Here is a 72,089-nt window from a genome sequence, read left to right as displayed (position 1 = left end):
TCCGGAAACTCGTTCTTCAGCGTCGCAAGGCATTCGGCGACAGGTGAGGCAGTACAGAGGTTAATGGCTTGAGTACCGAGTCGGGAGCATTGTCGTAAGCTATCCATAAGACCGAAGAAATCCAGGGTTTCCACTCCCAGAAGGTTTAGGGATCCGTCTTTTGCCAAGTAGAAGCTGTGTTGAATTTCTGCTGGTCCCAGCTTAAATTTCGCCGTTGCTTTCCCAAGGAATGTAGTGCTTGATCCATCGAATAGCACTCCTTGCTCGCTGCAGGGGGTTAACTTCGGCTTACCAATTCGTTCGTAAGTCGCCTCATTGATAATGTTGCCTTCCGCTCCGCTGTCCAAGTAGAAAACTACGGGAACGTCGTTAACCAAGAATTCCCCCGTTATAAGTTTCGAAGGTCGCATGGAATTCAGGCTGACTGTATTTATCTGGCTTCTGTCTGGTTTCCGGTGTCCGGATACTCGTTTCTGATTTTCGCATTGACTAGCGAGGTGACCTGTTCGAGAGCATTTATGGCATTCAGTCTTAGCGTGCGTGCATTCCCTGACCCAGTGCATCTCTCCGCATCGAAAACAGGCGTATGGCGGCGGTTTCGAAGATCTTTGAGATGACTTGGCTCTCCGCTTCTCGGGAGATCTGGAAGGATGCCGTACAGAAGTCTTCCGACGACGGAAGCTGTTGATCGGCGTGGCCTTTGCTTGGAAAACCGTCTGTTCAGTCTTCGTAGCGACGATGGTCAGGACTTCGTCAATTACATTCTTGAGTTCAATGTTGGCCTCGGTATTTAATCGTTGCAGGATTCTGGTTCGTATGGTTTCGTCTTCTGGTCGTGAGAGTCCACATAGGGAAACCAGAATTCCGAATTGATCTTCGGTCAAATCGGAGAAGTTGAAACGCTTTAGAAGTAGTTTAACGCGATTAAAATACGGGCCATAATCTTCATCCAAGAGACGCTGGATCCGCATTAGGTTGAATCTTTCTATGAAGAGTGTCTGTTTCTTCCCGAAAAGTTTCTTGAGGTTCTCTACTGTCGTTGCATACGAGTAGTCTGTTGGCTCTTTGGGCATACAGGACCGATAATACTCGCTGAAGGCTTCGTTAGACAGTTTCGAGACCAGATACTTGACTTTGGCAACGTCGGTCAGATTTGGGACACTAATATCCACGAGATAGTCAAATCTCTTCAGCCATTGTTCCAATTTGTCGCCATCGTGTTCATCAGGCTCGAAGATTGGAATGTCAAGGCAAGCTATCGTGGATGTGGGTGCTGGAGTCGAGGTTGACGGACCGGAGGTTCCTGTTGTCTGGAGTAGAAGGTCGATGATCCTTTGATTCTGCTTCTGGGCCGCTACTTGCTGCTGCATAAACGCGTTCAACACGTCTCCCAGAGCGGACGAGGAGGAGGCGTCGGAGGATCCGCTTTCCTGCTTCGGCATGTTCCCGGAATCGGTATCGCGACTTTACCCGAAGTCCGTAACGCGACTATACCCGAAGACCGTAAAGTGACATCCCACTTCTGACACCACTGTTGTAACGGCTCATGGAGAGAGAACGCGAGAGAGAACGCAAGAGATAACAATAAAACAACTTTAGTTTATTACGCCATCAGACCGAATGCGTCTTTTACATTGTTAAGATAAGGTATATATACATAATTTAAAAAACATGTGAGAAGGTTAAAACATAGGCAACATATTAGTAGATTATTTTTTTCCATTATTGGAGGAGTTCCAACAAACATGAATACAGAAAAGTCTATTTCCGTTTCAGTAGATGTTGTAAATGGTGATCTTACTAGCGAAGTTAGATATAACATTCTTTCTCAAGTTCAAACGTTGGCAACGTCTGAAACGTATGGTCTGCCTAAAGAATTAACGCTCGCTTGTGGCGCCTGATACATGATGACTAACAATGTTGATACGTCTGACGGACTTACAAATGGGGCAAGCGGTTGGTTGAGAAAAATAGAGTACTGCACAAATAGGCTCGGTGAACAAATTCCGTTCAAGGTTTGGATTGAGTTTGCTGATGCTAATGTTGGAAAGTTTTTGAGACAAAAGAGTCATGGGTTATACGAGCAGAATAACTTTAACAGGATTTGGGCTCCTGTCGAGAAAGTTACTAAGGCATTCAGTAGAAAATGGAGGCAAAATAATGTTTCGGTCTCTAGGAAACAGTTTCCTTTTGTCATTTCTGAGGCTATTACGAAACACAAGAGTCAAGGTGATACCAAAAGTGGTTGAGAGGAAAATTATGAAAATGGCCAAAAGTCGCGAGTCATCAGAGTTTCGCTGTAGTTGACCGTTTTATTGGGCCTGTTCACTCCCTTAAAATAGGTCTTGTGTTAATTCGCGCTTACATGGTTACCGTCGTCAGCTATTGTGTATGCTAGAACTTCCTCGATTTGTGTTTGTAGTCAGGACGGCATTCACTAAATTACCGCAAACTTGCAATCTGCCGAAAATTGCCGAAAGTAAAATACTCTACAATAGTACTTTTCCCACTATGCGTCGTCTGCTAGAAAACACCCTTTGACTTGGCTTTCGACTTAGGCGGTAAAATAGAGTAGTAATTCGGCAAATCAAAAGACTAGGCGATAAAATCCAAAAAACCACGATCAAAGCTAAATAACGACTTCATTTGTTACCCGGTTTCTCCTTTCCATCAAAACTTGCAGAGGTTAACGGTAAAAGTTAGTATAGGGCGCTGTCGGTTAGCTGTGGCATAGGGGCTAGCCACCACCCCTCTATGCAGTGTAATGGGACCCACCTGTAAACAAGCCACAGGCTTAGTGTGGATATCCCTTAATATACAAAAGCTTAGATTATTATTATTATTATTATTATTATTATTAGCCGTGAAAACTATAACTATTTGTACTACAAGGCGGTCTCCACAAGTCATTATTGACTTCGTGTACCAAACAAACAAATAAATAAATAAATTATACAAAAACGAGTTTTGTTTCGCAGTCCTTAAAAAACTGCATTTATACACAATCCGCGACACTTTTTCAAACCCACAAAGGGCCAGAAACTAGAAATTATTATATGTATTGCGATTTTAAATAAAGTTTAATCGGTTTGAGAAATTTGCTTTTAATTGCGCAGTTCAAACAAAGAGCGAAATCAAGGACGATTATGACTCGAGTTCGAATTGAAGTTTAAAACTAATACAGCGTGTAACAACACATATATAAGAACGCTTATTCTGAATGTATGATAAAGGTTAGAAATACGACACTTTCACAAACCACAATGACGGATCTCATTTTAGGAGTAGTAAAGCGAAATTTTAATTGAAATAAGTGTTCGTATTATCTGTTCGACCCTGAATAACTAAAATGCTAAAAGCTCATTTTGTATTTTTTCGCCTTAATTATTTGACAGGGATAAGTTTTTACGGTAACAGATTCTACATAATTTCAAACGTGAAAATCTAAGCTTTTATCTCGAAACGCCGCATTTATACCCGTTTTTGTTCTAAAATTTCTTATCATAACAAATGTTTGGCGTTACACGAATTGTATAACGCCGACTTCCAGAAACAAAATATTAATTGGCACGCAACGCGATTTGTCGAGAAAAATTTGTGATCGAGATAAGATAAACAATGTGCACAATGTGATAATCGTGGTGCGCGATACTGAGCGTGGCTTAGCAGGACGTTACACGATTAGTCGAATGACTCGAATCGGTCGGACGTGCTGCCACAGAAATGTGAATCAATTTTGATTTTTAAAATCGTTTGGAGATATTTCTTATAAATAATAGAAGAATAGGTTAAGAATTCACTTAATTTTCCTCTTCACCCTCCTTTTAATGGAGATAACATTTTGAGACTGATTTTTGAAATTTTTAAGTACTTAAATCGGTTTGTATTAAAAGATAATAGAATGTAATGCGTTTTAAAATGATTTCTCAACTTAATTGATATTTAAATTTCAAAATGAAATGAAATAGAAGTTTATTGTGTACATAAAAAGTTACAGGAACTCACGAGAATGTACACATTAGTATCGAGAAAAATATTTACAAAACAATATTTACAGAAAAAAGACATAAAAACTCTCTTTTCAATAAAGGCTAGTGTTTTAAATTTAAATATTTTAACATATATATGCTATCGAAGATGCTCAAGGCGAGTGGAAAAAATATCAAATTTGTGCGCCAGTAAGTTGCACGAATGTTGCATCCTGTTCATTGGTATTCAATTTTACCGACTACGTAAAATGTACAAGGATTATTTCTTGAAAGTCTCGGAACTAAAAAGTTTAGTTTAGCTAACAATACTGGTAGTGGTAGTATGCAATTAATTAATTTAAAAATGAACTTGAAATCAAACATGGTACAAAATGTTCTAATTGTTGGCAAGCCCAGAACTGATAATATAGTTTCATAAATGTAATCAAGATGGTTTAAAAAATTACAATGACAGTAAAAAACTAATTTCCTCTGGACGCTTTCAATTTTATCAAGTAAATATTTACTACAGCCACCCCAGGCATATACAAGACGTGATCGTACTAAACTTAAATAAAGCAAGCGAAAGTGCCTTAACGATTTAAGTTTCCTAGTAAGTTTTAGTGACACCGAAAGAGTACGGCGACATGGGTTGACGCAGTGAGAAATATGATCTTTGAAGTATAGACCACTATCAAATATTATGCCAAGGTCTTTCATCACTGTATGTCTCCGTACAGGGGCACCGTCGATCGTATACGTAGTGACGACCCTCCTACAAATCCTTCGCGTGTAAGTCACGTGTACTGATTTAATCGGGTTGACTGGGAGGTTGTTAGTCTGACACCAACCAGCAATCGAGTCAAGGTCCTCCTGCAGCAAATGACAATCAAGATTATAACGAAAATTTAAGTGGCATTATGTTTTGCTCTATAATTTGCGACACGAGTGGAGCTTAGAATTAAGTCGTTAACTAGCTTTAATTATTTTTGTTTGTAATACGCCGAAAACATTAAAACACTATCTTATCGCCTGTTTCCTACAGCAATATTTTTCTTGTGAGTTGTTTTACAGCAAAGTGATTGCCATATATAGACTCTAAAATAACTTAGGTCCCTTTTTTAAGTACCGAAAAAGTATACTACGTTATAGGATGAAGAACTATCGTGTGGAGATTTGTCATCCGACGGTAGTAGCTCAAAATCACGTACTACGAAAGGAAAAAAGGTTTCCAAAGAAAAACCCGTAGTCGAAAAGGGAGACGAAATCAGCTCTGAACCTAACCTAAAAGATAAATCAGTAACATTAAAAAAAATTGGAAAAATCACGCCGGAAAAATATTCCACTTCGTGAGTTTGGTAGCGACAAGTATAATACATACTTTATTTTAATGAATTTTTTTGCAATTTAGAAAAACTGTGGAAAAAAAATTTCCACTTTAAAAGATGATAAACTTTTGTTAGCCTCTGTTGAGAAATTAAATGGATCATGCTTCGGACTGGACCTCACGAAACGTAAAATTTGGCACAAAGTACGAGAGTTATTACGAGAAACTGAAACATTGAAGAATGTATCCGCAAGAAAATTAAAATATCGATTCTTTGAACACGTCCAACCGAATATAATGGTAAAAACGCTTATTTCAATTTTTAACTATTATTTAATTTATTCAAAACTTCTAAGTCAGGAGCTTTTTGGACGAACCAAGCAAGGGAAAAAAAAGAAACGTGGTAAAAGAAACCTTGGAAAATGCCAACGTCGAAAACGTGGATAAAGAAAGATTTGAAAGTGCCAGCGTCAAGCCGAATATCAAAGTTTCTCCAAAAGGAATTGAGATGGTAAATCGTTTTTTAATGAAATTTTTGCATAGATATGAAAACGAAATAAATTTTTTTAGCAGAATATTTCATCGGAAAATACCGCAAACCCAGGGCCATCGAGAGTTGATGATGTCCGTCAATAAGATTTTCATTTCAAATGTACAATCTAATAATAAATAAAATTTTCAAATCCACCATTGTATTTAAAAATTAACTTTAGTGTCGTATCGTAACTTAAAACCCCCAGGGTAATTTGCTAATGTTACGGTGGGACTAACTAAAAATTTTTTTTTAATGGCACAGCAAACTTTGGCCGAAATAAAATAATGCATAGTGGGTATCATATACTGTGGGCAATTCTTTAACCTTTTAACCGAGTTATTGGTTATCACAACTATCGTCTAAAGGGTTGTTGTGAACCTCGTGCATTTTATGAGAGCCCGATATCTAAATAGGTGCACCAAACTAACGGTTTTCGCCATAGGTAGGGCTGTGCGAATAGTGGTTTTTCAAACCGAATCGAATACGAATCGAATAGTAAGTCTCCTATTCGAAATCCGAATCGAGTATTCGTTCAAACGAATATTACTCGCTTTTCAAAAAATGTAGTTCGAGTACTCCAACAAGATTTTGTCATAACGATCGAATAATTATTTTCCAACCAATTCCAAAACCTAAAATTTTCATATATATAGGCAAATTGTTAGTGTCTTTATAGAGGAAATGATAATTCAGTTGTGTTTTATTTGATGTGAAAGAGCTAGCGTCGAACATTTTTCTTCGGGACAAGTTATGCGTTGAACATTTCCCTCTTTAATTTGAACCGCAAAATACTCTTTCACACATTCTTTACAAAAAAGGTGATCACACACTTGAAGTGATCACACTTGAAGGTGGGGTGGCGTAGCGGTTAGCGCTTTCGCCTCGCAGCAAGAGGATCCCGGGTTCGATCCCGGACTGTGGCACCAGGTGAAAATCTGGGAACAAATCCTTCTGCGTAGAGTTTGCAAGTTCTCTCCCCGCTTGTTGAAGGAGTTTTCCTCCGCGGTCTAACCCGGTTTCTCCTTTCCATCAAAACTTGCAGAGGTTAGCAATAATAGTTAGCATAGGGTGCTGTCGGTTAGCTGTGGCATAGGGGCTAGCATTGTAAAGGGACCCACCTGTAAATAAGCCACAGGCTTAGTGTGGAAATCCCTTCGTAGAAAAAGCTTAGATTATTATTATTATTATTATTATTATTATTATTATTATTGTTATTATACGAAATGTATTATCAACAAAGAGCTGTCTCATTTCGAAAAGGAAGCCTTCGTATGCGCCGCATGTCCCAAAATGCATTCGTTACTAAATACCAAGAAAGACGGCGCCGCTACTTTAACACCTCAAACAACTAATATCACTCCCAGAAGTCAACACTTGCCCTCACAGACTACACCGACTACAAATAATCCACAGCATCTGAAGCAAAACTTTAAAGATGGCCCTCTCACAGCTGAGGGAAGAGAAATTATCGCACAGTTAACCAGAGCTATACCTCAATTTCTCGAGAACGCACTCAATGGCCAAAAAATGGTTATGACTGGACTACTGGAAGAGCTACAAGGAATGAAGCTAGAGCAGAAAAAAGTATCGGATGAACTCACTCTGTTGAAGAATGTAATTATTGGCAACATAGACAAAACTGCAAGTGTCGATCTAGAGGTAAAGTTGGATAAATCAATTCTCACAATCGCATCACTTAGAAAAGAAATAGTAGTAACAACAGAACAGAATATCCAGTTACTTGAAGATATGAGTACTCTGAAGAATCATATACTCTCAAATGTCACGGAAAATGCCAGCGAATTACAACGCAATATGAGGGATGACTTGTGTCTCCTAGTGCAAAAACAACAACCGCAGCTAGTTGAAAACGTAATTGCAGTCGAAAATATGGCAACGCAAATGACAAAAACCCTAGACGATCTTAGAATAAATATAGAAAAAAGACCTGTTTCCCTAGAGGAGGGAATTGAAAACGTCTCAAGTGAAATTGCGGATCTCAAGACACAAAACCAGTCCATAAGAACTCTCCTGAAGGATATTAAAACATCGAATGACACCAGTCCAACCTCCAGAGATGATACACACAAGGGAATAGACAGAGTAACGGCTGAACTAAAAGAGCTAAAAACACAAAACTCCGTCATAACAGGTCAAATGAGCATAATAGACGAAAAAATAGATAAATTTTACAAACAAAATGAAAATACATCACCAATGATGTCCTACAGCGATGCAACGACCAGAAATGTGGATCAACTTTCAGTATTGACTACGAGGTCTCGCAACCAACCGGAATATAAAAGTAAACAAAGAAAGAAAAATAGCAGCAAAAAAGCGCCAACGTTTGGAAAACGAATAACTACAACGATTAAGGCAATACTACCAGAAGGCATAAAAGTTCTCAGAAAAAAAGCCGTTTTTATTACAAGACTAGATCCGCATTTAACAGCGTCAGAACTTTGCAGTTGGTTGCTAAAGGAATACTCACTAAAATCAATAGTGGCAACCCGCCTCAAAACTAGGTTTCCAAGCTACGCATCATTCCACGTCGCAGCTAGCAATGCCGAATTTGACATTATAAATGATCCCGAAATATGGCCAGAAAATTCTATTGTTGCACCTTTTCGGGGATGGCTTCGAAGTAATCGCAAATACGACGGACAAAAAGATCAAATAATAGACCTAACCTATACCGAAGAAGAATGCATTAGTAAACCGTAGGTAGATAGTGATCAGCAAGTCGAAGAGGGAGCAAAATAGTAACTCTGACCAACGCAATGAATAGCACGATCGTAAAGATAAAATATCAAAATGTAAGAGGACTCCGTACAAAGCTGGACATTTTACATACCTATTTAACTTCAAGCGACACGGAACTAATATGTCTCACGGAGACTTTCCTCAATGGCACTCACTTCGATGCAGATTTCCTACCTAACGACCTGGTGGCATTCAGAGCAGACAGGCAACAAAACTCCGACAATTCGACGAGAGGAGGTGGTGCTATTATTATTGCCAAAAAAACACTAAAACTAATAAGACGATCAGATCTGGAGTTAACTAACGAATGCGTTTGGGTTGAAATTACTGGACACCGCGGTGGTAACATTCTTCTCGGCAATCACTATTTTGCACCACATTTAAAAGTTAGTATCTACGAAAACTATCTAACGCCTTTACAAGAGAAGCTAGAATCATATCAAGGAAAAATAGTTATTGTCGGTGACTTCAATTTACCTCAAGTCGATTGGACAGTTTTGACATCTAATTACTGCAACAGCATGGTCAGACCAAAAGCCGACGTTCTATTGGAATTCATTCACGCACTAAACGTAACTCAGGTTAATTCCATTACGAACTGCTCGGGTAATATCCTTGATCTGGTACTAACAAACTTGGAAAATATTAGCTGCAATTTGGACGTGACAAACATCATGCCAATTGATAAGTTCCATCCTCCACTTACCCTGGAAATCAAAATTGAACCAGCAAAAATCGCCCCGACTAAAACTAGAAAATCAAACAAACTTAATTTTAAAAAAGGAGACTACGACAATATCTACAAAGGTCTCAACGAGCGTAACTGGACGGATGTCACGGAATCCAAAGACGTTAATTTGGCAGTACAAATCCTACAAGAACAAGTGCAAAGAATAATAAGAGAAAACGTCCCTCAATCTGGAAGGAGATGTTCAAAATATCCAATATGGTTCTCTAAAGAGCTGAGAAAAAGCCTCAACAAAAAGCATTATTACCATAAAAAATATAAACGCACAAACAACACTGATGATCTTCTGAGATTTAAGGACAATAGAAGACAAGCACAGAGGCAAATAAAAATCGATCGTGAAATTTGGAGTTCCACAATAGTATCCGACATAAAAGATAAACCTGGTAGGCTCTGGACATATGTAAATAATAGACTCAAACCTAAAGATAGGGAGTCTCTTATAATTGCGGACGAAAACGGCATATTAATTACCTCAAATCAAGAAATTGCCAAGAACTTTGCAAAGCTGTTTGGAACGATAGGACAAACAAGTATTGGTGGCGAAATAGACTTACCTTCTGACTATGGAAATTGTGAATCTTTTCACCATTTAACCATTACTCATAAGGATGTATATTTTGCCATTAAAAATTTGAAGCCCAAAAAATCTACCGGTTTAGACCAAATACCAGCTTTCATTATAAAAGGCTGCATAGAAGTATTTACTCCGCTACTCGTACATATCTTCAACCAGTCTATTGCCAGCGGTCAGTTTCCCGAGGATTGGAAAACCTCCGTAATCATTCCCATTTATAAAAAAGGCCCTAAGAAAGACGTCCAGAATTATAGGCCAATATCTTTAATTTCCGTATTCTCCAAAGTATTTGAAATGGTGATGCACAAGTACATTCGTGCCTGGTTCAAGCCAATGCTTGCAGCTGAACAGCATGGATTTTGTAACTCGCGATCTACAACAACTAATTTAGCATCTTTTATAAATTACGTCGCACCACGACTTGAAAATCAACAACAAGTCGACGCCATCTTTATGGATTTATCCAAGGCCTTTGATAGGATGAGTCATCCGATGTTATTTAAAAAACTTGAACATTACGGACTACGCGGCAATATTTTCAATTGGCTTAAAAGTTATCTAACAGGAAGAAATAACATTATCAAAATCAACGGGGAATTAACAGAAGTCACATACAAAACGGAGCGTGGTGTACCGCAAGGATCATCCTTGGGACCGTTGCTTTTTATAATTTTTATAAATGACTTATATAACCAACCAAGTTCGGAAACGCAAACAAGAGCATTTGCTGATGATAATAAGGCATTCCGCGAAATAAAAACCGTACAAGACTGTCACCATCTAGAAGAAAAAATAAAATTAATTACAAAATGGGGCAAAGAAAATGAAATGCCTCTTAATGCGTTAAAAACTTATGTGACTTCTTTTTCAAGAAAGACAAACATAATAACCCACCAATACAAAATCGACAATATCGCCGTCGAGAGAACAAATCTCATAAAAGACTTGGGCTGTCTACTAGACAGCAAGTTATATTTTAACGACCATATCTCAGTGACTGTTTCAACCTGCTTGAGAACTTTATATGGAATTCTGAGGATAGCCAGGAATTTAAAAAGTGCATCCGTTTTTATAAAGCTATTTATAGCAGTAGTCCGACCAAAGCTGGAATATTGCTCCCTTATATGGGGTGGATGCGCGAACACAGGAATTAAGCGGATGGAAAGGGTACAACGGAAGTTTATTGAGCTTTTAAACAAAAACTTTCTCAAAAACGAGAAATATAGTTATTGCGAGCTACTAAAAAAAAACCACTTACTTTCAATTGAAAATAGAGTAAAATATACAGAAATTATGTTCGTATACAGTATCTTACATAATAAAGCGGATTGCTTGGAATTTACTCCGTTGCTAAATTTCCGCGTTAACTCTAAAAATACAAGAAACCCATCCCTATTTCATCTTTGCGACAAACCAAGACTTAACAGTATACAGAGAGCCCAGGATACAAGTAACGCTATATGTGACCAAACAAATATTTTTACCGGAAGCAAAATTAAGTTTAAAAACGAACTTAAAGCTATTTTACTAAGTACCCAGCATTAACTTCTAGAGATGCTAAGTAAACCAATTGTTTTTTTTTTTTTTGTTTTTTTTGCCTTTGACAATAATATATTTTTATTTATTTATTTAAACCATTTTTACATATTTATTTAGACTATTTTTATTTATTTATTTATTTATTTATTTATTTATTTATACTAATTATATTTTATATAAAAACCATTGTTGACAAAATTTAATATAAACTCTGTGCATCTGTAAAAAGTGCGAAAGCATGTTGTTGCATAGAGTCAATAAAATTTGAATTGAATTGAATTGAATTGAATTATGGGTTCTATCGCCGTGAAGATTGGACCCAAACGTCACGGCGATAGAACTAAATACATGGCTTTCTAAGGAACACGCATTAAAATCCCTTGTAGTCACGCGTCTAAAAACTAGGCATCCTGCGTATTCTTCCTTCCATGTCGCTGCAAGTAACGCAGAATTCGAAATTATTAATGCACCAGAAATTTGGCCTGAAAATTCAATTATCTCTCCGTTTAAAGGGTGGCTTCGGCATAGTCGTAAATACCACGATGAAAAAGATAAAATCGTTGATTCCACATATAATGACAACCTCAGAAATGACGTAGAGAAAACTACTGATCATCCGCAATGTCCGGACCAGAGCAACTCGATGGGAACAGTCGCAAATAATACGCATTTAAATGATTCCGTAATGCATCTAGAATGAAGTGGCCGGCAAAATGTACTTATCTTAAATTTAAATTTAACTCGTAATGAAGACACACTGCAATTATAATTCCAAAACCCTTTCTCTAAAATATCAGAACGTTAGAGGATTAAGGACGAAGCTAGACGATTTAAGAATAAGTCTCAATACATGCGACTCTGACATAATCTGTCTCACTGAAACATTTCTAAACGGGTCTCACTTTGACGCTGACTTTCTACCTTTGAACATGATAGCGTACCGTGCAGATAGAGAACACCACTTAGGCAAAGATACTCGCGGTGGCGGAACAATGACTATTGTAAGCAAAAACATGACAGTCCATAGACGAATTGATCTCGAACTGAGGGAAGAATGCGTTTGGACTGAAATTATTATTAAAAAAGGAAGGAATCCGAAGAAAATACTTATTGGAAACCATTACTTTGCCCCGCAAATTACATGCATTGAATACGAAAACTACTTTAAAAAGCTTAGAGAAAAGCTTGAAAACTACCAAAGTGAATTAATTTTGATTGGGGATTTCAACTTACCGAAGGTGGACTGGGATGTTTTGACGACGGAAAATTGCCACAGTGGTGTAAAACCCAAAGCAATAGCACTTCTTGAATTCGTCTGCGCTCTCGGACTAACTCAAGAAAATAAACAGCTGAACAGCTGCGGCAATGTAATAATTGCGTACTGCTATACGTAGAAAGAAGTACCACTTTGGAAAATATAAGCGTTCTGCTTTCCTAGCTGATTTTATAAATTATAAAAAACAAAGGGCTTTAGTTAGACGATTTTCAAAGCGTGACAGAAATATTGAGAGTAAACGTGTTTGTGAGGAAGCATTGGCCCACCCTAAGAAATTTTGGAGTTTCGTCAATGGGAACATTAAGAATAAGACGCATCATATCTCCCTCAAGATTAATAACGAAATGATTACTGACACAGACATACTTGCCACTAATTTCGGTGATCATTTCTCACGTATTTCAATTGATAGCACGCCTTCCCATGATCGTTACACTTATGACTCGTCCAATACTGAACATCACCCGTTGTCCTCAATTACTTTCACGCAAAATGACATCTACAAAGCAATCTTAAAGCTGCCCAATAAGTTGTCTACAGGAACAGATAGGATACCGGCTTTTATTATTAAGGGTTGCGGCGACATTTTACTGCCAGTACTTGGTCATATTTATAACTTATCGATAAGTAAACAGGTCTTTCCCATTATTTGGAAACAAGCGGTGGTTTCTCCGATTTATAAATCGGGCTCTGAATGCGACGTTAAAAATTATCGTCCAATTTCCCTTTTATGCACCCTTGCTAAATTATTTGACATGCTCGTACATGCTAAACTGCAAGAGTGGTTTAGTGCATTTCCTTTTGAAAGTCAACATGGCTTTGTGCCGGGTAGGAGTGTGGACACGAATCATGCTGTGTTCATGAATTACGTGGCCCCATTGGTGGAAAATCGTGGCCAGGTCGACGTCATCTATCTCGACCTGGCCAAGGCTTTCGACCGTGTTTCGCATCCTTATCTGCTGGATAAGATGCGAATCTTGGGGGTAGGCAGTGAACTAATTGTGTGGTTTCGCTCATACTTAAGTGATCGTACAAACATGATTAAATGTAATGGTGCCTTAAGCTCTTTTACTTACCCTATAACATGCGGTGTACCACAGGGTTCATCCTTGGGCCCTTTATTGTTCAACATATATATATACGATCTACAATATTCAGTAAAATCCTCCATGCTAATCGCGTTCGCGGATGACCATAAAATCTGTAAATCTATTAACTCTCGCGAAGATTGCACTAAACTCCAAAGTGATTTGCACGCTATTGCTTCATGGTGTGACACCAATAACTTGCCAATTAACCCTACCAAATCGACTCAGGTAACCTTCACGAGGAGAGTGGGCAGAGAAATCTGCAATACATACACCATTGCAAATACAACTATCCCCCAGAAATTTCAGGTAAATGATCTAGGCGTTATTTTTGATCGTGCCTTGCTTTTTCGCGAGCAAGTGACGATTACAGTTAATCGCTGTCGCCGAACTCTAGGCGTGTCCTTAAAACTATGTCGGTCTCTAAGATCGTTAAAACATTTTAAACTGCTCTACCTCAGTCTAGTACGATCGCGACTTGTTTACGGTTCATTGGCATGGAGTGGCTGTAGTTCCTATTTACGTCAAAGAATAGAATCGGTTCAACGGAAATTTATATTATACGCCCATACGTTCTTCTTGCGAAATCTCACTTATGATTATCAATTGTTACTAATTAGTCTTGGCCTTCCATCTTTAGCCCACTTACTTGAAATAAATGATATTAAATTTCTTTCTAAATTAATTAATAATAAGATTAAATTAAGCGACTTAGTCGCAAAACTAAACTTTTTAATTCCAAACTCTCTCCGTCATACCGTGACATTTTATGTACCTATGAAAGTTCTTAATCCAATTAATCGCATTCAGAATACGTATAATAAATATTCCCAAACAATAGATATATTTTCCGTACCAATTAAAAATATACGCTAGTACGATGATAATCTCAATCCCATGTATATATGTAAAAAGTGTATTTTCTGTAATTATTGTATTTGCTTTTATATGTCTGTCTATATTCTCGTGAACTACTTGTATAGTTTTTTATATAGACATTAAAATCTATTTCATTTCATTATTATTATTATTATTAAGAGTTCAGCGGAAATTTATCGAAAATTGTCATACATTCTTTATGCCTCGAGCAAATTATAATTATGATTCCTTGTTAAATATACTAAATCTTCCAAAACTTCAGGATATCTTGTATTTTAATGATATAACCTTTGTTTATAAATTAATAAATAACCGTATAACACTCCCAAAACTACTAGAATCAATTAATATCTTAATTCCCAAACGACTACGAAATGTGCATACATTCTATATTCCCCGTAAAAGTATTAATCCAATTATCCGAATGCAAAGTATATGCAATAATTTCACTAATAAATTTGACATTTTTTTCGACAAATTAATTGATGTAAAAAAACTTTTTCTGTATGGCTGTAAAGAGTAATTTTTGAAAAGTGTTTTCATAATTATTAACTTAACTGTGGATGTAGATGGTTACTAAATGTATTAAATATATGAGATGACATTAATCAATACTAAACCAAAAAAAATTTAATTCAATGATTTAATTTATTATTCTTAAATTTGTTCGCGATTCTAATTCTCTTGTGTTATTCTCATGATACTCTGTAGTTTACATTTTTTTTATTTTTGACAAATTAATTGACGCTAAATTACCTCTGTATGGCTGCAAAGAATAACTTTTGTAGTAGTAATATATATATTAACTTCTTTTGATTGTTACTTAGGTCTTATGATTTTCTTTGTGAACTGTGCATGTTCTCGTGAGTTGTATACAACTTTTTTCATGTACAATAAACCCATATTTCATTTCATTTCATTATTATTATTATATTAAAGCCTAGTAACCCTGTTTATCCACCAAACAGACTTTACAAGTGAACCATTCTTTCTTGAACTTTTCTTGCTTCCGCGAACCAAAAGCGAACTATAAATTGATGGCGCAAGTGTTACAAACGAGTTTGAAAGACCTATTTTATATAGCTAACACCTGGCATATGGCTAACCAAAAGCGAATTGAGCGGCTTGTTACTTTCTGTTTCCATGCAGAGGATGTATACTTCTACTATAGTATTTGAGGGGCTTGGTACTTTTACAGCATAGGCAAAACACACGAATAAACCAAGCCTCTTAAATACTACAGTAAAGTACTGTTACTGTGTTTTTCATTGCATTGTCTTTAGGAAAGGATTTCAAGCGACGTTCGGTTTGACATAATTTATATAGCTATCACCTGTGATATTGCAATCCAAAATCGAATTGATGACGCAAGTGTCTATATAGGTATGACCTGGGATATTGCTAAGCAAACGCGAACTAAAAGTTTCATGGTGCTTACGTAGTTGTCAAGTGTTGCAAGAGACGTTTTCTGAGACTGTTATATAGCTATGATCTATGATATTGCAAAAAAGCGAACTAAAAATTGGGTTCTAGCAAGTTTGAAACCAATAAATTGGAAACGAAAGACTTATTTGAAAATGATGATTTAACAATTCAAACTTTTTTAACATTTCAAAATTCTTTAATATTTCAAATTTCTATATAGCATGAAAATTTTTAAACATTTTTTTAAATTGCATCATTTTAAACATTGCAACATTGTATAAAATATGAAATTTTTAAAAATGTTTTTAATTTTATACATTTTTTCGTTTGAAAAAAGTTTAGTTACTTTTAGTAAATATGTTTTGAAATTTTTTTAATATATCGTTTATTTTTGTCAAGTCAATCCTGTGTATTTTTTAAATCGTGTCTTTTTCTTTTTTTGATCTTGGGCTTGCTGTAAAAAAGAAGGAAATTATCAAATTACAAAACAAAATTTTACATTTTAGGTATGGATTGTATCTTACAATGTTTTTTATTCTTTTTCTTTCCTTTTGTACCCTTAATTGTTTCATTTTCGTTACTTGTGGACATCTCAGTATCAATATCATGAGGGGTGGACGCCTCAATAGGTTTTTCTCGAGGGACTATTTCCGTATCCAATTTTTCAATTTTTTCCCCCTGCTCTTGGTATTTTGGACCTTTACGCGTTTTATGCTTTCTTTTCGTACTAGAGAGCTGCAACTCCGTGGAAGAACTCCGAAACCCGCTGGGTTCCGCGTTTAAGCGATGGGAACTCCAGGAGTTGGAAATGATTTTCTGAGATAAAATCGGAGTTGGGTGGCAGTGGAAGTTTTCGTGTGCGGAGTTGGGAGGCACTGGGAATAATGATATTTATAATTGCGGAGTTGGGAGGCAACGGAAAATTATCTTAAAACATGGAAATCTACGGAGTTGTAAAACTTAAGTCTGCCAAGTGGCAGGGCTCCAATTTAAAAGCGGACCTTAGCGTTGTTTGTCTTTTGAAGCTTCGTACGAAATTCTTTTTTCACCCTTAACCCCACGTGACACGCCCCGTCAGTGAGTCTCTCACACAATGGGGCCGCGGGCGCTTTCCTTTTCTCTTAAACCCATTGACAAGAGTCTTCTTTCTAGCTTTGAGGCCTATTAAAGTAAGGCAGTAGGCATATTGGCAGGCAAAACTAATAACAGAATGGACTCTAGTGTTAGTATTTCTTGATTCGTGAAGTTCGTGCCCTTGTCCTTCAAAATAGCATTTGAGAAGCGTATCAGTCCGATTTTAATTAAATAGCTATTTGAAAATGATAAGCACTCGTGGTATCAATCTCAGGCCAAATTTGAAGGAAAACTAATGAGCTACACGTTTTACTTGGACTTTCTGTTTTTCCAATTCTAAAGAGTAAAGAAATCTGCCAAAGACTAGAAACAAGAAAGGTTTTAATGGACGAAGTTAGAAGGAGTTTAAGAAATTTTAATTTTCATGGAAGGAGTTGGGAGGAGTTTAATAAATTTTAATTTTCATGGAAGGAGTTGGGAGGAGTTTAATAAATTTTAATTTTCATGGAAGGAGTTGGGAGGAGTTTAAAAAATTTTAATTTTCTTGGAAGGAGTTGGGAGGAGTTAATAAATTTTAATTTTCATGGAAGGAGTTGGGAGGAGTTTAATAAATTTTAATTTTCATAGAAGGAGTTGGGAGCAGTTTAAGAAATTTTAATTTTCATGGAAGGAGTTGGGAGGAGTTTAATAAATTTTAATTTTCATAGAAGGAGTTGGGAGCAGTTTAAGAAATTTTAATTTTCATGGAAGGAGTTGGGAGGAGTTTAAGAAATTTTAATTTTCATGGAAGGAGTTGGGAGGAGTTTAAGAAATTTTAATTTTCATGGAAGGAGTTGGGAGGAGTTTAAGAAATTTTAATTTTCTTGGAAGGAGTTGGGAGGAGTTAATAGATTTTAATTTTCATGGAAGGAGTTGGGAGGAGTTTAATAAATTTTAATTTTCATAGAAGGAGTTGGGAGCAGTTTAAGAAATTTTAATTTTCATGGAAGGAGTTGGGAGGAGTTTAAGAAATTTTAATTTTCATGGAAGGAGTTGGGAGGAGTTTTACATTTCGCTTGGCGGAGTTCTGCGGAGTTGAAACTTTTGATTATGGCATTGGGAGGAATTGGAGTCATTGTTGTGTATTGCCATGGAGTTGGAGGTTAATATTTTCATTTTGCAGCTCTCTATTTCGTACCCTTTGATTGGTCTACTTTATGTGTAATAAATTATATTTGTCAATGTTTGTAAACTAATAAATTTGATTTTAACGCAGACTTACGAAAAGCTAACTGTGTTTCAAGAATTGTTTGAGTTTCATTTGAAGCCTCATTATCTTTTTCATTATTGATGGACGCCACCGTATTGATTGTTTCATTAGAGTCAATTTCAATTTCATTCCCAATTTCGGGAATTGAAATTTCCCCCGCCTTTTGATATTGTTTTTCCGTTGATGCCCTTTCGGACGAGTCAGCAATTCCTTGAAATAGATGTTAATTAACAACAGTTATCACGTTATTGTAAGCTTTCCACTTATTCTTTACCTTCAGCTGCGTTGCTTTCATCGCATCTTCCTGTTTTTTCAATTTCAATATTTTCATCTTCACTTCTGTCGCCCAAAGACGATGCTGAAAAAACTCGTAATGATTAGAATAACATGATCACTTTCCCTTTTAATCTTTTGAGGCACTAAGCCGCACTAGCAGCCTTACCTTCTGATCCGCTTACTCGCGTTTTGACATTTTTACTGTCATCGCTTGAATTTGAGCTTGAATCAGAACTAGAATCCGAGCTGGAAGAACTCGAGCTGGAACTGCTTGAACTAGATCACGCTAATTTCAATTGAAAATGATACATTAGATTTTCAATTCGTTTCTGCTACATAAATTGTCTACGAATCTTAATTACCTTTTATTTGTTTTTTATACCTAAAAAAGATAATTATCATTAGTATTGAACAAAAATTGTCTACGAATCTTAATTACCTTTTATTTGTTTTTTATACCTAAAAAAGATAATTATCATTAGTATTGAACATAAATTGTCTGCGAATCTTAATTACCTTTTTTTTCTTTTTTTATAGCTTAAAAAGATAATTATCATTAGTATTGAACATAAAAGTGTTGAGATTTCAAACACAAAGTACCTTTTTACTCTTTACCCAGGTAAGCCAGGAAACCGATTTCGGTCAGACCATGCGATTTAGCTAAAATATTGATGGTGTTTTTCATATGAAGCATCCTTTGCACTTCTTTTTCTAATTCTTCTTCTTGTATCTCTGATCTCAAATTATTAATAATCCTTCTTTCCTCAATTTCGTTATCATTTTTCAAATCCTTTTCAAGAGCCTCTATTTGTTTTTGGAGGTATGCTTTTAAACATATCATTTTCTAAAAAGATTGTATTAGATAGGATATGGGACTATTTTCAAATAAATCTCAATTTCTAAGTCTTTTTTCTTAATCAGGTTTGCATGTTTGTGTTGCGGAGTTTCATTTGCGATACCCACTTCAGTGAAACTAACACTTGGTACATCTAAACTTTCATCTTCGCTTTCCTCCGAACCTTCAGAAACGGTTTGTTCTGAAAACGAGAAATCATTATTTTTCCCGATAGATCACTTTTCAACTCACCTTCCAAAATTGTTTCCGCACATCTGGTTCCTGAGGGCCTTGTGCGAGGATTGAAATTTGCACATTCTATTGGAAGAAGAAGCATTTTTCTAAAAGTTGGTGTTTGCTTTACAAGTTCCTCATATCCCTTGAGGAAAAAACTAGGAAGTTTGGCCCTTTTCTTTTTCGAGGGTTTCTTTCGAAACTTTATATCTAAAGAATAGAGTCCTAATTATGTGATCTGCATTTATGGTTTGTTAAGGTATACATGTATCATAAGTTTATAAGATGTGTTCCATAAGTGTTCCACAGCTAATTAAGAGATAGTCGTGACGTAATTAAATATTCCTAAGTTTTCGGAAAACAAAAAGTGCTGTCCAAGGCATATTACAGACGAATTAGGGAGATGGACCGCAAAACTTAGGACGTGGCATACTTATGGAACGTAATATATAAACTTATGATGAATTATAAAATGTTTGCAATATTACCAAAAAGTTTCACCATAAAACCACAAATTATTGTGGAGTACGGCGAATCACTTTGCCTGAGGAAGTAATTTTCCAAACTTTTAGTGTAACTCAGTTGGAAATCTTTTTTTGACTGAAAGAAATAAGATTTTTAATAAAAAAAGCGCGTTTCTCTAAAGTTTCGGAGCTCACTATGAAGATAAGTGCATCGCCTTCCTGGCCACCCATTGCCACCCCTTTTCGGGCTCATCTTTTTTTCTTTTTTCTTTTTGTAGTAGCGTCTCCCATTCGGTGGTTGGAAATTTTATTCCAAATTCAATTAACGCCCACAGGAGGCTCTTCGCTGGTATTTTTTCGAAGGACGGGGTGTTTTTATATCTACTATTTGGTGCGTGCTGTGACTCTAGAACTTCTAGAAACTGGACAAAGCATTCCACATCCAGGGTCTGTTTATCCGAAATAGTCTCAAAGATCGTGCTTTTGAAACCAAAATATTGTTCATAAATTAGCATAAGGCAATGTTATATTGAAGTGCACTTGAAAATTTAATGCCGTCTTTGGTTACCCTATTTTAAAGATTTTGCGAAGTTGTTATACATATATTTAAAGATCATTATTTAACGCTAATTTATTATTTGTCCCAGCATATAATGAAGGTGAAATAAATTTCATATCACTCTTATTTAGCCTAAAAATATGTTTTGGATATTCTAAGCGAACGGACTCGAACGTTAATTACACATCGGTGTCATTTAGCCTTTAGCTAACCGAAGGCAAAATAAATACATATAAATTGATATTCTTAGGTCGATTATATTTAGTCCAAGAAAAAAAAACATCTAATTGAACTTACCGAATATCATCCGCCCGCAAGCGTACCATCAGTTAGAATGAGAATAAATTACATCTTATGTTACAAGGGTGTACGCTTTCTTGCATTGTTTGTAGGCAAGTGTTTGAAGCGACGATTTGTGTGACCCGTTTTATATAGCTTTCAGATTGGATATAGCTAACCAAAAGCGATCTAATACTTGCATGGTGCATTCTTTATAATTAAGAATTGCAAGCGACGTTTTATTTGACTTATTTTTTATATAGCTATGACCTGGGATATATCTGTCCAAAAGCGAAATGATGGCAAAACAGTGGAAAACTTATACTATAGTATTTGAGAGGCTTGATGCTTTCGGTTTCCATACAAAAACATGGAATCAGTGGATATACCATGCCACTCAAATACTACTGAGGAAAACTGTGTTTTACTATAGTATTTGAGGGGCTTGGTACTTTCACACCATAGTCAAAGCATATGTAAATACCAAGCCTCTTACAAACTAGAGTAAAGTGAACTACCAAGCCTCTCAAGTAAAATAGATTTTCCGCTGTGTACAGCTAATATCTGGTATATATAACCGAAAGCGAAGTATAATTTGGAGGAGCAAAGTGAAGTTTGGTTTGGCCTAATTTATATAGCTAGCACCTGTAGGCTAACCAAAAGCGAGCTAAAACTAGCATGGTGCATTCTTTATAGTTAAGTGTTGCGCTAGCATTTTCTGTAGGCAAGTGTTGAGACCGACCTTTTCTTTTACATTTTTATATCGCTATGACCCGAGATAAGTCTAACCAAAAGCGAATTAGACATTTACATGCTATCATTTTCTGTAGGCAAGTGTTAAAAGGAACGTTTTACGTTATCCTATTAGTAGCTTAAATGCGTTCTTGATGCTATTTACAGTATAAGCGAATGTATTTCGCCTATGCATAATCAAAAGCGATCCAAAATTTCCATCGATAATACTATTTTATATCGCCTTTTTTGCAAAAACAAAGATCAAATCAATAAACTTACCGCAATTTTCCACTAGTTTTGCGTAATCCACACTTCAGAGAACGGAAATAGATACAAAGTGTTTAAAAGATATAGCTGCGGCCCAACAACCGTTTTCTGACCGAGCGAAAGTAACTCTGAAACCCTGTAAGGACTATTTCATTTAACCGCAGCGTGGTACGACAACGACGCCCTCGTGCCGAGTTCCTACAAGTTTAAGGCAGCTAAAAGCGAAGTGAAGACGAAACAATATATTTTCATACATAACTTCATATTTCAAGAGGAAAACATTTGCAGATAAAATATGGGAACTCATATCGGTTACGATTAAGTCAGCTAAAAGCGAAGTGAAGACGAAACAATATATTTTTATACATAACAGCATATTTCAATTGCAAAACATTTGCAGATAAAATATGGGAACTCATATCTGTTACGCTTAAGGCAGCTAAAAGCGAAGTGAAGACGAAACAAGATAATTTTACACATAACTGCATATTTTAATTAATGTCTAATACCCAGCTTAAAGTATAAATAGTATTTTCACATAGACTTCTATAAAATACTGGCGAATGAAAGTCTAATAGACGGATTGAACTCTCAAGGAACCTTATTGTCACTTTTTCTTGTATTACATAGCATCGAATTAAGTCGAGTAAACGCCTTAAACTATAAATAATATGGCCGCTTGGACTTCTATTAGATAGTAGGAATTAAAGTTTAATATACGGCTTGAACTACAAAAAATATTATATTCACTTTGTCGTCTTTTAGTGGTGCAATAAAGTTTAATAGACGGGTTCAACTGTAAATAATATTGTCACTGAGTTTTATTAGATAGATGCAAATTAAAGTCTAATACACGGATTGAGCTATAAGCATTATATATTTATTTACTTTAAAAACACGAGAAGCCCGTGGTTTTGTATTCATTTAACCGCAGCGTGGTACGACAACGACGCCCTCGTGCCGAGTTCCTACAAGTTTAAAATCACGTGCAAAATGCTCAAGGTAGGTACCCTTGGACCCTTTTCTCGCGGCGGGAGTCGCCCATTTATGTCGCATGAGCAATAGATATTTTCCAGGTGAAAGAGGGACGGCGGTAAGGAATCCTCAAACATAGGAGGATATAGGGGTGAGGGAGTCTTCGACTGCCCGTTTTTATGGCGAGCCAAAGCGGACAAAATTCGAAATTCGCTCTCCCTCCTTTAATACCCTCGCTCCCTCTCTTTAAACCTCGCACCCTCCCTTCAAAACCTTCCCTCTCTTTCAAAACCTCGCTCCCTCCCTTCAAAACCTTCCCTCTCTTTCTAAACCTCGCTCTCCCTCCTTATAATACCCTCGCTCTCTCCCTGCAAAACCTTCCCTCTCTTTCTAAGGCTAAGCACATAGTGGAGCGCAGAGCACAGCAGCAATTAGAGCGAAGAGCATAGCGGCGAAATCAAACACTAGAGTTCCAATTGAACCACGCATAGTAGAGCGATCTACATCGAGGTAACAGCGCTGTTACAAACGAGCAAAGCGAAGCTTTTAAACAAGTTTGATTTTCCCGCTTTGCTCTCTCAAAAAAACCGGTACAATCCGGTTCCGATGCAGCGGTGGCGTTCGGCAAAAACTATTATTTCCGAGGGTTTTGGCGCTCTTTTTTACCCATTTTTGTTACTGTGAAAAATGGACGTTGATGCATTAATCAGTAGTGTTTTCTCTAAAAAACCTCTATGGGACCAGAGTGATGTTCAACATCACAACCGTTTTATTTTAGATAAAATGTGGGATGCTGTGGCCGAGGACATGAAATCAACACGTAAGTACAGTTTATATTTTATTCTGACAATTAAACATTTTGTTAGATTCCCTGACACATTATCAACATTGTTTGGCCTATTATTTCCTCTTGTAAGAACAGTTTATATTCTATTCTAGCAAATAAACATTTTGTATGTTTCCCTGACCCAATTGGCCGAATTGGATGGCCTGTCATTGCCTCTAGTTCTGTCAATGTCCTCACATTGGCACAGTAAATGTTCATCGTCCTTGTTAAATCCTTCCTTGTCAAGTATAATATTGTGTAAAAGGCATATGCATTTTATAATTTTATCCGCTAACTCCGGAGATGTTCCTATGGGCTTCCAAAGAATACGAAACTTGGCATTAATTATACCAAATGCGCATTCAACAACACGCCTTGCTCGTGATAGTCGCATGTTAAAATATTCTTTCTCAGCATCCAAATTTCTTCTGCAGTAAGGTTTCATCATGAGTGAATCATATACTAGCTCCCTATAAGTTACTCAGCCACACTGGCCTAATGTATCCAGCATTTTCTTCCCGCCAAAAAGGTGTTACCTATATGCGACCCCCAGTGAGAGAAAATAACACTACTCTCGGCGCTTACGTATTTCCGGTAAAAAACCGGAAAAGGGGATCAACCAATGAAACTTTGAACTCAAAGGTAGTTAGTATAAGCAGACGACGTTTTACAAATATATCGGTATCGGCACCGATATTGGGGTTTCCCGATAGTATCGGATCGCTTGGTTTAATATGATTCTAAACCGATACTCGTTTAAAATACGTAATATGGCGCTACATGACATTCTTAGGTCTTTCAGTAATGTATTGATGGTGATATCTTATTTCTATGAATGTCAATCGAGATGGTTTCTCATTTATATAAAAAGCACCTGAATTTAGATTATCTAATAACTAAGTTTAATAGAAGTTTAACGATAAAAGGGCCTCTAGTTAAACAAGACGACCCAAGGGCTCGTAATATTAGCCACATCGTACAAGTGAATAGCCCCTCTATACCCTACCCTAATGAGTGGATAGCGCTATCTTTTACAATGCTTAAATGATTTACCGTGCATAAAATCAGAGTGAATAGCCCTCGATGTCCAACCCTTAACAATGATAAAATTTTTACCCTTATAAATTTACTTATGCTGTAATTGTAATATTCCGGCGAAAGAACTCAAGTTGGGTGTTTTACCAAGTTCTTTCTCTTTCAAACGCTTCTGGGCATAAGTTCATGTTACAAATTTATAAGATGCGATATGTATGCGTCGGCATAAGTCTATGTTGTAAACTCATCGAGGGGATAATCACTAAAACTATCAAATTTATAAGATGCGGTAAGTATGCGTTGGCATAAGTTTATGTTGTAAAGTTAAGTGAGCGTTATGCGTTTGATCATTTTAGCATTACTAAAGGTAACTCATCGAAGGGATAATCACTATAACTATACTTTCTCTTTTAAAAGGCTCTGGGCATAAGTCCATGTTAGAAATTTATAAGATGCGATAAGTGTGCATCGGCATAAGTCTATGCTGTAAACTCATCGAGGGGATAATCACTAAAACTATCCGTTCTTCGATTTCCCGGAATATTACAATTACAGCATACAACAAAATATTAATTGGCACGCACGCGATTTGTCGAGCAAAATTTGTGAGCGAGATAAGATAAACAATGTGCGCAATGTGATAATCGTTGCACGATTAGTCGAATCGGTCGGACGTGCTGCCACTGATTAATCGATGAAATGTGAATCAATTTTGATTTTTAAAATCGTTTCGAGATATTTCTTATAAATATTAGGAGAATAAGTTAAAAATTCACTTGATTTTCCTCTTCGCCCTTCTTTTAATGGGAGATAACTTTTCGAGACTGATTATTGAAATTTTTAAGTACTTAAATCGGTTTGTATTAAAAGATAATAGAATGTAATGCGTTTTAAAATGATTTCTCAACTTAATTGATATTTAAATTTCAAAATAATCAAGATTATAACGAAAATTTAAGTGGTATTATGTTTTGATCTATAATTCGCGACACGAGTATTGCTTAGTTAATATTAAGTCGATAACTAGCTTTAATTATTTTCAGGGGCGTGCCAACCACGGGGGCAGCGGGGGCATCGCCCCTGCTCTGGTGACTGAGTCTAAATAGTAAAAAATTTCATTGAAAGTGAAATTTTCATTACCCAGTGTACTATTGTTGTGAGAGTAAGTCAGTTTTTGGAAGTGATTAAGAAAATACAGGTCTTAATCATTAACATGTTCGTAATATTTATAAATAAAGTCTTTGAAGTTATGTAATAACCAATGGAGTTTGCGCTGATGCCCAGTTATTTAGTGTGATGCATGCGAATAGATTCCATAAATATTGCAATCGTAAAGGGGATTGGTAAAAGTGACAGCTTTGATAGTTCAAAAATCGTCGCTCGAGGACGGTTTTGAAGTTCAGTATTAAGCTCAGGTTGTCGTATCTTTGTAGAAATGTAGAAAAATTTTTAAACTAGTCCTGGAAATGAAGAATTTCGCATTGTTTGACAGTCTCGAGAATGTGTCATTCCTGACTTCCACCATTTTTTCTTTACACATACATGTATACATATAGCAACCACGGTTTTCTATACAGTATAGTGTTGCAATTCTTTCGCATATAACCGTGGCTAATCATAGAGCTGATTAACTGCCAGCTCCAAGAGAGAAAGGGTGTAGCCGATAGCGCTTCAAATTATTGTAGCTATCAACTTTGGGAAATAATAGGTAGGCTAAAGCAGAAGTCCATTAAATTAGCCTAGGAAGTAAACAATTACAATAGCTGGTATAGCGTACGTCTCTGCTGGGGTAAGAACTCCTAACTCCATGCATAGGGGGTTAAATTTTCCCCCTTTCCTAACACTGTTAGAAATCTCCTCTCTAGGAAGTCTTTCTTGACGTGAGCGGGGCGTGACTCCTTCAGTCCATGAACGCTGGACCTCTAAAGGGTAGATTGTTTGCTTTATAAAATAAAATAAAAAAAGGAACGGCCACGGTCGTTAAATAGTTTTTTTTTTAATACGTTTATGAAGAGTCATAAAAAACTGAATGACCTTGACTGTTCCTAAATTCACACCCCCATCCCTTCTCCTGATTCTATGCTAAACAGGGCGTTTTCTCGTCCTTTTAGACATACATTGTTCATTTTCAGCCAATAGTTTTTTCTCTCTCGATAGGGCAAATTGTCTCGCCCTTCTTCAGTATTGCTACACAAGAGAGGGGAGTCCCAAACCCCGCTTTTGGTTACTTCCAAGGCTAATTTAATGGACTTCTGGCTAAAGACATATTTTCTTTGCATTTTTACTATTTTCTACGATTCATGAAAAGAGAGAAATGTATGCTACTCTAGAAATGGCACCTTATAGAATCGTGGCCACTGTATCCCACGAGTATTGAATTGGCCAGGCATTAAATCTCACGTTCATGCGGACCTATTCGTAACTTTAGAGTGCATGCGAGATACTGTATAGCCTTAGACCATTGATGAGTGCTTGAACAACATTGAAGTACTGCAAAATAATTTTGCTCTTGTACGAGTTTGGAAAGAGGTTAAGGTGGCTCAAAGTTGTTTATAGAAGTGGAAAAGTTTTTACACAACTCTCTCTACCAGTGTAGGATTTTGCCCCCGCTCCAGTAAAAAGGTTGGCACGCCCCTGATTATTTTTGTTTGTAATACGCCGAAAACATTTAAACACTATCTTACCGCCTGTTTCCTACAGCAATATTTTCTCTTGAGTTGTTTTACAGCAAAGTGTTTGCCATGTGTAGACTCTACAGTATCTTAGGTCCCTTTTTAAAGTACCAAAAAAGTATAGAACACTAAATTTTCGTCGGTTTTGGACAGCCATTTTTGGCCGTGGGTTATTTGAATGCGTAATTAAAATGCCGAGATAGAAGAAAGTTACTTATAAAATTATTTAAGTGTGATTGTTGTCAATTTATGCGCTACATCGTTCGGTACAACTAGCAAAACGATTTGGTATTTGAAAACAATTTACTTAATTAGCTAGTTAGCTTTAAATAGGGTTTTTCTGGAAATTGCCGAAAGTGTTGATATCATATCTTACCGCCTGTTTTGGACAGCCATTTTTCCATTGTTTTGTATTGTTTTACGGCGATGGGGTTGCCATCTAGGCTCTAGAGTAGGCATCTGACGTGATTTTTGTAAAATGCCGAAGGTGTCCATACACTAATTTGCCGCCTGGTTTGGAAAGCCATTTTTCTATCGATTTGTTTCACGGCGATGGGGTTGCCATCTAGGCTCTAGAGTAGGCAACTGACGTGATTTTTGTAAAATGCCGAAGTGGCCATACACTATTTTACCGCCTGGTTTGGACAGCCATGTTTTTGTAGCGGGTTATTTGAATGAGATAAATCGTAACGAATTCATTTAAGTATAATTAACTTTGGTAATTAATGATTAGAGGTGTGTAAAGGCGTTTGCATTAGACGATGACGCAACTTAATCGGTATTAAGCGAATTCTCTACTGAATTGATGTTTAAATTGGAATATTAATACGCCGAGAATGATTAAAGTTAATTATAAAATTATTTTAATGGTCATTGTTGTCAATTTATGTGCTACGTGGTTCGGTACAACAGGCAAAACGATTTGGTATTTGAAAACAATATACTTAATTAGTTAGTTAGCTATATATACGGTTTTTCTGGAAATTGCCGAAATTTAATTTTTTTTTGCGTTAAATGGTTGGATAGAACTAATAGAAGTTTTAATTGGTGTTTTTTATTTCTTTCTTTTGGAAAATGCCAAAAATGAAGAGACAATTTTACCGCTAAGTTTTCGAGCCTGTAATTTTATGAGAGTAAACGTTCGAATTTACGTTGATTAGGATTATTTAAACGTGTTTAAATGGCATTGCGTTAGACAATGGAGGAGTTTAGTGGATTTTAAGTATAGTTTTTCCACTTAAGTGATGTTTAAATGTCCGAAAATTTTGAAAGAGCATTATAAGATTAATTTAAACTTGTTTAAGTCGTTAATTAGCTTTAATTTTGTTTTGTTTCGAAAAATGCCGAAAATAAACACAATACTGTACCGCCACTATTTCGCAGGCTTTTTTATTGAGAGAAAACGTTTTAATTACTTTGATTTGTAACATTTAAACGTATTTAAATGGTCTTGCGTTATTATATTAAAATGAAGTCGTTATTTAGCTTTAATCATGGTTTTTTGGATTTTACCGCCTAGTCTTTTGATTTGCCGAATTACTACTCTATTTTACCGCCTAAGTCGAAAGCCAAGTCAATCTAGCCAAAGGGTGTTTTCTAGCAGACGACGCATAGTGGGAAAGTACTATTTTACTTTCGGCAATTTTCGGCAGATTCCAAGTTGGCGGTAATTTAGGGATTGCCCTTTCATCACCGCCACTTTCATTCGCCGCTATGCTCTTCGCTCTAATCGCTGCTGTGCTCTGCGCTCCACTATGTGCTTAGCCTAAAACTCGCTCCCTCTCTTTAAACCTCTCTCCCTCCCTTCAAAACCTTCCCTCTCTTTGTAAACCTCGCTCTCCCTCCTTATAATACCCTCGCTCTCCCACCTTATAATACCCTCGCTCCCTCTCTTTAAACCTCGCTCCCTCTCCTTATAAAAGCCTCGCTCTCCTTCCTTATAATAACCCTCGCTCCCTCTCCATATAAAAGCCTCGCTCCCTCTCCATATAAAAGCCTCGCTCCCTCTCCTTATAAAAGCTTCGCTCCCTCTCCTTATAAAAGCTTCGCTCCCTCTCCTTATTAAAGCTTCGCTCCCTCTCCTTATAAAAACCTCGATCCCCCACTTCATAATAGACTCGCTCCCCCTCTTTATAATAGAGTCGCTCCCCCTCTTTATAATAGACTCGCTCCCCCTCTTTATAATAGACTCGCTCCCCCTCTTTATAATAGACTCGCTCCCCCTCTTTACAATAGCCGTGCTCTCTCCTCGGAAAAAACGGTCGCTCTCTCCCCTCAAGATAGCGTCCGAGCTTGCTTGTTTTTTATCGTTGCCTTCCACAGTACATTTTTTTGATGGGATGCGCTATTTTGCAAAGCCATACAGTTGCGGTGAAGATATTCAAACAGCTCGTGCTACTTTGCAGACTGTAGTTCAGGAGACTCATACTGTAGACTCTGTATAGGTTGGAATTATATACAAATTATTACGGATAATTACAGATAATTATAAAATAAAGTGCAAAATAAACTAAAATCTTATTATCCATATTTTTTTCATGTAATACCATGCCAATTTTCTGTGTAATTTTAAAATAAAGTGACGTAGCTTATGGTTAAAAAGACAAAGTTCTGGTGCTTAACTATGCAAACGTTAGCTATTCCACTAGTGCGCGCCACCTATAGCGAATAACGAGGTTTCCTCATAAAGGAGCTAGCTACTTTGTAGTAAGTTTATATTGGACACTTGATGAGCACAGTCAATAAATATTTTATTATAATTAATTCTGTCGACTTACTAAACACAGATTTCTGGTCTTTTCTAAACATAAGTGGGTTTTCCCAGAACCTTGTTTTAGACGTACGAGTGGTTTTTTTGGTTCGAATTAGCCATTAGTAGTTTTGCATAAATTGGTAGTAATGAAAATTAGAGATACGTTTAGGACATTTCATGTTTTTTTTCATTGGAGAGACTAAAGATTAAATAAAGATTTACGATTTGAAAGTGAACTTTAAAATTACCGAGATAAACGCTAAGGTAAAAGAAACCCTTTCAGTTCTATAGCCTTGAAAAACTGATAAGGAAAGTTCAGTTTTTCGTTAGAAAGGAAACAAGATCTTCTCGTAAAGGTATGTTCTTATGGAGATCGTGTCTTACAGATTTTATTCTGAATTAAACGTTATATAAGGCAAAGCTAGTAGTACGCATCAGAGAATAAAATTTAACATAGAACTTATATATTCTTTGTAAGTAATGATTTGAAACCTAGGATTAGTGGATGATTATATATTTTGACAATGTAGAGAAAACTTTTCAATGACTTAAGCCTCGTTAGACAAAACAAAGCGATAAAATGTTGGTCTAGTATTTCGATATTGAGTCGTCTTTTCCCCGACTCGGAGAGGTAATATTTTGGTTTTCCCAACTTGTTTACAATAATAATTTTTACAAATTAATAAACACACGTTATTAATATACTTTAATATAAAAGATAAATAGATAGTTTAAAAATAAAAGAAGTTTTTACACCCTTAATTTTTTTTAAAAAACCCTTAAAAATTAAGGGTGTAAAAGACATAAATAATATTTTAATGCCATAACGTAAACTTTTAAATTAGTATTAAATATGACAATGTATTTATTTATAATAAGGAGAGCCTCAGGACAATCTTTAGAAATGTCAGAATGCCTACTTTTAATTTTTGGGTTAATTTACATCTTATCCAAGGAGTTTATTTAATTTTCATGTAAACATGATATACTTAAAAACATTAAAGTTTATTTTAAATAAGTTTTATTTACAATAAAATGTATACTATCAAAGATAACATTTTTCCAATGGTCCCATTTGGGCTTTAATAAATTCTGCCCCTAATTAAATTCTAGATTTAACTCAATCAATCTGACAAAATGGAGACTAAAAAAGAGTAAAACTTTGTTAGCTTTATCATAGCCACCCTTTATTATTTATAAGGTACTTTTTTATTATAAAACATCCGGGATTTGAACACGGGACCACTCGCAACCAAAGCGAGTATCGTACCCCTAGACCAACGGACCATGTATGCAACTGAAACATGGTCAACTCATAGTCCAACCAAGTAATCAGTTGTATTTAAATAGTCACTAAAATATTTCTGCAAAAAGTTGGGTCCGTCCGGGATTTGAACCCGGGACCACTCGTAACCTAAGCGAGTATCATACCCCTAGACCAACGGACCATTTATGTAACTGAAACATGGTCAACTCATAGTCCAACCATGTAATCAGTTGCATTTAAATAGTCACTAGATTATTTCTGCAAATTTGGGTCCGTCCGGGATTTGAACCCGGTACCACTCGCAACCTAAGCGAGTATCATACCCCTAGACCAACGGACCATGTATGTAACAGAAACGTTGTCAACTCATAGTCCAACCCTGTAATCAGTTACATTAAATTAGTCACTACATTACTTCATCGAAAAGTCGGGTCCGTCCGGGATTTGAACACGGGACCACTCGCAACCAAAGCGAGTATCATACCTCTAGACCAACGGACCATGTATGTACACGAAACATGGTCAACTCATAGTCTAACCCTGTAATCAGTTACATTAAAATAGTCACTATATTACTTCATCGAAAAGTCGGTTCCGTTCGGGATTTGAACAAGGGACCACTCGCACCCTAAGCGAGTATCAGACCCCTAGACCAACGGACCATGTATGTAACTGAAACATGGTCAACTCATAGTCCAACCCTGTAATCAGTTGCATTTAAATAGTCACTAGATTATTTCTGCAAAAAGTTAGGTCCGTCCGGGATTTGAACCCGGGACCACTTGCACCCTAAGCGAGTATCAGACCCCTAGACCAACGGACCATTTATGTAACTGAAACATGGTCAACTCATAGTCCAACCATGTAATCAGTTGCATTTAAATAGTCACTAGATTATTTCTGCAAATTTGGGTCCGTCCGGGATTTGAACCCGGTACCACTCGCAACCTAAGCGAGTATCATACCCCTAGACCAACGGACCATGTATGTAACAGAAACGTTGTCAACTCATAGTCCAACCCTGTAATCAGTTACATTAAATTAGTCACTACATTACTTCATCGAAAAGTCGGGTCCGTCCGGGATTTGAACACGGGACCACTCGCAACCAAAGCGAGTATCATACCTCTAGACCAACGGACCATGTATGTACACGAAACATGGTCAACTCATAGTCTAACCCTGTAATCAGTTACGTTAAAATAGTCACTACATTACTTCATCGAAAATTCGGGTCCGTCCGGGATTTGAACACGGGACCACTCGCAACCAAAGCGAGTATCATACCCCTAGACCAAAGGACCATGTATGTACACGAAACATGGTCAACTCATAGTCCAACCCTGTAATCAGTTACATTAAAATAGTCACTACATTACTCCATCGAAAAGTCGGTTCCATCCGGGATTTGAACCCGGGACCACTCGCACCCAAAGCAAGTATCATACCCCTAGACCAACGGACCATGTATGTAACAGAAACGTGGTCAACTCATAGTCCAACCATGTAATCAGTTGCATTTAAATAGTCACTAGATTATTTCTGCAAAAAGTTGGGTCCGTCCGGGATTTGAACCCGGGACCACTCGCACCCTAAGCGAGTATCAGACCCCTAGACCAACGGACCATTTATGTAACTGAAACATGGTCAACTCATAGTCCAACCCTGTAATCAGTTGCATTTAAATAGTCACTAGATTATTTCTGCAAATTTGGGTCCGTCCGGGATTTGAACCCGGTACCACTCGCAACCTAAGCGAGTATCATACCCCTAGACCAACGGACCATGTATGTAACTGAAACATGGTCAACTCATAGTCCAACCCTGTAATCAGTTGCATTTAAATAGTCACTAGATTATTTCTGCAAATTTGGGTCCGTCCGGGATTTGAACCCGGTACCACTCGCACCCAGAGCGAGTATCATACCCCTAGACCAACGGACCATGTGTGTAACTGAAACATGGTCAACTCATAGTCCAACCCTGTTAAGGTTTCCCACAGTTCGGTTCAAATCGGTTTTGGACTAAAACTGAAACTGAACTGAAACTTTTCACTTAAGATTTTCAAGAACTGAAACTGAACTGAAATTATCAGTTCGGTTCAGCCAGGAAACCGAACTGATCAGTTCAGTTTTCAGTTATAACTGAACTGAACCGAAAACCCCTTCAGAGCAGTCTGGGAAATAAGAATTTTTTTTAAACTACTCCTTGGGACCAGTGACCCCCCTAGCGTCCAAAATAATAAACTGGGGTACGTTCAGTAGCCCCGTTTGATGACAGCGCTTACTAAGTGATGTCAGATTTTCCCTACTGTACGCTTTTTCGTGTTTCCGGTTTTGACGTCATGATGGTCAGCACTTGCCCTTCAAAAAACCATCTATTTGATATGATTTTTTTGATGGCGTGACCTAGCGCTTGACTGTTGAACACTTGACAGACGAAAAGTTTGAGCGGGATTTAAAAATTAAATTCCAATTAAATCCCAATAATGATATTCCTATAGTAATTGTATTAGTTTTCTTTACAAAACGGCTTCTACCATTCAAATAGACATAATTTTCTTAAACAATTTGAGCTCGTTAATAATTGAAAAGAGCCATTTGCGCTTCGTAACGTTTTGAGGGCCAGTAAGACGTTTCCCGTACTCCATTTTCGAAAACAGCGCTAACTTCAATATGTCCATTTTCCGTTCAACAACCTTTTACGTCACTGTGACGTTTCGAGCCCATCAACCAGACATCAAGAAAACAGCGAGTTCCTTGAGATTTTCGTTACTGAACGTACTCGTGGTCTCCGGACTGGTCCCAGCCTTTATTCTCCTATTAATTTGAAATAAATAAACTGGTCCAGAGGAGCAGTAACCCGCACTTCTTGAATTTAAAAACTAGTCCAAGCAATTAATAAACTGGTTTTGGACCAGAGGAAGTGTGCTATTTCCCAGACTGCTTCAGAGATTATTAAGAAGAAAAATACGATGTCAGAGGGCCAAAATACCCAGATTGTAACTATTAACCGCTAACATTTTCTACTACTACTACTAAGTATTTTGGAATCGTGAAGTGCCATACCTTAAGAGTCATGTTTATTTCACTAACTACTAATTATTAACATTGAACAATTTAACTTCGACTATTTAACTAATTATGATACCCTTTTAAGTTACTAATATTGGTATTCTTTTAGCCTGTGTCTCTCTGCAGAGGGTCCCAGCTAATCACGAGACTTAAATTAATAGCTTATTTCTATGCATAATTAAATATACACGACATTAATGATGAAATGTACGCGACACTAATAAGGTAACTTTACGCGACACATCCCCCAAAATATCATACAGCATGCAATACTAAACGATGCCAGTTTTCAATTGTTCTACTAATGTTTGCGGGAATGCATTGATATAGTTTTTTGCCATAGATCGAAAGAGGACTTAACTATTTCTTCAGTTCAGTTTTTATCAGTTCAGTTTAAGAAATAAACCGAACCGAACTGAAAACTGATCAGTTTGGAGATGTGCAAACTGAAACTGAACTGAAGCAATCAAATCAGTTTAGTCCCTAAACTGAAACCGAAAATAACTGAACTGAACCGAAAACTGAACTGTGGGAAACCTTAAACCCTGTAATCAGTTGCATTTAAATATTCACTAGATTATTTCTGCAAAAAGTTGGGTCCGTCCGTGATTTGAACCCGGGACCACTCGCACCCTAAGCGAGTATCATACCCCTAGACCAACGGACCATGTGCGTAACTGAAACATGGTCAACTCGTAGTCCAACCCTGTAATCAGTTGCATTAAAATAGTCACTACATTACTTCATCGAAAAGTCGGGTCCGTCCGGGATTTGAACCCGGGACCACTCGCACCCTAAGCGAGTATCATACCCCTAGACCAACGGACCATGTATGTAACTGAAACATGGTCAACTCATAGTCCAACCCTGAAATTAGTTGCATTTAAATAGTCACTAGATTATTTCTGCAAGAAGTTGGGCCCGTTCGGGATTTGAACCCGGGACCACTCGCACCCAAAGCGAGTATCATACCCCTAGACCAACGGACCATGTGTGTAACTGAATTGATTTTTAACACTTTTTGAATGAATATCGTTACATTTGTTTGAATTAAAGCAAAAAGTACAAAAATAATGGTTACAGTGGTTATATTTGAAAATAGTGAAAAAAATACTCAAAATGTGCTTTTCTGGTCGAGAAACGTCGATTTTGAAAATGGTATTAAAAATCGAGGTACATTTTTATTTATTGATCAATCGAGATGAAATCACTTTTATGAGTATTTTATATGTAATTAAGCTGAATTCGGTCAAAAATTTGTCCAGAAAAAAATGCATTCAAAAGTGTACCGAAAAAATCGCATATTTTTTCTTCAAGATACAAAATCCGTGACAACGATTTCTTATTGAAAATTGAATTTTAACAGTTTTTTGAATGAATATCGTTACATTTGCTTGAATTAAAGCAAAATGTACAAAAATAATGGTTACAGTGGTTATATTTGAAAATAGTGAAAAAAATACTTAAAATGTGCTTCTCTGGTCGAGAAACGTCGATTTTGAAAATGGTATTAAAAATCGAGGTACTAACTATCCCCTTTTCTTCCCCATTTCCGCGTGTATTGCTTCTTTCAAGATTGGTGGCCATCTTGCTTTATTTATTTTTGGGTGTATTAAAAAACTGGATTTGGCGGACCTCTGGCCCTGTAAACCTGTCTTATTTTTAAGACGTTTGTGAGTGGATTGGCATAAAAAGCAAGGTACAGCAGGGCTCGCCTTTACTTCTCCGTTATCTTTCCTCCATGAGTAGACATATAGAGTGATTTTGGGTCAAACTGATGGCGTTTTACATTGGGCTGCTCCATCTGCTCTCGGAGTGCTCCCAAAGTTATTTCTTGTCCCATTGGGAAATCACTCGGACCGTCTACTCTCGGAGAGAACGGTGACGTAACGTATCAATTTTATTTGATCCGAGAGGGAGTTCTTTATTGGTCTTGAGCTCATTGTTTCAACCTGTAACCTAGCTTTTACAGGAAACCGGTTACACAATTTATTAATTTAAACAAAAAACCTACCACTTAAGATTCTTTCGTCATTCCTTGGGTATACCGCGATGATGTATAGTTTTTTAATAATGTATCAATTAAGATACCATTTGTCATTTGTTAATTTGACGTTTTCGATCTACTACCCTATATTTTGTCACGATGCAAAATGACGAAATTAACATCATAAACCCTATGCTCATCAGAAACCCCCCCCCCCCTCACAGCAGATTTTTCTGATGGGCATCTGATGAGTACCATTAAATCACTCTCATTAAGACATCAATTTCATTTTTTGGTCATCGATGATTTTGATGCCAGTTACTGATGCAGTTATGCAGGCGTATATTCGTCAACACTAAGTCACGAGCTCTATACCTCATGAAATGAACAACAAGCGCTTTAAATAGGATAACGAACTAGAGAGTTCGCAAATAGGGAGTTATAATTGACACATGTTCAATATCATTTTAATTACTCAAGGAACGATATAGTTAATATTTTAACGGCTGAATGTTATTCGTGTAAGTTAGGTACGGGAAGAGTGGGGTAGGTTACCTTGCGTTAGGTTAGAGATTAGGTATTTATAAAAAAAAATATCAGAAGAAGTTTTTGTTATATCCTTTTATATTAGTTAGGTTTCTTTAACTCTTAACTAATTATTATGAATGGTTTTGTTGTGAGCATTAATTAAGAATGAGAAACAACAAAGACGATTCTCGGGTGCCATATTTGATATATGGTTTATAACAGCTTGCTTTGAAAAGTTCGTTAGCGACCCGTAGCGATGAGTATTAAAAACAATTTCAACAGAGAATTTCACATAGGTCAAATACATAACAGTGTAATAAATATTACTTTTGAAGACGAGTTCAAATTATCTTGATCACACGAAAATTATCTTTGCACAAAAATGTACTTTAAATGAAAGAATGTTGATCAAAGTGTAAAACTTGTAGAGGAAACTTGATCTATCAGTAATCGATCAAATAAAGTGCGATGAGTGTGAATTGCGATCAAAAAAATTCAATAAAATCGACCAAATAAAAGACGTTTTCACAAAAACACAAGTTGTTGAATTTTGTTGGAAGGAGAACATGGTTTCACAAATAATCGAAGTACGAACAGGTTCTTTTACAGTTTCCAGCCCTTTCTCACCAAATATACTGTAGAATATTTTCTTATCGAGTAATCGGTTTTACCATTGCTAAATGATCTAAATAAGTTACTTAGGTTTTAGTCTTAAAACGTAGCACTTCATCAGTGTAGTAACGCGAGTAAAGTTCTGAAAAAAGTGTTTTTCAATGCCACGACTCGAAACGACAAAGGTATTATTGATAAAGTAACAGCCCCAAAAAAAAAATAGAAGTATAGTGGAAGTAATTGTACCTAACCTAATATTACATCGTCACTAAAGATGATACAGCGATATTAATCTCCCATTCGAACCCCTACATACAATTCCATCTCGAGACATTTTTTGTTAATTCAGTATCCATTAATCTTTTTTGTATCGTCCCACTTTAGTGACGTTTCACTTTCATGCTATAAAAAGCAATATCAGGAGTTAAGCAAGAAACCAGCGGGGTTTTTAGCTTATAGAAAATAGGTTGGTTACCCGTTTGGTCATCATTCGTAGAGCTTACCCGATCGGCATTAGCCAAGATCAATCCTACAACATCAGCTGACAGAGTCCCTTTGCTCAAAGTTAAGAAAATTGCTGTGCAAAACATCAAGCAATTGCCCAAGATATTGTAGCGTACTGACAGCCATCTGGAAAGAAACTGTAATTTATTGAATAACAGTTGCGATTTGGAATGCCCGCTTTGCTTTTCAACGTAGTGTTTATGCTGAAAAAGCTGTCGCTTCAAAATGAAAAATAGGAGATTGAAGCTAGGCTATAATTACAAAATTAGTGAATGAGATACCTTTGCGCCATGTTCATCATATAATTAGCGGCAGTGCATTCGTCGATCAGTTTTAGGAAGTGTCGTTCGAAGTTCTCTCCAGCGTTACACGCCCTGATGACAGTGGTGCCACCCACTGATCCTCCCTCGTGCGAAAACAGGAAAGAATTTCTCAAGCTTGTTATCCGCTTGAGTTGACGATTGCTCGACATCAAGAAACGCTACGAAAGATAAGGGAAAATCTTCAGTTTATACGCCATATTAATGAGTATTTCCCTCCGGGAGTGGGCCCCTACATGCCTTCTACAACATTTTGAAATTACTCATGTAGTCTGTCTTCTTGAATTACTCATGTAGTCAGTCCGCTTGAATTATTCATGTAGTCTGTCTTCTTGAATTATTCATGTAGTCTGTCTTCTTGAATTGCTCTACGTTCTGATAAAATAGAGTTTTCTAATTTTGCACTACTAGACCGGATTTACACTCGACTAACCTTATGAGAATGCTCCCGGGTTTCGGCACCATGTAAAATTTCGAGATATAATGCGGTGACTACAATCTTAAGATTTGAACAACACGAAATCATTGCAGAAGTTCTTAATGGTGTTGACATACATTCCTAACTTCCAATGACCAAATAATATCTGAGAGAAAAAGTTCATGAAATTACACTTAAGAAGACCATCGATATTACCTTTTGTGAAATAGTGACATAACTGCAATGAAAAAACTAAGGTTATAGTGTAAGCAACGTTCTTCTGTGACTGCAATGAACGGATGAAAAAATAATGATTGCGATTCCCAGAAAACACATGTGTTTCAGTATGAAATCAACTTTAACAGCAAATGAATAATTGCAGTTTCGAATAAACATTACTATATGGCTCCGTAGATGGCTCTGAAATCTTTTACAATCTGACTTATCCTGGTGTATTGTGTAACCAGACTATTTACTTTACTTTTGGGTATCTTCTCTTATTAAAGTTTAACCATAAAACTCGGTGCCCTACCTGAAAGTTTCCTCTAATCGAGGCTACAGCACAAATTGGGCCACGCTTATAATGTGAATTAACTTTCACATCACTTTTTACCTCTCCGAGTGACGTGTGTCACGGAGAGGTATTACACCGGCCGTGTCTGTGTGTCTGTCTGCCAGACCCCACGTGACCGCGTTCGCAGTTTGCGTATCGGAGCAAACGTGTTCCCAATTTCCGGACTGCATTGACAGTTCAAGGAAATTTTTGTTTGTCTCCTCTGGCTATTCTACTTGAGTTCCAACACCACCAGCTTTGGTTTTCGTCCACTCCACATGGACACAAGTCTGTACTTGCAAGCTTCCAAGCACAACCATCTTCTGTTCTTCGTCAATTTCACCTTGACACCAGCTTCTATGCACCACCATCTTCTGTTCTTCGTCAATTCCACATTGACACCAGCTTCTATGCACCACCATCTTCAGGTCTTTGTCCATTCCACATGGACGCCAGTCAGTCCATTCTGGCTTCTTTTCCTTCGTCATCGTTTGGTTTCAAACCGGCGATCGGCTAGGGTTACGAGAAACGTCTAGCTTCCCAATGGCAGGGCTTCCACCACCGGTTCACGCGAATGCGTTTTTATCTATTATTATAATGGAAACGAATCGTATATATACCCCAAAATTTGAAGAAAGCGGGCAAAAGGGGTACCCTTCACTTTAAACGTCAATATTAGCAAAGTTTCGAAAGATAATAGGAACAACTTTATTTTAAACGAGTTAACTATTTTTAAAGTTATTTCTGACGATTAAAATAATTAATATCATTTATATTTAATTAATTATTTAAGATAAACTTATTTCTATGTAATGACACAAGTGATAGTTTATATAGAACGAGTAATGAAGATTGCATCCGAATCGAAACACTACACGCATATCAAAGTTAATATAAAGCGAGTAGGATGATAAGATCTCTTAAAAAACGATAGCATTTCCATTTTGCAGAATATTAAATAAAAATATTTTAAATAATTTTCGGCATTACGATTCTTTTAGTAGTTGTGTAGCTATAAAGCTCTGTTTCATCTTTATATTCCAAGAACATCTTTTGATATTAACGTTTCAAATTTGGTGTTTACTTTTTAATTCAGCTTTACTACATTAAAATATAGTGTAAACGCTACTTTTAATTTCACTTCATAATATGGCTTTTAATACTTCGTCTCTCTATAAGCGTTGAAGCGATTGGGTCTATAAATTAAGATAACCTAGATTTAAGCCAGAATTGACCTTGTTTCGTGTCCTCTTACAAGAGGTGTTAACGGTTCAGAGTGAGCCGAAAGTTAAATACACACTTAAGTGATAGATATTAGGTGCTCATTAGAATTATTAGAATACACAGGGAAATGTTAAACGATTAAACCTTTCGTAATATCCCGCCAATTTGTGCTACGTATTTCCAGTTTTCTCATTGGCTGGTGGACCCATGGACGAAGTAATACTGAAGAACCAATGGCAGCCCCCATTACTAAGCGACTACTCAACCAATGTAAAGCTTACTTCCCCCTTTTCAGCCCCAAAATGGAGGGGTTTATCAAAATGCGGAGTCAAATCCCGGAAAACGCTAGCGCCATCTAGACAAAATAAGACTTTAACTGCTTCCCTCGTTAGAACGTTGATTCCCCACTATCTGGTTTGCTACTATCTGCCGCTAGAAGGCGAATTCACAAGTATTTTTCAACTTTCTCCCTCTGCCATCCGTCCTTCAGTATTTTTTCGTCCATGGTGGACCTGTGTTTGGAAAGTAAATTCGTCTCGACTCGGAGAGGTTTTAAAATTAAGCTTCGTACTTTACTGTTTGACATATGAAGCTTATATTAATAGTATCATGTTCATTTATGTAAGTTTCAAGTTCACTTTGCTACTGGTTAAAATCATGGAACGCCGAAATCAAGCTTTAAGTATAATGAGCATTTATAATCCGAAAAGTTATATCTAATCGAGGAGCAGATCACTTCGTGTTATGGTACACTAACGTTATTTTTAGAGTAAAATTACTATATCAAGATAATCATGTTAAAAATTTAAATACGATTTAATCAATCAGAACAACTAGTTCTTACAATACAGCAGAAAATCCTCGCTGCTCTCGGCTTATAATTGTACAAATACAATTGTTATGAAAGACGTTAACACCCAATAAAGCTGCTTGACTCGATGAGTATAATAATTCTTGGGCACCTTTCAGTGCTATGACTGAAGGTATTTTGAAAGCGGTTTCATATTGCATTATATAAACAATTTGTAGCTAATCAATTAATTTAGTTGAAGTGCAAGTTTCACGGCAGTTATCGTGTTAGTTTTGTGATCTGACTGCCATTTTCTAATTAAAATAAGATTTCTTAGTGAACATTTTGTATTTAAGATCAACTGGCATACACATGAGTGGAATATTGGTACGGGTTTCGGAAATACTTTGATCAGTGAATGACTGGATAACAGTTATCGATATATTCAAAATAACCGAGGTATGAAAAAAATTATGATTTTTTACTTAGTATCTAAACGTTTCATACCAAAATTTTCCCTACATGTTGTATATTTAATGAACATATTTAATTGCGATCTTATCAAGATTAAAGATTTTACCAGCTTCGTTAAGCATAGAAGTGAGCTGCCCTAAGATCCAAGTTAATATTGTAGATTGCTGGTATCGGAGTTGTAATAAGTTTCATGTTTGTGCACCGTAACGAGAGAGTTTCCCCTTTCGTATGTGAACATTACGAGTTCCCAGGTTAATTATTTGAACTCCTCCCATGCAGAGTTTATCTTGTTATCATGGATCATTACCATTGTTACGCAATATATTCTAGTTTCACTAAACATAAAAACTAGGTACCGAAAAAATTCGAATGTTATTTCACTATAACTTGTTGACGACTTGAAAAGATTCTAGCTTCAGTTCGTTATGTTAAATTCAACTAGTAATTTTATCTTCAAGTTTAGCCTGGGTTTTGTGAGTTTAAGTTCACATAATTTAAGTGAAATAAAAATGTTAAATAATTAATGTTTTAGGAAAGAAATGTTGGAAAAAATAATTTGGAAGAATTTTTGAGCGGGAAATATTCGTTTTCGTATGTGAGATTTTATTGGTTGCTGCAGTTCGTAATACTTAACTTAAAAAACGTGACGTAAGAGAGGCTTGATGCCGAGTAGTACAAGTGAAATTTAAAATACGTCTTTTAATTATAGAATCCAACATGTTGGACTTGAAAAAGTATTACCTATAATTAATTTATTGAAGAATAAAGCTTACGCTAATGAAGATATGGGCGTGAGCGGCATTGGCATTGCTTTCGGGGTAAGTTCTGGTACAGTTGAGGTTATTTTATTACCAGTAATGACAGTGGACATTACTACAGGCAGGGATAGATTTAATTTTAGAAGTACGAATGGAGAACGGTTAGTATTTACTCCAGTCCGACTCATAGCCCAGTATAGAGCCCCTCTCTCCAATACGTAATGAAAAGTTTAAATTATCTTATTGGCTCACTTAAACTATGTTTTGATGACGTTGCTGACAGAGACGGTGAAAAATAATTATTTTATTTTTTTCCTCTGTCGCTATGAGATATTCTCTTGTCTTATTTTGCTAGGCTAATCTTGAAAGTCACTTGTGATTTTGATATTAAAGTGGTTGATATTGTTCTTTTCCCCACAAAAATTCGTAGAGGTGATAGTTAGCATAATCACTTTTTAATTTTCATATTAAAATACAAAAAAAATGCAGAAAATTTAACGAAAAAGGATATTTAACTAGTACTAAATTTGCCCAGTGTGGCCGGTCAGGTGGGCGGGACATTTTTACTGTTTTTCGGGCCGCTATTTTTAAAAATGACGGCAAATCGCAACTAGAAAGTCATAAAGAACGTCTAAAAGAAGCCATAGGAAGTTTTTAAGAAACGTGATATGGCAGTTGCTTCCATTTATCCGAAAAGGCAAGTGCGAGCCGAACCAGGTGATTTTACAACAAAATTTTTCCATTATTCTAATTTTAGTTTTTCCACGCTGGATACCATTTCAACCACATAACTGATTTAACGTTAAAGACTTATCATATATCTCCGCCGATTCAAGCGGACACCCGGATTATCTTGACAACCGTGGATTCTGGCTCGAGATCTCACTCAGCGTAACAACTGTCTCTCGCTGGATTTGAAAATGATGTTTGGGCCATAACCATAGCGGTTTTTTTACTTCTATCAGTAGTTCTCTTCATCGGTTGGAAAACTGACACATTTGGACAAATTCACAGAAGCAGTTGCGCAAATCTATTCGAAAGGATATGGTTCCTCGTCACCGATTTTCTTCTAAATGGTGATGTGTAACTCATTTTAAATGTAACAAAGGGATTTAATAACATATGCACATCATTCTCTTGAAGTATTCATCTCGGGCAAAATAGTATAAGAAATGTTAGGGGATAAGGGCTACTTTAACATGAAAAATAATTAATTTAGAAGGAAATTGGCTTGACGAAAATAGCACGGGAACTACGCTTATTATCAAAACCCTATAACTTTTGACATCCAAGTTCAAAGTCGTTTTTTACCGTTTTGTGAAAACCAAGCTTTACCTTACTAAAGTTGCTACGTTTTGAACGAAGAACGGGCCAAAGAATGAAGAAGTTTTTACTATGGTTTTTAAGAGACCATCGCCTTGTTTAGACGAGTTTATTGAAAGAACTTTCAGAAGTAAAACCTGTCGACATCGATAAGAGGTCTTTTTTGTTTCAATCTCGTGTATCATATTAAGAGTTCACAAAAGGAAAGGATTTCGCGGCGTTCGTGATAATTTAAGACCAACTAGGTGCGAGACGGAGTATAGGCTGCAGACAGATTATTAACCTATAGAAATAAATTAATCTAGACCTGATTACAATAATAATCCAAGCTTTATCTATATGAAGGGATAGCCACACTAAGCTTGGGATCCTATGTCACAGCTAACCGATTGCGCCCTATACTAACACGGATGATTTATTAAATAGGCGAAGGCTTGAAATCAAGACGTGTTAGTACAAGGCTCGTTCTAGGCGGATGGTTTCTCGCATCTAGCGTTTTAACAAAATCATATTCAGGAAATCTTAAAGGAGAGTTACTCGTTTCGAAGCGGGACACGATCGACAGTGTAGAAGATCTCGCCGAGAGAAAAGATACAATTCCCTATATATTTTTTAGGAATGGCATTCAAGAAGAACTAATGGTAACATTATATCGAAGGCAAATAGAACTGAGTGAGACGCTGGGGTCACTGGGGTGTATGAAAGGATTCCGTAGTGCTCAGTATGAGGTTTAAGACTGCTTTGTAGCTTCTTTGTTCGAGCAATTAGGACATAATTTATCTATATTTTTCCCTTGGGTTCTTAATGATCACTGGTTTCGAAGTGCAGAAATGCTAAATATACCTCTTTTTCTGAGTATACTCCTGCTAGTCTTTATACTTGCCCAGGTAGCAAAAACCCGTGATTTACACGTCTAAAAGCGGTGTACGGTAAACCTAATGATCAACGTGTAAAACACCCATACCATGTCACCTCTAAACACCGTCTCATTCACGTTAACAAATAGTGAAGATCACGCTGTTTTTATTAAATATGTAAACAATATTTGCACTCAAAATTCACGTGAAAATAATGTAGAGGTAATTAAATGTTCGTAGCGTGCAATTTACGTGGGTAGCAGGTGTACCCAACATTTCTCGGGTACCCAAAACCCGTGATTAACACGTCTAAAAACGGTGTACGGTAAAAGCTATTATGAACGTGTAAAACACCCATACCATGTCACCTCTAAGCACCGTCTTATTCATGTCAACCAACAGTGAAGATCACGTTGATGTTACTAATAAATATCATAAGATAAACTTTAAATGGGTGAAAATGAATGGCACATGATCATTTAACTTGATGTTATATGTTGAAGTCCAAAATATAACCAGGTTAAATTTTAAACGCAAAACTGGAAACTAACCTCCAGCTAGCCGACCGAAAACCAAATGGATAAAACATTCCGATAGATAAGGAGGTCTAATATTTTTTAGACCTCGTTTTAAAATGAAAGATTTAAAAAAGCGAACGGCCGAACACCCTACCTATTTTTAGGAGCACTATACTGAAGGAGACGTAGCTGTATTTTAAAGCACTTATAAGGCAACGTTTATTTTTAATCCTATAATATTACTCCAGGGAAAATGTCAATAGAAAACGGTACTAGATGGTAGGTGTCATATGGAGAAAGAAAATGTGGCCTTCAACAATTTGCTGTGAATGACGGTCGGTCTTAACAACGATGAAGTCTATACAATAATCACTTATTTATTTGTACCCATACATATCACCTGTGCTTGCCTTTCTAAAAATTATATTAAAACAATTGTATGTGTTGAAATTTGATTTACTATAAGTTTAAATTTAAATACATTGTGATACTATAAATTAACAAATAATTTCATATATTAGAAATAGTATATATTTCAACTACTTTGTTAGAATCAACTCCAACCACAAGTACAAATATCTTGTTCTTTTCAACCTCATTGTCACGTGATTTAGGCATATTGAGTAACTGTTAAATTCAACTTCATGTTCACGTGTATTACACGGCCCAAATCACCACCAAACTTAGTGTGATATTTTCCACCAATTTTCCACGTGTATTAAACGCTTTAAATCCCCACCAAATTAACGTAATGAGTTCAACCAAAACTCCACGTGTTATAATTGCGTGGTACTTTCAACCTTTACTCCACGTGTTGTACACGCTTTAAATCGCTACCTATTTAACGTGATGTGTTCAACCAAAACTCCACGTGTTTTACACGTCTAAATATACACCACAACTAACGTGATAGTTTCAACCTATTCCCCACGTGTTTTTACACGCCCTAAATCATCACCAACAATTGCGTGATATTTTCAACCTTTACTCCACGTGTTATACACGCTTTAAATCGCTACCCATTTAACGTGATGTGTTCAACCAAAACTCCACGTGTTTTACACGTCTTAATATACACCACAACTAACGTGATAGTTTCAACCTATTCCCCACTTGTTTACACGCCCTAAATCATCACCAAAATTAGCGTGATATTTTCAACCTATACTCCACGTGTTGTACACGCTTTATATCGCCACCAAATTAACGTGATGTGTTCAACCAAAACTCCACATGCTTTACACGTCTAAATATACTCCACAATTGAAGTGTTAGTTTCAACCTATTCTCCACGAGTTTTACACTCCCTAAATCAACACCACAATTAACGTGATATTATCCACCTATACTCCACGTGTTTTACACGTCCTAAATCATCAGCTCTATTAACGTGATATATTCAACGTATACTCCACGTGTTTTACACTTATGAAAAACCCAAACACGTTATATACACGAAGAACATTCAAAATACACGTAATTTACATGGTGAATTGCTACCTGGGAGGTTTCACTCGTTTATTGTACACCGGGGAGCAACAGTAATTTTTTTGTTGGCTCGGGAGAACATGAATCAAATTAACTTTACCTGCAGTCTTCTTACTGCCTTAGTTTCTGTTATTTCTGTTTGCCTTTGATTATTATGCCTACTATAGTTATTTTGAGAATATTGATATGACATCGATCGTAAAATTAGAGGTGGTCAGTAAATTTTCTGTTTAAAAGATTTTAATATCTCGAATAATTTTTGATACGAAAAATAAAATGAATTTTGGGTTTTTATAATTGTGTTTAAAAATTTACTATTTTTGAGATTTTCGACTGAATTTGTGCTAATAATTAGGACGCGATTTTGGAAACATATACTGGTTAATTTAAGTTGGACTTGCTATATTGCGGTTTAATGGCGTGTTCGTTACTAACCACCTTAGAATACGCGCAGCCATATTTATATTACATGGATTATTTCAAAGGGTTTGAACTAACATATGTTCAAATATTTCTGTTGCTTAGCGATCCGGTAGCGCTCCTCATTACTACAAACTTTTGAGAGAGATTATGGACGACAGAGGAGTGTATTACAAAAATTTAAAGGAAATGGTTACCTGCTTGTCGCAAAAGAAAAAATGTGTTTTGTTTGAAGGAATACACAACTACCATAGCATGATACTATTCCTAGATCCGGTTTTGAAAAAGCTGAAAAGATCGGTCTATATATCGAAAGAGCAATATTTCCCACGTTATCTTTACATGGATTTCATCAAGCGTCTACCTGCTGAGATTCGACAGCAAATTGATTACTTGTGAGTTGAAAATAGAAAAAAATGGAAAATATACATATTTATTCCTAAAATATTTCAGGGTGGTAAGATTCGTCGAAACTGATCAATATGGCTTGTTGGTCAATCGTGACAGCATGATTTACAAGAAATATATGTTACTGGAATCGCCAGTCGAAATTGCTGAAGAACTGAAAATGGTCTACCTTTTCCCGGCTTTCAAAATCTTGTTGTATGGATTCGGGGTGTCCGCATTATCAATGTTTATCGAGATTCTGTTATTTAATTTATTACCAAGTCCTTGAAGAAAGAGTCACCATTAATATTATATTTTATGAAATTACATCATTAGTGTTGGGTGTTGTTAAACTTAATTTTTAATTTGTTGTGAAATTACTAAATTACCGTTAATTTAATTTTTCTTTATAACACGCAATTAATTAGGTATGTACGTGTTCAAAAGGATGTCCTTTGTATGGCAGTCAAGTGTCTAGAACGGTTTTATCGGACTTTGGATAGATAATGAGGAATTATGTCCCTTGCTCTTGCCAAATAATTATCATAGATTACAGGCTAAGGGTTTACAGGGTTTCTATTTGCTAATCCCAGAAATTCTAAAAAAGGCACGGATTTTTAAAATTGGTGTTAATTTTCAGGGAATTGTTAAATTGTCATGAAATTCAGGGAATTGTTAAATTGTCATGAAATTCGGGGAATTGTTAAATTGTCATGAAATTCAGGGAATTGATAAATTGTCATGAAATTCAGGGAATTGTTAAATTGTCATGAAATTCAAGGGAATTGTTAAATTGTTATGAAATTCAAGGGAATTGTTAAATTGTTATGAAATTCAAGGGAATTTGTAAAATTTCATGTTAATTTGTAATTTTTCTATAGTTGTTCGCAATCCTGAGTATAGTTCACGTATTAAGTAATTTGTAAACAAAATTCATAGTTTCTATAAATTAAAGTGGGAAAATTAGCGAGTTAAAATGACTTGGCTGTCAGGGAAAACCTAAAAAGTCAGGGAATTTTAAGATGTAAAATATATGGTAGCTCTGTTCTAACACTATCTCTATTTATTTTTTAAATTATTATTTTTTAAGTGTGTCATTGTTCCAAAATGCTGATACATTAGAATACATGAATAACCACAACAAAATATATGCTGAACATCTAATGCGATCCCAAAAAAACTTTAGATATCCAAATCAGACTTTTCTCAAAAAATGCGAGAAAATTTGATTAAAAAAAAAATTTACAAAGTTCCTACGGTCTCGTTATGTAAAATGTTTTTAAACTTTTTACTGAAAGAAATCAATTCAATTAAGTATTTATCACGCGAAATATTCAGCAAGACTCACTAATATGACAATGTCAGTAGCATAGACGAAAGAATTTGGAATAACGTTGCAAAAGTGTCTTGTTAGCTTTCACGTATGTCCATAATGTTTTTGAACAGTTATTCTTTTATGAAAATATGAAACTTCGTTAAGTATTTTGAAAATATATTTAAAAAATGGCTATTATTTTCGGTATTTGAAAATTATTAAACTCAGTCCGAAATAAATTATGAACCACGCACCAGTTGACACAAAACCCAAAATGACTGTTAGATTTTGAAAGTCAAAACCTCGGTACATGATAGCTTTGAAAGCTTCTATTGGCATTGATAGAGGTAAAAGCTTCGCAGCAGTTCTTAATGGTATTGACATACCTTCCAATGGCCAAATAACACCTGGGGGAAAAATCATGAAATTATTTTAAGTAAATGTAAATGAATAAAGTAAATTGAAGCTACCATTTGAAAAACAGTGAATCAACTGCAGTGAAAAAACAAAGGTTATACCGGCAGCTGCGTTCTCCTGAGGAAGTAATGAACACAAGAAAAATCCTGTCAAAAACATAAAGAGCAGAAATGTTACACGAACACTGTAAGAGACCATAATTTCTTAAGGCAAATGGAAAAAAGCAGAAAGTCAGATTATTCGGGGCCAAGAATGATGTTTACGACTAGTGAGTCCTCTATCTTATAAGAATATTTTATCTCGCCGACGGAAATCGTTCTTACTAGAATTATTTGGTTTTTGCTGTGTATGGATTTTCTGCTGCAAACCTACAGCACATGTAAATGGGTTTGCCAGCGTACCATATTAATACGCGATTTATGGTATTACCAAGAAGCGATATCTAGTTTACTAGGGAGAAGATATAAGATGCCTAAGTATTCGCGCGCCATAGTCCCAGTCCCCTTTCAAAATACAAGGGGGGACGTAAAAGGAGGCTGGGTTATTTCACCTCTCCTCAGTCGGAAAATACGTCATTTTTGTCATATGCATCGCGCTGACGTGAGTTTTCAAGAACCAATGAGATGCTGGTTGTAATTTAGAGGCGGAGATTAACTCCAGACCTGGAGATAAAGCTAGAACTTATACCTTCTCTCAAGTAAACTAGATATCGCTTCTTGGTATTTCGCTTTGAAAGTAGGCAGTAAATTTCATTGCATTTTCCTGAATCTAGCTGCTTATTATGGCTATTGCTAGACATCCATGATAGAACTCTATCACTGATTGGTTCAATTATGAATTATGTTTTATCAAATTAAGCTGGGTATTGGTACTTTTATACTTACCTAATCCCATTCCCGTGCAGCTTTCAGCCAGATTTAAGAATAGAATCAGGAATATGGATCCACGTAATGTTATTTGGTAAATGCAGAAAACATATACTAGGAGTAGCACAGCTTGGGCGACAATGAAGATAAATTCGGAAATTATGTATGACAAAAGCATTTCACTCCATCCTGCGGCAGACGTCCACAGCCTTTCTTCCAAACCGTTTCTCTGGCTATCGGTAACGATAATTATGGTCGAGCCAGCGGCCACAAAGTGCAAGCTCATTAAAATGATACCGGGTATTGTATATTCCATTACACCTTTGTCGGATTTGTCAAGAATTAACTCTGGAAACTGAAAATGAAAAAATGAGATTTTATTTTTTCCCTTGATAACCAAATAAATCACATTTTGAACGCATTCGTACACGGCAAGATACATGGACAATACTAGTTGCAGCTTATATGTAATAGCCACTTTTATAAATTAGCGTTTTCTTTATACTGATAAGAGTTACTGACGAATAAGAAGTGGACCATAAATTATTTAGAGGACAGAAATATAAAACCAAATTAGGCCAACGAGAAATTTATTGAACTATTAGGCATACTACAGCACTGCTGCAGAATACCCTTCACTTGCCATACACGTTTTTCTCTGATATGATTTGCTTACTTTGACGGGTAATCTTGCCATCAAAGGTGTTTTTCCAAGCTTAATAAATATTTGTTTGTAAAAAGATTGCATTGATTTTATAAAAGATGGATAGAGGGCGTAATAAATTTGGGCGTCTGAAAATAATCACAATTCCGGTAAATTAGCATATTATTATGACTTATCAAAGGCAAATAGAAATGAATGAAAGTGAGGCAGTAAGGAGAGCGGCAAGTCGAAATGAGTCGAAGAAACATTTACTGGGGAATACTCGCGTATAGATACTAATTCGAATATGGAGGCAAACCGAATTACAGTTGCAGGTTTCCACTGCAAAATCTATAATCACTATAGGGTTCGAATTAAAAAAAAACCCGTAGGTTGTATTGGGTTTCACCCACCATAAAAAACCCACTTAATAAAATAATCACTAAGACCTTCAATTTTGATTAATTTGAATGGTAGACTAATTTCATTTTAGAGATAATTGTTGCTTCAACTTCAAAAGTAGCATTTAATATTGTTTATTATTTTTTATAAAACATTTTAAGACTTTTTTTGTTAAGCAGTTACTTTTGAAAGACAATTTCTACCATGCACGCAACTGCTATAAAGATATGAAACCCAAAATAACCCAAATACCCCCTTGTGGGCTGCTTTTTTTAAAAGAAAACCTTGCTTTTTTAAACCCTGATAATCACCAAGGACCAAAAGTATTCTAGTATGTGTTTAGCACTATTGTATCGACCAAATACGTTAGAGAGAAAAGGCAACTTTTCGCTTAGTAAATTTCATACTAGAAATGCGTATGGATTTCATCCACCTCAGCGCCCCACTTTCTGTTACTTCTGTTTGCGTTCAATTTACTTGTGTTATCGAAATGAGCGGCGACAGAACTGCATATCAGAGTTTCGTTATCAACATCCAAGCCCAATTGTAAGTGCAATCTGAGAAGTTATCCCTTATTTGTAAAACTGCGTGGTTCAGTCCCGAAACAACCGATTCAATTCCATGCTCGAAATTGTACATGTTCTGAAAGACGTTCAATACAGTTGAACGAAATTTTAAAAGGTTAATTCTTTCTAACGTATGAAACGAGATCAATATCAATATTATCAATGAATTGATTTGATAGATTTTGTGGGATTTCTTCGTTAATTATTCCCGCTTTTATTCCGGAGAAATGATGTACAATAGCAGTGCAGTAGCAGATAAGCGAAACCATTGGTATGAAGATTTGAAATAACACTACTGGGATGTTTCTAGATCTCAAAATGATATTTCTCTTCACTAATTGAGTAACTCGGTTAAGATCCTGGTAATATTGGGAAACTTTGAGTAATTCGTCAATGAATCGGCTTGCTTCCCTCTTTTGGATCGGTGAAGTGATTTCCGAGGTTTCCAATATTGCGATTTCTTCCTAGGGAAGTGATTTAATGTTTAAGAAATTAGAAAGGTAGCTTTAATTATTAAACCATGCGCGATAACATGTTATGTGTTTATGTATATGTAGTAGTGGGGATAAGGAATTAAATAGCAAAGGTCCTTAAGAATAGTTTAAAAATAAAGAATTTCAAAAACTTTAAGCAAACTGAAGTGATTTTTATTCGGCGAACTTGAATATTTTGTGTAAATTAACAAGTTGGCTGTTATCAAGAACAGGGTTTTTGAAGGATTAAAATGTTTTAAAATTACTAAACCTAGTATAGGCCGTCGCAATTGCGGACAACCTAGATTGGTGTACGTGCCACTTCTTCAGAGTATCACAATTTATATTAGCTACTGTAGGTTAGACTTTTCTACAAATATCTCTAGAGCTATCCAATTCTAAATGATTTTAAAGGATTTTATCCAAAAATTCTTACCATTTTCTTTTGTAACTTGAACTTAGCCATAACCCACATTTTTACAAAGCAGGATTCTAAATTATGTACTTTAAATGTTCTCATTATAAGAGATGGACTCAATTTTCGACCCTCTTTCATTGCACCAATCTGTAAATATAATTAAATTTCAAAACATACAGACAAACTGAAGGTTTTTTTCCCGATTTGGTAATTTGAAAGCTATCATTTTGAACTTTAATATTTTGTGTAAGTTAACAAGATGGCTTTTATCAAGTACAGGGTTTTTGAAGTATTAAATCGTTTGAAAATAGTTATAAAATTAATAAGTGATCGTACGATATTGGCATCTTTGGCCTCCTCTATATAGTGCTTCGTGATAATGATCGTTGTTTGCATCGTTTCAGTTAAGTTGTCAAGATACGTCCAAATTTTCATTCGTAGTAGGGGATCAAGTCCCACAGTTGGCTCGTCCAGTAATAGCAATGGCGGCTTGTGCAATAAGGCAGTTGCTAGTGAGACCCTCCTTTGTTGTCCACCGCTATATACGTTCAATATGAGAAATAATTCATCATTTATTTCAATAACAATGCATTTTTACCTTAAATTTCTTATTAGTTCCTTTTTGAATTTCAGCTCCAAAACTTTCATTATTTCTAAAACAGTTTGTCTTAAAACTGACTCTTGAACTTGGTTTAATAGGCCAAAAAAGAACATTGTTTCTTCAGTGGTCAAATCTTCGTAAAGACCGAGATTCTAATAAAAATAAATTTTATGATTAGATAAAGATTTAAGATTGCAATCATGGAATGAAGGGTTTAAGATTGAAATCATAGAATGAAGGGTTTAAGATTGTAATCATAGAATGAAAGGTTAAAGATTGAAATCATAGAATGAAGGGTTTAAAATTGAAATCATAGAATGAAAGGTTTAAGATTGTAATCATAGAACGAAGGGTTTAAGATTGCAATCATAGTATAAAAGGTTTAAGATTGTAATCATAGAATGAAGGGCTAAGATTGTAATCTTAGAATGAATGGGTTTAAGGTTGTAATCATAGAATGAAAGACCAGAGCCATTTTCACTCTTAGCAGGGAACTAAAATTTAAAGTAAATTATAGAAGGGTTTGCATAACCAGGGTTCCTATATATTTGCCCGAGTTTTCCAGGTTTGTTCCCATATATGGAGTAATAAAAACAAGATTTTTTTTAGATGAAGCAACCCCTTTAGAGCTGAAAATTTGAAATTCCCCTGCAGTTTCGCTGAATTTCTGTTAAATATTTAAATCCCCAAGTTTTCCGGGTTTGTATGAACCTTGATAAAGACCTTCAAATGAATAAAATGGACATTTGGTAGTTGAAGTCGAACACCACGCTCATGACGACGCAGATATAATATTCCATACCTTATTCAAGGATCATAATTTTATTAATTTGGCCTTAAAACTACTGAAGCACGCATTTTAGAAGCTACAGTACCATCTCTAACAATATCATGAACCTCTTGGATTTTAACAATATTGTTCAACGCCTTGTTTCCAGGCACCGTATCATTACCCTTGCTAGAATTACAACTTTACGCTCTTACAGCAACGACCCTGCTTTCCTAATCATTCATGGCATTTCACTTGGATATTTTCGGTCCCTCTCCCTGGTAACTAAGTATGTTTAATTTTTTTCATTGTCTAAAATAACTAAAATAACCGCGCCCGTAACTTCTATTTTGCAAAACGTTTTCTCTATCTTTTGTTTTTAATTTTTGGAACTCGTTGCGCTTATCATGATGATATATTACTTTTAGTCCTGTTTCTGACCAGTTACTTGGCACTGTAGTAAAATCTTGATTATAACACTGAATTTAAAATTTAATTAATGGGTTTCAAAAAATTAGGAAAATAATGTCCATAGAAGTTTGTAAAGTTTTTGAATTCTAAAACCAGTATCAAGAGATTTATAGTTTTTACAAGATAATAAACAAAATAAAAATTCTTATTCAAGTTTCGTTTCAAAAAAGCTTTCTTGTCTTTTAATTTTCGCTTAGATAGTGGCTTGGGTTTTAAACATGTTATCCTTGCAAAATGCACTTTTTATGATTTGCTGTAATTAATCTCTTTTTAAACTAAAAAAAACTCAACGAAAATCATCGAGGAAGGGTTAAAAATAATATCTTAAGATATGATCCATAAGGATGACACTACCTATATTTCTTAATGCTAGTTCGAGAACGACAAGCGAGAATTGATTACAGGCGCTTTTGCAGACCATCTTACTATTTAGTCTGTACAGGGATAGATTTAATTTGAGAAGTAGGAATGGAGAGTAATGTGGGTGCGCGTCAAAGTCCCGGACCCCCTTCCCGGGGATGGAGGGGTATGAAAGAATAGGCAGGTCATAGCGACAGAGGTTAAAAGGAATTACGTATTATACGCCGTCCCCTTCAGCAACGTCATCATAACGTAGTTTAAGTGAGCCAATAAGTTAATTTAAACTTTTCGTTACGTGTTGGAGGGAGGGGCTTTATATTGGGCTATGAGTCGGACTGAAGTAAATTCTAACCGTTCTCCATTCCTACTTCTAAAATTAAATCTATCCCTGGTCTGTACTAAGCCTTTGACAGCGCCTCAGCAGGCGTTGCTTTACGAGAATCTATGACGTTTCATGACAAGTTGGTTAATGAGAAACCAGTGACAAACTTGTGGAACATATATTATGACCTTATGGTAATATATATTCAAAGTTAAAGGATTATTTATGATCTTCGGTTATTTGAAACGGAAAACTAAAAAGAAAATTATGTTTGAGCATTTGGAAGCAGCACCAAGAAAATAAATTAACATACGCCGCATTCTGAAAGTTCACAAAACATCTAGCAATCAATATAAGTAATTCAAACCATAAAAACACATAAATTATACTAGAAAAACTCTAATACAATAAAACAATTAATATTGTGAAAGTCAGTCGAATTTATGTATTGTAAAATTTAAGTTATCATTGGAAGTTTGAAATAAATTCACCAAGTGTTGTTTCCGCTTATTCAGCCTAATTTATAATTTTTTCCGCATCTTAGCAATTTCAGGCTCCTGCACAAGCGCGCGATTTTGAAGAGAATCTTAATGTAAGGGCCCAAGGACAAATCGGTTCCATGCAGTTATAAGATGTGTCAAGCCACGTTCACACTTACATGGGAAACCGGTTCGAAGCGATTCAAAACGCTTCCAAAGTTAAGTGTGAACAAAACTGATACTCGAGAAGCTAATTACAAACGCGGCTTCTTGAAGTTACTTCGCGAACCAACTTAAAGCGGCTTTGAGAGCTAGTTTCTAGTTCTCAGGGGTAGTTCACAAGGGATGAGACTAGTATTAAGCCTATTTTCAACGGCCTTAGCAGACAGCACCACCGAAAAGATAAGCAGACAGCACTAACAGGAGCGTCTTAAGGTGTGAACCGAGGCTGATTGTTTATTTTAAAACAAAGGATTGTAAGAACAAAATGGTAATAAATCAGCCAAATATGACCAATGGCTAGTATTGATTTATTTTTTATGTTATATTCATCATGAAATACTTTAAGCCAGCCAATTTAATATACTTGAAGGGCATAACCGCTCCAAAGAGGAAGAAACGTCCTCCTAACCAAACCTAACATAAGAGTATTTTTTTAGAAAAGGCATATTATTTGAAAAGTCAATGAAGATAAACATCAATGTTTTGGAAAAGGCGTAACATTGTTAAGTGATTTGTAAAGTATTACTGACCTAACTTAACCAAATAGTGGCGTTTCCAAGGCAGTAAAACTGGATTTAAAAAGCTTGCATTAAAAACAACATTGATAGAAATTAAACTACATAGCATTTTTGAGGTCGCTTAATTCGACAAATAGCGTCGTTTGAATTGTAAATACCAAACCCGCCCTTGGGCTTAATTCATTATAAACATTGCGGAATTCGGTCTAATGGAATTATGCGCAATGGGAAGATACCAAGCCAGCATGTCAGATAAGATAATTGTTATCTCTTATGCATGACGTGAGATCAAATGTATAGAAGCTCGCCGTTGACCCGATCATGTAAACAAACCTTATTGTATTTAAGTAACCTTTATATGTTAAATCTACTGTAGTTAGTCGAACACACGAGCATGTTCTACGTTCACAATCTTGCACGACAAAATTACCGAAATCACGTAGGTTCTCGATAAAGGTGCTTCGCACAGGGTGTTGTCGTTGTGAAAATCGCTCGGCATAACGCACCACCGCATTTAGAATCATCATGTGCAATTTGTCCAGGTTGGAATAGGCTGGCATTTTGCTAAAACACAGGACTAACTACTTTAACTTGAACTTAGCTGTTATGCTAAGGACCTTTTATCTCTAAAGGGATCGCAATACCTTAAAGTTGAGTGTACAAAGATTGCGGAGTTGAGCCAGTCATGATGTATAATGTGAAGGTCTCTTAAACGTTTGACACGTGCAACCGCTGAACGTTTGGACTTCTTATGTCCAGAAGCTAAGAGCTCAGACCATCCAGGTTTTAAGGCACGTTGTATTAATGCTGGTCTCATACGAAACACAATTTCTGTAGTAATACAAGGGTAACTATAAGCCTTTTAAAATGGCACAAATACAGTATAAAAACGTAGCAATAATAGTTGGCCAATATTAAAACACTTTTAACCTGGTGCTTTGGACTAAATATGGAATACATTTGTGATTTTTCTAGAAAGAACTTTGATGATGAAGGTTCGAGTTGTCTGGGGCACCGAGAAATAAACTCGCTGTTTAATCTAAGCTTAATCGTTGTTACAAAGCAGCTAAGATTGAATTGCTGTAATTTGTGTCGCGAATAATCAAAATTCCAGTCCTTCAAAACTGGGAAAATTGGACTCTATGTTTACAAGGTTTACATAAGACAGCAATAGTGAATTAATTGAGGTCGATATTTATTTTTAAATAAGGTTCTGTTTTAAGACGGGGCTACATTTCACAGAGATATTAGGGTAAGCTGGCATAACCACTGGATCTAGCAAAATACTTGCTTTGTATGAAACCATTACCATTAAATGCGATGGAAGCTATTTGTTTTTGTGGGTATTGATGGAAAACGAATTATCGGGCCCTTCGTCTTCGATGAGTTTATCTCCGGAGACATTTATTTGGACTTCCTGCGTCATGATTCCTGCCTTCAAGAGTGCCTTCTCCACGAACATTTACGTTGAAACTACTCGTAGGACTGTGCATTCTTTAAAACATTTTGTTGCATTCAGGCATATTCTCCTAAATTCTTTTTTATCTTTTTATTTGCATACAACAAAACTCAAGTCTAAAACCAATTTATTTACGGTGTCATCCGTTAGCAGTAATTGGCGTTTTCCTGAGTGGAAAGTGTTGGTCTGAACTTTTCCGAACTGTATACTCTTTTGTCTCAAAAATCTGCTCTAAACCGTTCCAGTCAGAAATAACGGACGGTCGGCGTGTTTGAAAATATACATTAGCTCTGCGTCAGAATTGATGGTATCTAAGAAGCAATTTTACCAAGGAAAAACGCTCGCGATTATTTGGATTGAACTCATTTCTTGGCTTATTAAACCCTTACGGTTTCTAGTTAACTCAAACATGTTAACTAAATCTAAATTTTTACAGATACGAATAGCTTTGACAAACGTAACGTTTTTTTAAAACTTGGCTGGCTCTTCTTTTCCTTTGTTTTCTTAAAATTGTACTCCTCTGCGCTCAAGAGCGAAATGCTAACTGACAACTCCAAATACGTCAATAATATCGATGACCTCCTAATGAAGCCTAAACTGATCCCAATTATACGAAGAGACATTTGATTAACGTCACTTATAGATGTAAGTACATTTAGGTATAATACATTATGGTTGTGTGTAGCAATCGCGTCTACAATTACCGATACATATTTTAATCATGTGTATAAATAAATTTTGTTTTGAACATGCACAGGTAGCAAACTAACATTGATTAAAAGTTCATTTTAGTTTCCAATGTTTTGAAAACATTTCAAGTGTTCTTTGCACGTAGGAGCCACTTTTCTTGTCGGTTAAAATGTTACCTGAGGAAGTTAAGCATTTTATTAACGTTTTTTTGAAAATTATAACTTGAATTTATAGACCTGAAATAAACGCTTGACTTAAAAAAAAGAGTGCAGTTGGTTTTAAATTGGCCAATTGTTTTGCGTTATTATTTTACGTTTTGGCAGCAAAGATAACTTTTATGCAAAATTTACTTCTATCAGGACAATAAGGTTTTGAATACATTTATAAATTATTTAAATTGACCTTTAGTTTTGCGTTATTACTGAACGTTTTGGCAACGTTGATAACAGAGTGATAACTCAAACCTTTTTTTAACATGAGATTTGATTTTTCAAATAGAAATTGTAAGAATTTGTTAAATTTTGTTGTAAAAATTTGTTTATAATTTTTTTGGGTTTATGAATTCTTGAAGACGCATTTATTCAAGGACAAGAGGAAACCAAAATAGGGAAAACCTTGGGGTAAAGAACGTAAAGAGAAGTCACTAGGGTATCATCGTACAAACTTGGCACCGTTTCCTTATCTTTTAGTTTTTTACATTTCCAAGTGATGTATATGTCACGGAGAGGTTCTTTCCTAGACATCCACGAGTGTGTTTCTGTTTCTTCATCTCAGTAGCCTGCGATTAACAATTGAACCAAACGTGTTTGCAAATTCTGCACCCTACTTCTTACACACAGAAAATTTAGAAAATTACGCTGAAAATCAGTTATTCACCCTCCACTATTCATTCACCGGCTAATACATCCACAAATGGTTCAATCTACTCTATCCTTAACCGACCCGTGTCAGTAACTATAGGCTTCTAACAACAGAACCATCTACTTGTTTTTCGTCTATACCACATAGACGCCAATCTGTATTAATGCCTTATACTCCATTATCATCGTTTGGTTTAAGATGTAAGCGGCGATTGGCTAGGGTTACGAGTAACATCTACCTTTCCAATGCAGTGCTTACACCAAATGTTCACGCGAATTCGCTTTCGTTCAAATTTAATATCCCCTCAATTTTGAAACTCGCAAAAAGAGACATACGCAGCGTGTCAAACGTGAAAATAGACAAGCTTCAAATGATTTTAGGCATCACTCTTCTTAAAATTCTCAAACTAGAATTATGGTGCGTAACTGATGAAAAAATAATATCAATTAACCGAAAACTCTACCAAGGTTTTATAACATACGACGAGTAATGGTATTGTCGATTTAGGATAAATAACAAATTTAGTTTCTCGAGTGAAATTCTAGGTAGAGAAGATTCGATTTTTGTAAATAAGTAAATCAACGCTTAAAGGGCCAGTGCAACAGCAGTTATAACACTCTTTATAAGAAACCTTTAGACCAAAATACACTGTTTATATCTAAAAGTGGGAAAAGAACTGGGTAGAATGATTAATGTCTTAGAAATTAGAACTTACAAAGGCAAAAGGAGGGTTGGCATCGGGGGATAAATCACTTGTGGTTGGCGCATGACCTTGTCTTCACACAAATTTGAATTTCCCTCCAGTTAACCAGACACGACCTTTCTACAATTTGTGAAAATTTCCTTGCCATGAGTTTTTTTAAGCTGTCTATTTAAATAAAAACTTGTTTTACTTTCGGTTTCTAAATTACGCTTGCGACCCAGCGTAATTTAGAAACCGGAAGTAAAACTAGTGACATTATTTTTAATGGCAACTGATAAATTGTACGCAAGCTTTTAAAGTGTTTGGCGGATTACTCATGAAATATTTTCGAAACTGGCCAAATTATGAAAGTATTGTCACTAAAAATAATTTAACGTTATCTAAAAATAGATTTACCGCAACACATTTAAAATTTAGTTAAATTGAAGCGAAATTGGTTCATCCTTCAGCCTTGGACTTAGCGAGCTGTTTAAATATTCCGTAGCAGACGCCACTTTTAATTAGACAATTTGTTCCGCCAACATTGAAACCGGAAGTTCGAGAAACAGTACAGTGAAAATATCGGTATCCGATGCTCTCAGCAGTTACTGAACCTAGCCTCGATTCTCATATTGTCCTTTGGTTAAAAGCAGAAAATATATAATAGGCTCATGTAGATAGTTTTAGTAAAAAATATGTAAACATGTTTGGACAGAAATTTTTTTGATACATCTAGTGTATAAACTTGGTAACCAACCTGCCAAAATTGATGTGATGATAAAAAAACTGGTTAAGAAGTAAAAGATAATTGGACGAAAAAATTGTTTTTGAAACATTTTAAGCCTCTATCAAGTGTTTTTACAATGGATAAAATGAATGCATCAGACATAAAGAGAACATTCCATTATCACTTTCAACGGCGCATTATAAGAACACTAAATCACATTGAGAACTTGTTATTGGAGTGTAATAGGAACACCATAACACATCAAGAACATATGGTTGCGTTCTTAAATCGATTCTAAAAAAGATGCTTTAAAAGTATCTTATAGACCTAAAAATAAAATAAACAAGCTGGCCATATATATACGCCCGTTAAGGGGCAAATTGAAAATGAAGCAAGCGCCATCTAGTGAACAGAAATACAAACTCAAAGGTGACATTTTTTCATTGGCTGAAAACATTCTGACACTAAAATTCTGCCTCTGCGCATTTCCAGAGAGAATTTAGAAGGGGAGTGGAAGGGGTGGTTTGGAATGTAGCGCAACGTCGTCTGCTAAACGTTATCTAGGCAGGTCGATTTCCGGTATGATGCGTTTGTAACAGAGAGATTTTTGAACATGTGACCGGAAACTCGCCTACCCCAAAAAGCTCAACGCGACATCTTGTTTGGGCGTCATCATGTTTAATAGAGTCAGAAGGGGGGGGGGCTTCCACTCCCCTTCTAAATTCTCTCTGGCATTTCTAAGCGAACCAATAAGATCACCCCTCATTCGTGAAAGCCCGGTTTAGAAACTCGTATGGCCGTTGTAAATTTTGAATGAATTTATTTTTAGGTGTATAAACGTTCATGAAATGCTTTTCGAATTTGCAGCGTAATCACTGGCAGAGGTTACGGTAACTAGCTAGACACGTTATATCTACTTCAAACTATGGACTGATATATACTACAAATATTAGTTATGAGCTCAACATTTATTGCGATTGTGATTATATCCTACATTTTGCTTCTCTTCTGGGGCCCAGTAATGGCCTCTTAATGTAAAATATTTGAGCCCTTGCACTAGACCACTAACCTTGAGAAGGAAAATTATTGAAACTTATTGTTTCTGCAGAAAAAAGGATGTGAAAAATTTCTCGTTAAAATAAATGATAACTTCATGTCTTAAAACAAGCGCACACCTACCGTCCTCGGAGCGACCGCACGTATCGCACGCATCGGATTTTATTATTATTACCACTGTTTCAAATGAGAACGCGCTCATCTGTTCGCATCGTACGAATCGAAGGTCGGCAATTCCGACGAGGATTCCCGATAGGGGCATACTTTCCGTATAGTCCGTACGGAGCTAACACAGAAATCGCTCCGCGAATGCTCATATTATATATGTAGATGAGACATAAAATGGTGCTCTTTTATTAAGATTAGGCACATTTGATAATTTTAAGACATTCCAAGAAAACTCTAAAATAATTCTTTTTAATACGGGAAAAATCAGAAAAAGAACGCTTACTTTTCTAAACCAAAAAAAAATTAATAAAAAAACACAACTTGAAATTATGTTAAGCCTAGTTTGAAATTTCGCACTTTTTGAAAATTCCCGAGCATTCCGTTGCGCATGCTCAATTGCTCATACGCGCGTTGGAATTTCGGAAATCCGAATGCTTCGAATTTATTGTACGCAGTTGAAGAAAGTTATCCGATGCTTATGATCCGTGCGGTCCGCCCGATGATGTTAGGTGTGCGCTTGCCATAAGGGATCGTCCATAAACTACATCGCACTCAAGGGGGAGGGGTTTCTAAATTTGTGACGGCCCATGACAAAAGTCGCGTTCACACTTACATGGGAAACCGGTTTGAAGCGATTCAAAACGCTTGCAAAGTTAAGCGTGAACAAAACTAATACTATAGAAGCTGATTACAAACGCGGTTACTTGAAGCTCCTTTGGAAGCTAGTTTGTAGTTTTCAGCAGGGATATTTCACCTGGGATGAGACTAGTATTAAGTGCAGATAGTATTAAAGCAGACAGGAGCAACGAAAAGATAAGGAGACAGCACTAACAGATGCGTCTTTAGGTGTGAACCGAGGCTGTTGAAATCGCTTCGAAGTAGCAGTAAAAACTATTTGGGCAAACGAGTTGTCAACCGACTCCCGTGCAAGTGTGAACATAGCTATCGGGGAAGGGACGAGTTTTTCGATGCGTGACGTCACATTTAACATAAATTTTGTTACGAAGTCAGTAAGAGTTTAATTCTACCTGGAAACGACCACTACAATAATTTAGCAAAATGTTCATTCCATCATCGCTCAAGTAGTGGCAAATTTAAGCAATGAACTCCTATACTTACGCGTACGTGTAGCCAATTTAAAAGAAACAGACCAGTTTACAGCAGAACTTAGGTACGCGTAAGGATTGCTAAATAGAGAGTACTCGTAGTTTCAGCTTAAACTTTCTTTCGTCACTGTTTATCTGCCATCAGCATAAAGCATGGTTTTCACTTGACCTAATTCACGACTTTTCGTCAGACGTCAAAAGACAACCGAAAAAAGTAGTTACGCTAGACTGAAATTACGTTATGTATTTTTCGGCCGCGGTCAAAGTTAACGCTCCGCGCGAGCCAATCAGCAAGAAGCTTGTGTCGTGACGTCATTTTCGACCACGCGTGTTCGGAAGAGGACGTCCACGGTCCGCCATGTTTATATTTATTTAGTTCCTGATCGAGCCAGTTACTTGTACAAATCTCTGAGAATGTCGACGTTCAACGCTGAAAGTTTTATTGAATAGGTTCGGAACCATCCATATCTTTACGATATGGGACACAAATATCACAAGGACCAAAAAAGAAAATAGATGGGCTGCAATTGGTGCAATGTTCAATTCATCTGTTAAGCCTTGGTTTCATTATTTGGGAACTACGCTAAGTGAAAACGCCATAACGCTGGGCGACAAAGTAAAAAACTAATCTAACGTTTGACGTCCAGCTGCAAAGTAGGTTTTTTCGGTCTAGTGAAAACCATGCTTAAGGGAGGATGACTCTTATATCCCTGCCGATTGAAATAGTTTTGTTTCTTTCGCTTATTTTGGAAATCTGAGTCCCAAGCTCATTTATACTTAGGTTTTCATGTAACAATGTGCCCCTTTAACGAAGCTTTTTGGAAAATAATTTGAAGCTTATAGTAAAGCACATCCAGATTTAGACTTCTGAAGCTCAATCATAGGCTAAATGGAAGAGACCTTTTGTATTTCAAGCTGACCGAAATATTTGAGTGGAACGCCAAATCACTAAAGAAAAAAGGTTCTCTTTTCAAATTAATCAGATTAGATTTTTTAATTAAGACGACTCATAGTGCGTTAGAGGGTAGGTTAAAATGTGACGTGTTTTATAGAGGAGGAGTCTCAGAAAACGTCTCTAAGCGTGATCTCGGAGGACACGAGGGTCTGAAAATGCTTTTCTTTCAGTGACGTAGTTTATGAACGGTTAAAAAAATTCAGGCCCTAAAAATTTCGTCGTCATTGTACTTGCCGGTTTTAAGTTAAGATAATAAACACACACAACAATTTAAACATTGAGTACTTATTTTTTCTTAACTATAATTAAGGGGGCCCATAATTGTGGAAAACATTTAGCCAACACCAAAGAATATCCTGGCACCGCCACTGCTGATTGGGCTTGTGATCGGGACACTAGAAAATCTAATTGGGGGTTATGTGGCTTTCATCAGGTCAGCCACTGTCACCTGGAGGTCAATGAAACAGAAATAGGTTTTTTTGTCAACTATGGAAGCCAAGTATGTTGAAAGCAGTTAAAAACTATTGTGGTTAAATCCTTTCTTGAAAAAATTGAATTATTTAATGTAAAACTAGAAAAACCAAACTTGTACTTTGATAATCGATCGTCACTAAGTTTCATTCACAATTCACTGGAAAATCAAAAATCTAAACATATTATTTCGAGGGAGAAGTTATAGCTGCTGGTATTTTTAATGCAAAATTTGTTAAGATAATAATCCCGATGTTTTCAAGAAGATTTTACCAATAGTACGTTTATGAATGGTTTTAAATTGTTAAAGTTACGTGCCTAAAGTTCGTCAAAGAGGGGACTTCGACACAGCCTTTACATCTGGTTGGTTACGTTTTGGTTTTGATACTCTGTCTCCACTTCGAGTCCCGGTTCCGACGGGGTAAGATTGTCAATTGCGTTCCATCTTTTTCAATGGGCGTAGTAGTGAATAGCCAAGTTTCTTTTTTAATGAAGCTTAAAGTTTATAGCTCAATATATAATAAAGTATTTTTTTAATAAGTTCGATTTAAAATTCCGACCGGTTATTGATTCGGATTCACTAACACCGTTTCTACCACCAATCTCACCTGGCTTATACGGAAATCTTAATTTACGTGACTTGTTTTTCTTCAACATTGGGCATTTTGAATTACAAGTTACAACACATCAATTTCGTGAAGCTACCCAAACCCATTTGATCGTCCTCGTAAGTTACTCCATCCTCCGGAGAGCCTAGTATTTTAAGTGATCTATGGAGTGTTTCATTCCCATTAATGATTTTATTAAACTAGCTTTAAACTACAATCGAATTAATACCCAGACCTATCATACACTTTTAATTAAAACCTCTAAATAATGTTAATTTTTTGTGGTTTTTTCCAAGGAGAAAGTAACAACTGAATATTCCCGGCTTTCGAAACGAATGAGAGAGAGCGGAATTTACTTCGACTTCTACAATGAAATTGATAACCATTTCGTCAGTGGGCGTGGAGCACTATTTGTCGGTGACGAGTCCATTTCTGAAACTCTATGGAGAAACAGATATAAATTAGAAAAATTGAACCGAATAACACATATTGGGAAAAAGGCTTATGCAGAAACATATGAATATTTTTATTTCAACAAACGCCTTCCTGACAAAGTTCTCAAACGAGTGGATTTTCTGTAAGTGAAATGAAATGCACACTTTAATTTATAATAATTCGATGGCCACCAAGTTATAGTGTAATCGAAAAAAGAAGTATAGTAAAATTGTTTTTGTCATGTTTAAAACATAGTTTTTACGTCACTTAGCATAAATTTAAACTAAGGAAGAACCCAAAAACTAAAACCATGAAACTTGCATGTGTGTCTGAAAATCATTTCCATGCTATTTTAGAATTTTAAGATTTGTTGAGTCAAGACTAAACGAACCAAGAGAAAGACGTCATGCTTGGCGTATTTGGAAAATGCTTCAAGAAAAGTCTGAGCTTCAAGAATTTGGACCCCTGTCTGTTGGATTTCTAACTGAAGGTTTTATGATCATTCTTTTGGGACTCTCTTTGTCATCAGTCGTGCTGGTTTGCGAAATAATCATCAACTTTACTTGGTTGTCTAAGCCCAAGAAGTCACGTAAATGCCTTTTCGAACGTCGATAAAGTATGCGGTCCTGTTTCATACTGAAAACACTAATCTGATCAATGTCATTGTATGATTATTGGAGCATTGCATTTCATGCATGTGATCTCGATCATATGTGGCATCATGAATTGGTCCAAATCTTTTAGGAAAAATAACTTTCTAACCTAGCATTTTTTCCTTGAACTTTGAACATTGTCTCTCAAAAAACTTCAAATTAATACATTATTTACATAAACAATGATGAATATAGTTCAGTTATATTTCATTTAGTGAATATAACATGTATACTTAACCTTCATGTGCTCTTTGGAAATAATTGATAATTTTTTGTAAAACATTTTGGGCAAATCTTATTTAGATGATGAAAACGAAGATAAGTGATTTTCAGGGAAATTATGTTAAATAATTTTCTCCTTAAATCTGAAAATATGATTATCTATATCTTAGGCCAATTCAATTTTCATTAATTTTATAAGCCCCGCTTATTTTACAAAGTTGTTAGACTATCTAAATCTAATTTTTTACCTGCTTTCCTCATTTTTTTAGTTCTTTCATAAAACATTGTCAAAATTTATGCTTGAAGTAGAATATACCCTGTTTCAAAATATGAACATATTTATAACTATAAATAGCAATTACACTGCATTATAATCAACGATCCTTTGTATAAGGTGCAAGTGATAGAAAAGGCAAAACGTGTTTTCTGCTCTTATCTCCAAAATTATTGCAATGGGCTTTACAGATATTTGAGGTGTTTAAACATGAAAGAGCATTCACTTTTACCAATCATTTAATATTAGGTAATTTTAAGTTTCTGGAATCAAATAATATCACTACATAATTTGGAAAATTTAAGGTAACGTATTTGCCTGACAATTGCGTTAAAAAAAATTTAACTACCACCTTGAAAACTTTACGAAACCTGAATTTTCAATAAAAACACCAGCACAATTGCACAGCTTCAAGGCCTTTGGACTTGTCGTTCAAAACGTTTTTATTATGTCACACCGAGTTAATATTTCCACTTTTTTAGAGTAAAGTGTGGAGATTTGCATCTTTAAATATTGAGGTATTCTTATTTAACAACCCCAAGAAATTTGTGAATATCTCCTCTACATATGCTATAACCCGGCATTCCGAAGTTAAACTATATTATCAACTCTTTTAAACAATGTAACTTAATTTTTAACCGATATTTTTATATTCTCAATAGAGCCAACGGTAATAGACAGTAAAGAGCGTTGTCATTTAGTTGTGGCAGAGAAGTCTAACCACACACCTCTAAATAAGCCCGAGAGGCTTGGAGTAGATATCCCTTCATAGATGTTTTGATTAAACGATTTTTATTAAAGAGGATTTTTCTGTGATCTGACCCGTTTTAAGGATTTTCAAGTTTAACTTTGTAACGATCATCCTAAATTCCAGATAGCGTGGATGCCTAATGTTTATGAGTTAAAATATAAATATAAAGGGTTATGGTATTTATTTTTCACCCACGGGCTAGCACATGGATAATATTTTAATATCTAAAGTTATTATGGTACATCGCTCTAAAAATACTTTTCAGAAATAGTATAACAATCGAATTGAACGCTCATTCACTCCAAACTCGCGCTGACATAATAACCTGGTAAACAGTATCCAGCGTTGAAATAACTTGGTCTGCGCATGTGTAATTTTGATAACACTTTACGCGTGAAATCTGTAAAATAGTGTAAGAAAATTATTTTATGAATCTCGTTGCTCTAGGTAGAGTTAAAATTAACTATCTGAGTTTCGAAAGTTTGCTTATTGCTTGTTAATGAAGTAGAATATCTTCAAGCGTAGAAATTAAAAATAAAATGCTACAATTTATATTAATAGCTTTAAATTGCAATTGTAACAGATTAGGAAGAAAGTTTTAAAACTCATAACAATTCTAATTTATAAAACATTGGCTTAGACACTCGAAATTAGTGAAACTGATAAACACTTGTAAATATAACGGACATTTTAGGCTAGTGTACACAGTATTGAACGAGTTATTATCATATATAATTTGTCGTAATCAAAATATGATAAAGATTAAATGATATTGGCAAGTATTCAATTGTAAAAATAAACAGCATTACAATTTTTAAATCACATTTAACAACCAAAATGTATAAAAGTATAAGTGTTTATTGTGCAAATCAACGGTACAAGAGTATTGACATGGAAGGATTTACATTCCTTATAATAATAATATATCCACATGCAATTTATTTCCAGATTGTTCCTTATGGAGGATTAAGGATTTTAGAAAATTAATATTCCACCTTTATACTAAATATATGTAAAATTATTTTTAACTCTCGACACCTGTTGCTGACAAGGTTAACTAAATTGAATGATCATCAGCAATTGAAATACTGTAAAGTTGATGTAAGTCTCAAAATATAGGCAAATAAATGAGAATCACGTTTCAAAAGTGTATTTTGATCTAAACTTTGAAAATTAAAAAAGAGCTTGTTTTAGCGGTAAGAGTTGCAACTTACTTTAGTGCTGGTTATACGGTACAATTTAGCACTTAATAGAGAAGAACAATTGAACCTATAGACCGTAGGAAGTTACAGTTACTATACAGCTTTTCTTGACCGTAAGAATTGACAAATACTAAATCACGTCCTTTAACTGTAAGAAATGATACTTTTTAGCTAGTTTTATCAGTAGTAATTGGTTTTAAAGATCGTTTTTAAGTCCAAGCACTTATTAATGATACTGTTTTGACTGTAAGAGTTTACTTTACTTTACGAGATACTATGACTATAAGAGATGACACTTGCTTCTTTTGACGATGAATTATGAATAATTAAGAAACATGTTTTAGATTTGTTAAAAATAAGGCCTCGTGAGGCTAACATTTTCTTTAGAGTTATTACGTCAAACTCTAATTCAATGATCAGTTTCGAAGCGTCATCTCATACAGAGAGAAGGGCATCGTCATCCGCATATTCAAAAGATTTTAAAAATTTTAAGCATTTATGATTATGTCTCGTATGTATAATGAATAATAGTACACCTGTAGGTGCAGTCATTGATTGAGATTTTGTCATACCAATTATTACGGATTGTTTTCTTTGACTAAGATTAGACGTGAACCATTTAAGAGTGTCTGTATCTGCCCCGCAAGATCTAAGTTCATTAAGCAATATTTCGTGATTTACGCAATCAAAGGCTTTGGATAAGTCAACAAAGACAATTCCATCATACCACTCTTTTTCTATACTTTGTATTATGGTCTCAAAAAGGTTTAAGACTCACGTGGTCGTCTAGTGTCCTGGTACGAAGCCAGCCTGCATTTCATGTAATAAATTATTATTCATAACATGTGCCAGTAATTGGTCGTATACGCTATTTTCAAGGGTCTTTGAAAGACTTGGCAGAACTGAAACGCCCCTATAGTTATTAGGTTCCGTTTGGTCACCTTAAGGGACTACTTTGGCATCTTTCCATTGATTTGGAAATGTGTGACTGTTTATGGATAAGTTAATTAACTTAGTTAAGTATGGAGTAATTACTATAGCTAGACCTCTTATCATGTCACTCGACAATCCGTCTGTCCCTGTTGCTTTTGAAGACTTTAGATTCTTCAAATAAGTAAATATCATACTTTCTGATACTTCTACTAGTTTTAAGTTGCATAAATCATTCATTTCGACTACTAACTGTGGATTACTTATACATGGATTTTTCGTGAAATGCCTGTTTAAGCTATTTGCTATCTCAAATTGAGATGTATATTCTATTCCATTATTACGTATCATGAAAATAGATTTAGGTTTGGATTTCAAGAAGGGCTTTACCACATTCCATAAGTTAGCCCCACCCTATAATTTATTATGAAAATAATCTTTTTTACTTTTTTGAACCAAGTTACTCGTCAAATTACGTAATTTCTTATATTTATCTATAAAGATTGGTTGTTTGAAAGATTTCTTTTAGGCCATATCCCTAAAGTGCATAACATGTTTTATCTCATTAGAAAGCCAAGGTGGGCTATTTATAAATTTTCGTTTGATAATCCAGGGGCGTACTTGTCAAGTGTGCTTTTTATACTATTTTGTAAATAAGAAACACCATTATCTATGTTTTCTAATCCTATGTGCTCAAGGTTGCTAATTAATATTTCCTCGAAGCTTGACTGTCATAGTTATGAATTGCCTACTTCTTGAACAAGAAATTTAGGGCCCCCAATTCACGTGAGGCCCTTAGCTATAGCCCACATAGCCCATGCCTTAATAATGCACTGCCAAGCTAAACGGGCTGAGGCGCTAACTACGTTGGCCAATGCTTCAGTTAGGCAGGCTGTTACCTTTGAAGTTATTGCGCAGGCCTTGAGGGACAGAGTCTGAGCATTGGCGAAGAAATAAACAGCCCTTTTAAGGACTATGGGCAATAATAAAGACCTTGATTTTACAATTTTTAAAATGATGAACCATGCAGACAATAATGGTTAAGGCCTCAAGCTTAAAAGGGTATATTTTAGGTGTAGTAGTGGACGAGAATTTAAAGTGGAATCACCACATAAACAACATTATCCAGAAACTAAGGATGTACATTCCTAAATTCTACTTACTACGAAACTTCTCATCATAACATTGGTTACAAATAGTGTATTACGCATAAGTGCAAACTATTATAGCATATGGAATTATTGGATGGGGTGGAACATGTTGCGTCTGGAAATTATGCAAAGAAAATTTTTAAGAGCTTGCTTGAAAAGTACAATGACTCCCAAGTCTTTACTGTCAGACAACTTTACTCTAAAACTATCTTAGTATACACCTTAAACATATGCGACCAAATACTGCCATATAATTTGGTCTATAATGTGATATATCTTAAGAGGCAACTTCATAGAGAAACAAGTTGGGAAAACCAAAATATTACCTCTCCGTGTCGAGAAGATTATATAAACTTAAGTATCCAATGTAAACGTCGACCTTTTCGACCTCATCCTTTCCCGCGCTATGCGCTTCCGCATTTCATCCTTACTCTCAACATTATCTTCCTCCATTTTACATACAAAAATTCAAATACTCACAAAAAGAAGCGGAAAAAACCTGCTGGCTGTTTACAACCATTTAATTTGACTTAATATCCGACTTCGAAACACAAATATTTACTGGTAGGTAAATTGACAACCTACAAGCAAAGAAAAATTCTCAAGAATGGCTCCCGCAATTTTAAAAGGTCTATTTTTAACTAGGTGGGCGAATCTGATTAGATTTAAAATATATATTTTTGAAATTTTTGGTCTGACTGTTATCTACACCTAGATGGTTTTCAGTGAAACAAACAAGGAGCATAAACACAATAGTGGAAGCTTCAGTCTTATTTAAAACATGTAAAACATCTATCATCTCTGCAAATAGCTTACACATGTCTTTTTTACCAATGCCTAACCGTTTGGATTTTTCTAAAGCAATCTCAGCACCCAAAAATATTTTTTGATACAAAATAAATGTTATATATTCTTATTAAGAATAAAACAAAAGGATGAAAAAGGTCTGTCCTCTCGTAATTTTTTAAGCTTTTATCATGATTACCC

General features: G+C 35.8%; 2 protein-coding genes and 7 non-coding genes across 9 annotated transcripts in view; all 9 read right to left on the bottom strand.

Moving 5' to 3' along the window:
* Nucleotides 1-31,892: 31,892 nt before the first annotated feature.
* On the bottom strand, nucleotides 31,893-31,964 carry TRNAP-AGG (transfer RNA proline (anticodon AGG)). Its single transcript has one exon. It is a non-coding gene; the product is annotated as a tRNA-Pro (tRNA).
* Nucleotides 31,965-32,375: 411 nt separating this feature from the next.
* On the bottom strand, nucleotides 32,376-32,447 carry TRNAP-AGG (transfer RNA proline (anticodon AGG)). Its single transcript has one exon. It is a non-coding gene; the product is annotated as a tRNA-Pro (tRNA).
* Nucleotides 32,448-32,534: 87 nt separating this feature from the next.
* On the bottom strand, nucleotides 32,535-32,606 carry TRNAP-AGG (transfer RNA proline (anticodon AGG)). The gene has a single exon. It is a non-coding gene; the product is annotated as a tRNA-Pro (tRNA).
* A 572-nt stretch (nucleotides 32,607-33,178) lies between these two features.
* Nucleotides 33,179-33,250, bottom strand: TRNAP-AGG (transfer RNA proline (anticodon AGG)). The gene has a single exon. It is a non-coding gene; the product is annotated as a tRNA-Pro (tRNA).
* An 87-nt stretch (nucleotides 33,251-33,337) lies between these two features.
* On the bottom strand, nucleotides 33,338-33,409 carry TRNAP-AGG (transfer RNA proline (anticodon AGG)). The gene has a single exon. It is a non-coding gene; the product is annotated as a tRNA-Pro (tRNA).
* Nucleotides 33,410-35,293: 1,884 nt separating this feature from the next.
* TRNAP-AGG (transfer RNA proline (anticodon AGG)) lies at nucleotides 35,294-35,365 on the bottom strand. The gene has a single exon. It is a non-coding gene; the product is annotated as a tRNA-Pro (tRNA).
* Nucleotides 35,366-35,454: 89 nt separating this feature from the next.
* On the bottom strand, nucleotides 35,455-35,526 carry TRNAP-AGG (transfer RNA proline (anticodon AGG)). The gene has a single exon. It is a non-coding gene; the product is annotated as a tRNA-Pro (tRNA).
* A 13,237-nt stretch (nucleotides 35,527-48,763) lies between these two features.
* Nucleotides 48,764-51,154, bottom strand: LOC149614029 (uncharacterized). Its single transcript, XM_089857994.1, has 5 exons — nucleotides 51,134-51,154; nucleotides 50,476-50,812; nucleotides 49,693-49,737; nucleotides 49,429-49,581; nucleotides 48,764-48,801 (listed from the first exon to the last, which is right to left on the bottom strand). The coding sequence occupies exons 1-5, from the start codon at nucleotides 51,152-51,154 to the stop codon at nucleotides 48,764-48,766; spliced, it is 594 nt and encodes a 197-aa protein (XP_089714120.1).
* A 16,961-nt stretch (nucleotides 51,155-68,115) lies between these two features.
* The window catches only part of LOC149614028 (uncharacterized), a 12,916-nt gene continuing 8,942 nt past the window's right edge, over nucleotides 68,116-72,089 (bottom strand). The window contains exons 6-7 of the mRNA XM_089857993.1: nucleotides 69,594-69,713; nucleotides 68,116-68,219 (exon numbers count right to left, since the gene is read on the bottom strand). Of these exons, the coding sequence (XP_089714119.1) occupies nucleotides 68,116-68,219; nucleotides 69,594-69,713 (224 nt within the window). The remainder of the gene's footprint in view (nucleotides 68,220-69,593; nucleotides 69,714-72,089) is intronic.

The sequence above is a fragment of the Phalangium opilio genome, unplaced genomic scaffold, assembly GCF_054372755.1.
Source record: "Phalangium opilio isolate 3A_F unplaced genomic scaffold, DU_Popi_V2 ptg000229l_1, whole genome shotgun sequence".
In the NCBI taxonomy this organism is placed as follows: Eukaryota; Metazoa; Arthropoda; class Arachnida; order Opiliones; family Phalangiidae; genus Phalangium; species Phalangium opilio.
The sequence above is the reverse complement of the archived record's forward strand: the minus strand, read 5'-3'. Positions and strand labels throughout refer to the sequence as shown.

Coding starts and splice junctions, on each gene's coding strand:
- LOC149614029 (XM_089857994.1), bottom strand. CDS start 51,154: ATGGCAAGATTACCCGTCAAA. Junction 49,582..49,692: donor TCAGGAGAACGCAGCTGCCG/GTATAACCTTTG, acceptor TTTTTCCCCCAG/GTGTTATTTGGCCATTGGAA. Junction 48,802..49,428: donor TTTGGGTTTTGTGTCAACTG/GTGCGTGGTTCA, acceptor TTTAATTTATAG/AAACTATGAATTTTGTTTAC.